The 50,789-nt window shown below is 36.6% G+C and overlaps 1 protein-coding gene and 1 long non-coding RNA gene across 3 annotated transcripts; one reads left to right on the top strand and one right to left on the bottom strand.

Annotated features, from left to right (window-relative positions):
- Window positions 1-14,604: 14,604 nt before the first annotated feature.
- LOC113092514 (netrin-G2-like) lies at window positions 14,605-36,556 on the bottom strand. Of its 2 annotated transcripts, none has more exons than XM_026258135.1 (3): window positions 36,299-36,556; window positions 34,051-34,751; window positions 14,605-15,272 (listed from the first exon to the last, which is right to left on the bottom strand). In XM_026258135.1, the coding sequence occupies exons 2-3, from the start codon at window positions 34,270-34,272 to the stop codon at window positions 14,625-14,627; spliced, it is 870 nt and encodes a 289-aa protein (XP_026113920.1). In that variant the 5' UTR covers window positions 34,273-34,751; window positions 36,299-36,556; the 3' UTR covers window positions 14,605-14,624. The 2 variants fall into 2 exon arrangements, with proteins under 2 accessions (XP_026113920.1, XP_026113921.1); XM_026258136.1 differs by lacking the exon at window positions 36,299-36,556 and adding an exon at window positions 35,973-36,081.
- Window positions 36,557-40,560: 4,004 nt separating this feature from the next.
- LOC113092513 (uncharacterized) lies at window positions 40,561-50,010 on the top strand. The gene is made up of 3 exons (XR_003287583.1): window positions 40,561-40,682; window positions 45,585-45,672; window positions 49,883-50,010. It is a non-coding gene; the product is annotated as an uncharacterized LOC113092513 (long non-coding RNA).
- The last annotated feature ends 779 nt before the right edge of the window (window positions 50,011-50,789 follow it).

Genomic DNA, 50,789 nt, shown 5'->3' with positions numbered 1-50,789 from the left:
TAGACCCCAGAGGAGTTCAGACAGAGCTTTTAGAGATGACCTTCAACCCAACACAACTGTATGTGTGTGTGTTAAAGGTCAAGAATGTTCTTCTTTTTTATCGTTTTACGTGTAACAGGTAATGCTATATTTGCTGCATGTGTGTTTGTGCATACTATAGCAGGTAGCATTTTTCTGTGTGTGTTCTGCATGTCGCAGCGTGTGGTTTCAGTGGGGCGTCTCACTGCACAGCAGAAAGTGAATAATTTACATAGACTGCTGCAGAAAAAGTGAACTCGTGTGTGTGTGTGTGTGTGTGTGTGTGTGTGTGTACACCAGCGATCCAAGCTAGATTCAGAACAGAAACTAGGTTTTTAAGTGCGTGTAGGGGAAAATAGATTACAAACAGAGAATGCACGGCCTTTTACACACACAAAGAGAGTCTCCTCAAAACTTCTTCAATACGCAAAGACTGCGAGCGAGATGGAGGGAGGTGAAGCGGAGAAATGCAGAAGGTTTAGTTGGTGAGGTTTTCTTCTGTATTTTTGGCCATCCGCTGCTTAAGAAGTGTTTGTTTCAATGAAAATCTGATCATTTTAGTCAAAAATGTCACTATTTCCTTTCTTCAATGTAACAATGTAACAAATGCCACCCTAAAAGAAACCCTTGCCACCCCAGTTGGCAGCAACGAATTAAAGGTTATGGCCAATTTGAAAATTTAAGAGCGCGAATCTTTCGTGATTCGTGATCCTGCTCCGAACTCCCAAATTGATTCAAATGATTTGCGATCCCCAAACTGACTCAAATGATTCACGAACCCGCTTTGAACTCCCGAACTGACTCAAATGATTCGCGAACCCGCTCCGAACTCACGAATTGATTCAAATGATTCGCGATGCCGCTTTGAACTCCCAAACTGACTCAAATGATTCGCGATCCCCATAACTGACTCAAATGATTCGCGATCCGCTACGAACTCCCGAACTGACTCAGATGATCCTGGAAGCCGCTACGAACTCCCGAACTGATTCAAATGATTCGCGATCCCGCGAAACTGACTCAGATGATCCTGGAAGCCGCTACGAACTCCCGAACTGACTCAAATGATTCGCGATCCCCATAACTGACTCAAAATGATTCGCGATCCCGCTCCGAACTCCCAAACTGACTCAAATGATTCGCGATCCCCATAACTGACTCAAATGATTCGCGATCCCGCTCCGAACTCCCAAACTGACTCAAATGATTCGCGATCCCCATAACTGACTCAAATGATTCGCGATCCCGCTACGAACTCCCGAACTGATTCAAATGATTCGCGATCCCCAAACTGACTCAAATGATTCGCGAACCCGCTTTGAACTCCCGAACTGACTCAAATGATTCGCTATCCCCAAACTGACTCAAATGATTCGCGAACCCGCTTTGAACTCCGAACTGCCTCAAATGATTCGCGAACCTGCTCCGATATAGGTTCAAAACCGAATTGAGAATTTAATTCTGTAAGCATGATGTGGAATTGCAATATACATTTCAATGTAGAATTAAGAATGCATTAAAATCCAGTGAAATGTATGTAACTAATTGTTTTCAAAAAGCTGGTTTGTCTTAACAAACTTTGAATGTTAGTTTGATAGAGCTTTTAAAAGTCCTTAAAAAGGCCTCATGGATGGTCGGGTAAAACAATGGATAAAGAGATACATCGAATGATAATAGTATGAATTTGTTTTTTATATATATATTTTGCATTTATATTTAATTTTGATCAAATGTAATCTTTTTGTTTTGTTACATAGAACGATGGATGGATGAAATGATGGATTAACAATGAATAAAGTTAAGGATGGGTGGATGAATGAATGAAATGATGGATAAAATGGGGCACAGAATGAAGGATGGGTGGGTGGATGGATGGATGAATGGAAAAAATGAAATGATGGAGAAAAAAAGAATGCACATAGCAATGGATGGATGGTGAAACAATGGATAAAAGGATGCATAGAACAATGATGGATGGATGGATGGTGAAACAATGGATAAAAGGATGAATAGAACAATAATGGATGGATGGATGGTGAAACAATGGATAAAAGGATGCATAGAACAATGATGGATGGATGGATGGTGAAACAATGGATAAAAGGATGAACAGAACAATGATGGATGGATGGATGGGTGAAACAATGGATAAATGGATAAATAGAACAATGATGGATGGATGGATGGATGGTGAAACAATGGATAAAAGGATGCATAGAACAATGATGGATGGATGGATGGTGAAACAATGGATAAAAGGATGCATAGAACAATGATGGATGGATGGATGGTGAAACAATGGATAAATGGATGAATATAACAATTATGGATGGATGGATGGTGAAACAATGGATAAAAGGATGAATAGAACAATAATGGATGGATGGATGGTGAAACAATGGATAAAAGGATGCATAGAACAATGATGATGGATGGATGGATGGATGGTGAAACAATGGATAAAGGATACTTAGAACAATGATGGATGGATGGATGGATGGTGAAACAATGGATAAAAGGATACTTAGAACAATGATGGATGGATGGATGGATGGTGAAACAATGGATAAAAGGATGCATAGAACAATGATGGATGGATGGATGGTGAAACAATGGATAAAAGGATGCATAGAACAATGATGGATGGATGGATGGTGAAACAATGGATAAATGGATGAATATAACAATTATGGATGGATGGATGGTGAAACAATGGATAAAAGGATGAATAGAACAATAATGGATGGATGGATGGTGAAAACAATGGGAATAAAAGGATGCATGAACAATGATGGATGGATGGATGGATGGATGGTGAAACAATGGATAAAAGGATGCTTTAGAACAATGATGGATGGATGGATGGTGAAAACAATGGATAAAAGGATGAATAGAACAATAATGGATGGATGGATGGTGAACAGTGGATAAAAGGATGAATAGAACAATAATGGATGGATGGATGGTGAAACAATGGATAAAAGGATGCATAGAACAATGATGGATGGATGGATGGATGGATGGTGAAACAATGGATAAAAGGATGCTAGAACAATGATGGATGGATGGATGGATGGTGAAACAATGGATAAAAGGATGAATAGAACAATAATGGATGGATGGATGGTGAAAACAATGGATAAAGGATGAATAGAACAATAATGGATGGATGGATGGTGAAACAATGGATATATAGGATGCTTAGAACAATGATGGATGGATGGATGGGTGAAACAGTGGATAAAAGGATGAATAGAACAATAATGGATGGATGGATGGGAAACAGTGGATAAAAGGATGAATAGAACAGATAATGGATGGATGGATGGTGAAATAATAGGATAAAAGGATGCATAGAACAATGATGGGATGGATGGATGGGATGGATGGTGAAACAATGGATAAAGGGATGCTTAGAACAATGATGGATGGATGGATGGATGGTGAAACAATGGATAAAAAGGATGAATAGAACAATAATGGATGGAATGGATGGTGAACAGATGGATAAAAGGATGAATTAGAACAATAATGGATGGATGGATGGCCTGAAACAATGGATAAAAGGATGCCTTTAGAACAATGTATGGATGGATGGGATGGATGGTGAAACAATGGAAAAGGATGCTTGAACAATGATGGGATGGATGGATGGTGAAACAATGGATAAAGGGGCATGAATTAGGGGAAACCAAATAATGGATGGATGGATGGTGAAACAATGGATAAAAGGATGAATAGAACAATAATGGATGGATGGATGGTGAAACAATGGATAAAAGGATGCTTAGAACAATGATGGATGGATGGATGGTGAAACAATGGATAAAAGGATGAATAGAACAATAATGGATGGATGGATGGTGAAACAATGGATAAAAGGATGAATAGAACAATAATGGATGGATGGATGGTGAAACAATGGATAAAAGGATGAATAGAACAATAATGGATGGATGGATGGTGAAACAATGGGTAAAAGGATGCATAGAACAATGATGGATGGATGGTGAAATAATGGATAAAAGGATGCATAGATAATGATGAATAGATAAAAGTATGCCTAAAATGGATGGGTGGATGGATAGATGAATGGATAGCACAAAGGATAGAAAGAAACATCGAACAATGGATCGATAGATATCATTTTGAAACATTATCAATATAATTTTGAATTTAGTGCATATATTGTATGCTTTTATATTTAGTTTATTTATCATTGTATTTAATGCATCCAGGAAACATTACCTATGGTGATTTTTATTAGTTTAGTCAGTTCAAATTCTATTTCAGCTTCACGTGTAGCATTGCCAGTTCAGTTCAAATTCACACACGTAAACTGAATGTGATCCAGGTGTATTATTGTGAATTTTGCACGTTTGCGATATATAGATTGAGTGTTTATAGTAACAGTGTGTGTAGTGCAGCACTTCAGAAATATGCTGCTGAAGAGTGTGAAAGCTCAGAGTATGCCAATGTTTCAGCATCTGTGAAAACAGACTCTTTCCAAGGACATCCTCACACCTCCCTCTCTCTCTCTCTCTCTCTCTCTCTCTCTCTCTCTAAGTGGTTCTCTTGAGAAATAAAGAGAGTAAATACGGGGATTGCTAAAGAGAAGGAGGCATACGGTGATGTAGAGATGGAAAATGAGAGACATGGGACTTAAAACTTGTTTGTTTGTTTTACTTTGTTTGTTCATTTAAAAATTGAAATTCTCCTCAGGAAAATAACTGCATTAAAAAAGACACAGGGAGGAGAAGCGATGGATGAGGAAAAGATTTGAGAAAAGTGCTGACAGTGAGTTGGGAGGCGGTGGAGGAAGAACACACTGATTATCAAATCAGCCGTCGATGTGGGAGCATAAATCACTGCACTGACGCCTCTCTCCTGCATCGTCTTTCCCTCTCGCTCGCACTTCTTTTCTCCTTTGATGCAGCTTTGAAGACCTCAGGAAGTGCTGCTCTCTCTCTCTCTCTCTCTCTCTGAACTATTACTGATTTAAACATACTACAAGCTCTCTGAAGTTAGGAGACACTAACTAGTGTAGTCCAGTGATGGGCTGGGAATATAACAGTAGTGCAGGATTTCAGCGTATGCATCTGTGTTACTTTAGTATCATTCAGACACTTTTATAGTTTTTAATAATATTTGAATTAGGTATATATATATATATATATATATATATATATATATATATATATATATATATATATATATATATATATATATATATAATTTTTTATTTATAATCATTATTTTGTCTGTATTTTTAGTTTTAGTTCTAGTTCTGTTTTTATTTATAGTTTTAGTTTTATTATTCATTTTATTTTTATTTTTATATTTTAGTTAAATACTTAGTAATTTAATACATTTTTGTAACTTATTTATTTTTGTTTGTATAACTTTTTTCTTTTTTTAAATTTACTTTTATCTATTTTTATTAATTTTTGTACTTTCAATTTGGATTTTATTTTATTTTTATTTTTTGTCTATATATTTTTATTTCATTTTATTAGTTTTAGTTTGTGCTATTTCAGTAAATTACATTTTTATTTTAGTAAAAAAAATCTAATGTATTGTTTTTCCTTTTTTGTATATATTTTTAGATACATTTTTATTACAGTTTTAGTTTTTGATATTCTATTACACTACGTCAAATTAAATGAAAATGAGAAATGTTTCCATATAATATTATTTCAGTTAGTGTTTTATTTCAGTTAACTTTGTTTTTAATAATCCTGGTATGCATGATATTCAAAATTGTGCCTGCTTTATATTCCATATAATTCTGAAATGTGCTTATGTAATTTTTGCATTGCAAATGCTGCACAATTAAATAAACGCAATCAACAAAAAAAAAATCTTCCAGTTTGCTAAATGTTAAGAAAATTAGGAGGCATACAATAAAATCAGGAGACCCAGGGGAGTCGCAGCTCAGCTGTTTCACTACCTGAAGTAGACTTGACCTGCGCTGAATGATGCTGTATGACTGACACAGTTTTGGGGGAAATGTTTAATGTTGTAATTGTAATGTTATTAAAAATACACTTCATTTTTTTATGCAAAATATATTTTCTTATAGTGATTTTGGGTTCTGATTTCTGAGTTCCTTCTCAACTCTTATCAATCCCTGTCCGGTGGAATCTGCTGCGGTCTCGCTCTTTTAGCCGCCACACTTCCTGTGAGAATTCTTTAATGCAGTCTCTCTAGGGGTCGACCACACACAGTTAACACTATCTCCACACACTCTCTCTTCTTACGCCCTTCAGGGGGAGGACGGCACCCAGCTATAGTTATAACTCACAGAGACAGACATCCTGGCTTTTCACAAAGTCACACCGTGTTATGCCTGTAGCAGCTGCGACGTGAGTGTGTGTGTGTGTGTGTGATCTCTCATGTACTGACACCAGTCAGCCCTCCAGAGCTTTTAGAGCACAGATTATTCATTGGCGACCTGTAGCTGTCACAGCCGCTCTTACACGTATGTATAGATATATATATATATATCTGCATCAGGTGTTGACTCTTGAAATATTTAGGTGCTCTTGATTCAACAGTGTTAATTAATGTAAAAAGAACTACAGCAATTGAATAATTCTGCTTGATCTTGATCCTATTACATCATTTTTAGCAATCCACACGAAAAGCCACAAATATTCAGCTATAAAAATACATTTTCAGATTTGACAGAATGGTTTTTGTACTAAAACATTTGTACTTAATTATTGCTTCTCTGATGGTGCGTTGCAACTGCAGAAAATCGTCAATAAAACAGCTTTTAAACAATGTCACGCAATATTATCCATAACATTCAATTACTATAATATTGTTAATTAGCTGTAAACTATTTTTTTCCCCTAGATGCATGCACTATATAATATATTTATTATATATTTTTTAAACATAGTGTTATTTATTACATACAGTATTGCCATTCAATGAGAATTTTTGCTAATTATATTCAATAAATTACTTTTTACATTTTTACTTAACCGTAACGTAGCTGTGGTAGTTTTGTCTCATATCGTTCCACATGTTTGTTGGTCTTCCATAAAATAATAATTACAACTCAAATCAATATTTCATGTGCATTCATCTATGTGTTTGGTAAGCATCCGTGTAACAAGCAGAATAAAGTAGAGTCAGCTGCTCATTAGTGCAGAAGAATTCCCTTCAGGCTGATACTAGATACCTGATCTGGTTAAATGTGTGATAACCAGCTGACTGTACTTTTAGCTTTTGTGTATTAACATCTGCAGGTATAGTGAGGTACAGAACCTGGTGATTTTATAGGTCATAAACAGTGTAAATTTAGGATCACTGATACTGTTGGGACACTGTATAAATTGTGAGTAAACAAGGAATGGAATAATTTACAAATCTCATAAACTTATATTTAATTAACAATAGAATATAAATAACATCAAATGTTGAAAGTGACACATTTTGAAATGTTATGTTAAATATTGGCTCATTTTGGATTTCATGAAAGCTACACGTTCCAAATAAGTTGGGACAGGTAGCAATAAGAGGCTGGAAAAGTTAAATGTACATATAAGGAACAGCTGGAGGACCAATTTGAATCTTATTAGGTCGATTGGGAACATGATTGGGTATAAAAAGAGCCTCTCAGAGTGGCAGTGTCTATCAGAAGTCAAGATGGGCAGAGGATCACCAATTCCCCCAATGCTGCGGCGAAAAATAGTGGAGCAATATCAGAAAGGAGTTTCTCAGAGAAAAATTGCAAAGAGTTTGAAGTTATCATCATCTACGGTGCATAACATCATCCAAAGATACAGAGAATCTGGAACAATCTCTGTGCGTAAGGGTCAAGGCCGGAAAACCATACTGGATGCCGTGATCTTCGGCCCTTAGACGGCACTGCATCACATACAGGAACGCTACTGTAATGGAAATCACAACATGAGCCCAGGAATACTTCCAGAAAACACTGTCGGTGAACACAATCCTCCGTGCCATTCGCCGTTGCCGGCTAAAACTTTATAAGTCAAAAAAGAAGCCATATCTAAACATGATCCAGAAGCTCAGGTGTTTTCTCTGGGCCAAGGCTCATTTAAAATGGATTGTGGCAAAGTGGAAATCTGTTCTGTGGTCAGACGAATCAAAATTTGAAATTCTTTTTGGAAAACTGGGACTCCATGTCATCCGGACTAAAGAGGACAAGGACAACCCAAGTTGTTATCAGAGCTCAGTTCAGAAGTCTGCATCTCTGATGGTATGGGGTTGCATGAGTGTGTGTGGCATGGGCAGCTTACACATCTGGAAAGATGAGCACCATCAATGCTGAAAGGTATATCCAAGTTCTAGAACAACATATGCTCCCATCCAGACGTCGTCTCTTTCAGGGAAGACCTTGCATTTTCCAGCATGACAATGCCAGACACATACTACATCAGTTATAACATCATGAGTAGAGTAGAAGAAGGATCCGGGTACTGAAATGGCCAGCCTGGAGTCCAGATCTTTCACCCATAGAAAACATTTGGTGCATCATAAAGAGGAAGATGTGACAAAGAAGACCTAAGACAGTTGAGCAACTAGAAGCCTGTATAAGACAATAATGGGACAACATTACTACTCCTAAACTCAGTCCCCAGACGTTTGCAGACCGTTATAAAAAGAAGAAGAGGTGCCACACAGTGGTAAACATGGCCTTGTCCCAACTTTTTGAGATGTGTTGATGCCATGAAATTTAAAATCAACTTATTTTTCCCTTAAAATTACACTTTCTCTCAGTTTAAACATTTCATATGTCATCAATGTTGTATTCTGAATAAAATATTGAAATTTGAAACTTCCACATCATTGCATTCTGTTTTTATTCACAATTTGTACAGTGTCCAACTTTTTTGGTCTATTCATTTTAATGCAGTAGTTTATTTGATTATTTAGTTGTAGTTATTGTTGTACTTAATGTTGCCTTGGCAGCCACCTAGAAATAAAATTGTTCACTGAAATAAAAAAAAAAATATTATAATAATAATAACTATTATTATTTGTGTAATAAGTAATAATATTTTAAAACAATATTATTTGATATTGTTTATATTAATATAATTATATATAATACTATCATTTTATTAATTTATACTATTATTATTTAACAAAATGTGTTTTCTACTTATAATAACAACAACAACAACTAAATATATCCATCTATCCTCCCAATAATTTGGGAAACATTGCTAATAATAATAATAAACTATTACATAGAAAAGACCAGGATTTTTGAAACATTGCCTGTACCTAAGGGTGAGTAAATGACGGAATTATTAATTTATTTTATTTTTTTATTTTTTTTGTAAATGATTAAATTAGCACAAGACCAACATGGAAAACCTTGAGGAAAAAACTGTTCTGGCTTATATAACATAAACACACACATATACTACAGTCTGCTTAAGAAAACAACACACACACACACTTGTTGTGATCGATAGAGAGCCGTATCATACCCAGTCTCAGCCTAAGAATAACTTATTGATCATCAGATTGTGTTACCAAGGGTGTGTGTGTGTGTGTGTGTGTACGTGCATCGGTGTGTTTAAATGCCTCTATTTATGACTAAATACTAATGAAAAGATCTCACCAATGACACACACACGTCATCATTCACTGTCATGTAGAACTGTACATGTCAGGATTATACTTCATACTTTGTGTAAAGTGTGTGTGTGTGTGTGTGTGTGTGTGTGTGTGTCTTTAAATGCAACTAACTGTATGTCAGATTCATCACTGCAGTTTGCAACCTCAGCAGCTGTCCATAAAGAAACAGGTACTGGACTTTACAGCAAAAGATGTGTGTGTGTGTGTCTGTGTCTCTGTGTGTGTGTCTGTGTGTGTTGTGCTTGATAGTGTGAGTGAAAGTCAAGTGCAGTGAAGTGTATCTTAATACAAATGTCTTAATCCTCTCTGAGAGAACAAATGACAATCCATAAATCTTACAATAAATCATGTGCTCATCATATTTACTGAGACTGTAATATAGATCTAACACCACAGACAGACGCTTTCATGTTCACTTAATAAAGATTTGGGCTAATATGAATACCTGACACAATAAGATTGTAGTTTTATAACATTATATGAACATGATATACATTTTGGCCTAAATTACTTAAAATTTTAGTTACATTTTATTGTTTAAAAAAATTAAATATTTTCTTTTAAAAGGAACATTACTGACAAAAAAATTCTTAACTTTATTTATTTATATATTTATCACAAAAACAACTTGATTACAGCGTTAACAATAATGCAAATAATATTATAATGACAATAATTATTAATTCATATTTTAATGAATAAAACTATAATTTTCATCATTATTTAATCATATTTATTTTCAATACATTAACTTTTTTTTCTGTTGGTAGTTATTGATGAACATTAATTTTGTATATTATTATATGTTTATACAATCAAATATGTAAATTACAACTATGACTGGACAGGCCAGAATCTGCATTTAAAAGATGATTTAATACTTTAATTTTGTTTAAAATGAGCTATGTGTCATGCTACACTCAATTTATGGTATATGGTAGCTTATCAATCATATAAAGTGCATTACAATGTGATTTGACATGAGATTTCATTGTTTCTAATGCTTTAAAAGTCCAAAAGGACATACCGTTCTTTATGGAAAGAGCCGGTACTCTAAGTTTTGATTTCCACATTTTAGCATAATTAAATCCAGTCCTCAGATTTTAGCCCAACATCAGTGCAGGAAACAGGAGAAGATGTGCGATGTGATCTGGGCGGCCCATAGGCATCGCTTTGTGCGCTGTGATCTGAAACATGTTCTCGCTTTCTACTTTCATTAATGTTCACTGTTGTCTGTGTTTGGTGTGGTTTCATATCAGACATCAGACGTAGAGGACGTATTTCTACAATTTTCCAGTTGAGATACCATTTATGTATTCATTTTCATTTGCTTTTATTTAAATATTTTCTGTTTTCATTCATTAGATTTTTTTTATTTTGTTGTATGTTTTTCTCATTTTTAAATGTCTAATATGTTTTGTTTCATCTAATATGTCAAATTTGTAAGTTTTTAGCTATTATAGTACTTCAACAAAAACAATAAATGTTGAAAGTGTTAGGGTCGTTGTTATTTCTTAAGATTTTATTTAATATAAATGTAATTTATTTTATTGAAATATGTTTTTTATGTTTTAATTTTAGTTAATCTAGTTAACTTTAGTCAGAAGATATGGTTAGACGTTTTTATTTTATTTTTTATTTACATATTATTTAGAGTGAGAGAGAAAGTATAATGTTTTATAGTATATTAATGTATTATTTATATTAATTAATTAATTAATTTTATTTTATTGAAATATGTTTTAATTTTAGTTAATCTATTTAACTTTAGTCAGAAGATATGGTAAGATATTTTTATATATTTTTTATTTACATATTATTTAGAGTGAGAGAGAAAGTATAATGTTTTATAGTATATTAATATATTATTTGTTATTTATTTATTTATTTATTTTTCAGGCCAAAAGTTAATTGGCAAAATCTGTATGGATAGAAACAAATATTATGTGTAAATATTAAGACAGAATTTAATCATAAATGTAAACTATTCCTTTAACACAGTAGCCATCATGTCATGGTTGGATATAAGACAGGTTTGTTTATTGTTAACAAATTGTCACTCACTGCAATTACAGCCCAAACCTGTGATAGTCCCCAGTGTCTCATTTATATCATTACGACAGTCGATATATGTACCAGTAATGACTCAAGCATTATTGCAGATCATTTGTTCGCCTCCTGATAGTTTTAATAGTTATTGGTTATGATAACATGCCCTGTATTAACAAGCATCTGTTTGCCCTATAATAATACACAACACAATCTGATTAGATGAGTTGCTCCAAATGCTTTATGGATAATAACTGGCCTGACTCAGTAGAGTCGCTTAACTCAGCTCAATGATAGCATGGGGTAGATTAGTCATCATCTAATACCGAGTAAGTTAACAAACAATAATCATTTCATGTGTGGATGTGACAGGAATAGTCATTTTTAATATATATATAAAATAAAGTAAACCAAACTTAATTAAGCATTGCTTGGTAATTGGTTGACCTTAATTGTGTTTTATCTAATTGTGTACTTAAATTTAACAGCGGAATAATTTTTGGTTGATTGCAATCCTTTACATACCTTTCTAACAAAGTTATCTGAATAAGAATTACAATTTTAAATTCAGAATATCAATATTCAGAATTCAGAATATTCATAAATTCATTTACTTTTTCGAGTTACTATTTTAAGTTTGTAACTGCAAAAACATTAAAGGTCCCCTTCTTCGTGATCCCATGTTTTAAACTTTAGTTAGTGTGTAATGTTGTTGTTAAGAGTATAAATAATATCTGTAAAATTCTAAAGCTCAAAGTTCAATGCCAAGCGAGATATTTGATTTAACAGAATTCGCCTACAAAAAACGACCCGTTTGGACTAAAGCCCTCTAGTTCCTGCAGTAATGACGTCACTAAAACAGTTTTTTTGACTAACCACCACCCACATGAATTCACAAACAGGGGGCGTGGCCTTGTTGTGCTCCGACGGAGAAGAAGGAAGAGCTGTTTGTTTTTGTCGCCATGTCGTTGAAACGCTGTTTTTTCATCTCTGAGTCCAATCACCTTTGTTTGGGCTTCCCAGGAACGCTGTACTTTGAGATTAATGGTTACAATTTATGTTTAACTCGGTCTCCGAAAATTATAATGCACATGTAAAACTATGTGCAGCTCATTTTACTGAGGACAGCTTGCTGAGGACAACTTCCTCAATCTCAATCAGTTTAATGCTGGATTTGCACAAAGATTATTCTTGAAAGGTGGAGCAGTTCCCTCTTTGTCTGGAGAAGGCGTTGTTTATGGACCTCAACTGGTAAGTGTATTTTATTATTTAAGTTGGTGCGTTTAACAGTTTCTGTAACTTATTACACAAAGGGCAACGCTGTTTAGCTTTGTTAACTAGATGTTAGGGCTGTGCAAAAAAACGAATGCGGTTTTCATGCGCATCTCGTCAGTAAAAATGCTCCTGTGACTATAAATACATCTCCAGCACGTGCGTTCTAGCCCAATCACGTTACCAGGAGGACAGCCTGCTCTCAGCTGCTGTCGAATCACAGCACAGGAACCGCTGGCCCAATCAGAATTCGTTACGTATTTCTGAAGGAGAGGCTTCATAGAACAAGGAAGTCATCAGCCCGTTTTTGTGAAAGTGAAAACAGCAGTATACAGATAGGTGAACTGTGTGAAAAATACTGTGTCTTTTAACACGCGAAACATGAACACATGTTATATTGCACATTGTAAACACAATGAAAGCTTCAAAAAAGCGCGTAAAACTGGACCTTTAAAGGTGCACTAAGCAAATTAATCAAACAGTGTTGATATCTGAAAGCACCAAAACAAACACGCCCCAACAGGACCTCGCTTCTGTTTTGGTATCTTTTCCCCACATGTACGTACACAACCATGTCAACGACGGTCGCGGAAACAAGTGAAGATGACACAAGCATATTCAGACAAAAGCCAACACAAATAAGTCTTGTGAAACCAAGCAAAATCATTGTAACTTACCTATCAAGAAGAAAAAGACAATGCAATCTTGGCGTCCGCTTCCAAGCCTTCCCACTCCTTGAGTTCTCTTCACCTCTGGAAAGCTGCACTGATATTTACATGGGTCCTACCTCTTGCCTGATTGTAACCACTTTTCTAATGTTTTATTCTTGTGATATTTTCCTCTTTTTTTATCTGCCATCTCTCTCTCTATATATAGTCGATCTGCTAATATCAATCCTGTGCGCTCAAAATCTCTCTGTCATTACTAGACAAATGTGTTTTGGGACTCAGTCCAACCCTGTGGTCAAAAGCATTTTTCAAATATTGCTTAGTTCCCTTTAAAAACAAAACGTTAATTTAAAAGTGAAGTATGTAATGCTAAAAAAGAAAATCCCCAGCCTCCAACCCATCTAGCATTGGTCAGTAAAACAGATAGTCCCGCCCCCAAACTCACGCCATTGGCTGAGTCTGTGTTGCTGTGTTTTAATATTTAAAGGGTATTTTACCTACTAATGAAAATTCTGTCATTAATTACTCACTCTCATGTTGTTATAAACCCGTAAGACCTTTGTTCATCTTCGGAACACAAATTAAGATATTTTGATGCAATCCGAGAGCTCTCTGACCCTTCATAGACAACAACACAACTGTAATGATACTGTCTCCGTAATAGAGGCGTGCTGCTGCAGATGGGATGAAGAGGAGAAGACTTGTAGAATAAAGTCATCATTTTTGTTTTCTTTGTGCAAAAGAAGCATTCTTGCATCATCGTAAAATGACAATTGAAACCGTGATGTCACATGGACAGTTTTATCGATGCCCTGCTAAGTTTCTGGACCTAGGAACATAACAGTTTGTGTTGCTGTCTATAAAGGGTCAGAGCTCTCAGATTGCATCAAAAAAATCTTAACTTGTGTTCTGAAGATGGTCTTACAAGTTTTGGAACGACATGAACTAATCCTTTAACACTGGTATTTTACTTCAGTTGTTTGTGTGTTCTCACCTGGCCAGCACCTCCACGTTAGAAATGGCGTAGAAGTATTTCATCAGGTTTTCTCTCTGGACGTACGTTCCTCCGAGAGCGGGTCTGAGGAGGCGGAGCCTGAGATTGGTGAACGTGAAGAAATCTCGTAAACCCTTCATGCTCTCCATCCGCGTGTACAGGCCTTCCATGTTCAGCAGCCTCGGGCCGGCGAAGATGGCGAAGCGGGAACGCACCTCAAAGCGCACTACCTTCTCGTTCTTGGACCCGACCCAGCGTGAGTATTGCTCTGTGCAGATGACGTGCGTGACGTTGGCCGCGGTCAGATCGCGTGCTCGTCTCGGCGCAATGTTGAACGCATCCCAGCAGTCATCGGCGTAATACTGGTAGGGCTGCCACGTGCGGCCAAAATTGAGTGACTTCTCCAGCACCATGACGGTGGGACGGCCGTATTCGAAGGTGATCTGAATGTCGTCGGTGAGTTCGAGGGTTTTGTTCCAGGACAAGGTGATGTTGGCCTGAAGAGGCTCGGGATACCGCCGCCATGTGACCGTCTGCCAGTATGTGATGAGGCCGCTGCGCTCGCGGTCCTGCATCAGCTGCGGCGGGTGAGCCAGGTCAGGGTTAGACGCATCACATTCATCACTGCAGAGGTATGGATTCTCCTGCAGACAGAGAGACAGAGACACCCTTGTGAAAAAGAAACACACTTCAGCATACTGTACATGGATACTTAAGTGTTAAAAAATAGTCAAAAAAGTATTCTCTCTTTAAGTACATTTAACTCTTTCCCTGCCAGCATTTTTTTTTTAAGTTGCCAGCAACCACCAGCGATTTTTATGATTTTCACTCAAATTTGATGGCCTCCAGTATATTTTGCTGTATGAATATTTGAATTTGAAAAAAGAAATCTGAGCCTCCACCTTTAAACAAAAAAAATCTGTTTTATTCTAGCTTAATGCATTCTTTTTTTTTTTTTTTTTTTTTGTTATCAACACTTGAATATAGGTAGGTTTCGTAAAAATGTATAGTTTTGAGCAACACCTCCAAAGCTTGCACAGCCATATACCACTTCCTGGATCATTATTTTAGTCCGTAAACATTGCACTTTTCATTTATATGCTGTCTATTGCTGATGATTGCATTTATTTATATGCATCTGTTTGCATAAGAGTTCGCTCGTTTCTCCATTCTGTTCACCTGTGTTTTTGTTTGGGGGGTTTTGTACTCATTCAGAAGATGTGTATATCAGTGAAAACACAAAAAGTCGTAAAAACTCATGCTCAAGCGTTGTCTTCTAAAAGACGACATAACTCGTCAATGGTGGGGGAAAGAGTTAATTGGTTTTTAAGCGATAGTTTACCAAAAATTAAAATTCTGTCATTAATGACTACTGTCATTCCAAACCCTAAAGTCCTCCATTTATCTTGGGAAAACAAATTAATATATTTTGATGAAATCCGAGAGCTTTCTGACTCTCCATAGACAGCAATGTAACTGAAATGTTTCCAGGCCCACAAAACATGTGAAGATGTTATTATAATAGTCCATGTGACATCAGTGGTTAGACCGTAATGTTATGAAGCTACGAAAATAACTTTTGTGTGCAAAGAATTTGCTTACATGCTGACGAATGCACACGCATGTGGCTTGGTACTTTTGTGAAAGTCAATCAAATGTGTCAGTTGTGTTGCTGTCTATGGAGGGATTTCATCAAAAATATCTTCATTTGTGTTCCAAAGATGAACGAAGGCCTTATGGGTTTGGACGACATTAGGGTGAGTAATTATTGACAGAATTTTTACTTTTGGGTGAACAAACCCTTTAGTTTCATAGTGTCTGCAAGTAGAGTTTTTCTCTATTTCTTTTATTTTAAATGCACTTTTTTGAAGCTCAGCACACAGCACGCGTTCAACACAATTAAGCGCACTTCTTTTTCACAAAGACAGGAGATGTGATAGAGATAGAAACAGTGACTGATCGATTGACAAAAACAGAAGCAGGTAGTGTGATGCACAGATGCAAACAGAAACACAAAAAGAAAGGGGATATTGTGAGTGAAGACAGATTGTAAACTCACACACACACACACATCCACACATGGGCGCTTGTCAGGGTAAAACTACAGTGAAGAACTTGTGGGCTTTTATTAAAAGCAAAGACTGCAGGGATTGTTGATCTGTGAGCACAAACTCCTGCTGCGCACGCACACACACACACATCATTAAAAATCTGGGTCAATTCCATCAGCTCGCTTTATAAAATCACACAGACGATGATAATCTAACTATAGTTAGCAGAGACGACTGCGTTCAGGTATGACGGCTTTGAATCTGTCTATTCAGCATGTATTCAGGATCTGTGCCGATATATCAGATTCACACCTCGACAGACAAATAAACACTCGCCTCCTTTTGTTCTCCGTCTCACAGGAGCGGCGACATACACAAATGCTGCTTAATAAAGACATCACACACACGCCTCATAAGAGAAGCTTGTACAGCGCGGTGCATCTTGGGAAATACATCATCTGATTTATGAAGCCAGGCACACGGAGAATAAAAAATAAATTAAAGGGGAGATAAAACAAAGTGCGTGTATGTAAGAGAATGACAGAGAGAGAATAAAGAGGGGTGGTAAAGTGATAAAGCGACTTGGGCTCCACACTTCTCATCTGTATAACCTAAAACTACAGATGGACCGATAATCAGCTCCTGTTTTTGTCAATATTCACACTTTTTGTTATCAGCTAAAAATCTGTTCTCACTTCTTTAATATTTAGTTAACAGATAATTGGTACCAGTCAGAGAATAGCACACACACAATGACAGTATTCAAGAGAGTTGGGATAATTGCTCAACTTTTAACAGTCATTCATTCTCAAGTTAGAGACATGTAACTTAATTAGAAATAGTTTTTTAATGTACAACAATCTAGATCACAAAAATGTCACTGCACAATTTCAAATAATAGTTTTATATAATATATATTTATATGTATATGTGTGTTTATATATATATATATATATATATATATATGATAATTATATTTGTTATAATTCTTCGTCTTATAATTATTATTACTTCATATTTATGCAAAGTTTAATGTCAGTAAGATATTTTAAATTAATACTTGTATTCAGCAACAACACATTAAATATTAACGTACGCATTTAGTAAATATTAAATATAAAAGTAAAAACAATTATAATTAGAGTTAAAAATTCTAATATTTCAAATAAATGCTTTACTTTTAAAATAGATATTTAGCAAAGAATAATAAAAAAACTATAATTTCAACAAAGATATTAAGGAGCACAATGGTTTTCAACATCGATAATAATAGGAAATGTTTCTTGAGTGTTTAAGGAATCAACATATTAGAAAAGTTATTTTAAATTGCTATAATAAATCACAATATTCATGTTTTTACAGTATTTTTCTATCCAAAAAATGCAGCTTTTATAGCGACGTCTTTCAAAAACATTTTTAAAAATCTCATAAACCCAAACTTTGCATGCATTTAGCTATTTATCTGTTATTAAATGCGATATTATTATTATTATACCAGCAAATCAGACTGACACTGCTAATAACTTCCTGTTGAAAAATGTTTAAAGATCTGATGCAGCAGAGCTTGTAAACTCTGGGAAGTCCAGTGACCAGTTGTTCCTCGAAAGCTCTTGCTGCGTACCTCAACTTTCCTGTCCACTTTTGCTCCTAGAAGTTGTGTAACAGCCAATCAGATCATAACTGCTGATTTTTGTCAGCCTTTGCCGTTTTTTATGCAATATAAATAAGCTGGCAGTTCATCTCAGCACTCTAGCAGCTTCTACAATTCCAGTTATGTAATGTCCAAAGCGTTGGATGCACTTCTGTCAGCTACTGTATAATGCATTATGCTGATTAGTTGCCACTAAGTGTTTCAAACCAAACTCAAGCGTTTGATTCACAGACCTCGTTCAGTTCGGAAACTTCAGTGACTAGTTATTCCTCTGAATGTACATCTTAATCCTTTCAGACACATTCTACAGTACAGTAATTCTGTTCTGTCTGATGGTCTGACTCTATTAGCTCCCTCTAGAACAGGGGTTTAAAGTTACCCTCTTCCCCAAGATCACATTACCGCTCTGTTCCTACAGGTCTCTGCACTGCCACTCATTTCTGCTTAACATAATGCTGTTTCCTCAAGATGCACCGGTCTATCTCTCCTTTAATCCATTGTTTCTTCTCTCCTCTTTTCTCCGTAATGTTATTAGAGAGAAACCTCATTCTGTTGCACTCTTACAGCAGTCTGTTTCTTCAGTGCAGACAGACGCCATCATCTGACCTGAATGCAACATCTGCACACATACATGCATGTATTCAAACACAAACTCATTGTGACCCCTGATATGCTAAACTATAGTTGGATTAAAAAGGAGGATACACTGAAACCTTCAACGCCCAAATCCATTGAAACCCAACTCTCTGACACACTTAGTGGAGCATTAGCATGCTTACCGTGTGTTTTGTGCATTGTGCGATTTACAGCACTATTTGTGTGTGTGAAGTGTGTGTGGGGGTTAGCTTTTGTTTATATTGTGGGGACCAAATGTCCCCAGAATGATAGTAAAACCTGAAATCACATGCATCCTGAATAGCTAGTTCCCGGGAGGAAAATGGCTTAATTAACATGCTAAATAATGTAAAATGTAAAAACACAGAATGTTTTCTGGGAGTGTTAGCTTAAGAGTGCTGTATAAAATATCTTTAGCTCATATATAAGTAGTACTATTTTTATAAAAACAATAAAAGTCAATGATGAGTTCCCACTGCAAGTGTGTGCTTGCATGCACTTGTATTTGCATATCTATTTCATTAATTTGAGTGTGCTTTGGTGTTTGCATGCTTGCGTGGATGTACTGGTAATGCTTGTGTATGTATGTATATGCTTGTGCTGTTGTTTTTGCATGCTTGTATGTGAGTGTTTGTGTGCATGTTTTAGCATGCTCGCATATGCGCATATGAGTGCTTGTCTGCATGCGTGCATGTATATTTTATCTATATTTGTGTGTTGGTCGCCGTGATTTTGCCAAGTAAGACATGTTCCTGGATCAAAATCTTCTGATGATCCTGGATCAACATTATTGTCCAAAAATATAGACTTAACCCAATCCCTACCCCTAAACCTAACCCTACCCCTAATTTATTCCTAAAATCAGTGGGAAATGATTGCTGATTAATAAGGGTGTAGAAGCACCTAACCCTAAAACAGATATTATATATGAGATATAAGTTATATCTCAATTCTGATTGGTTGGTCCTGGATCAACAAGGATGTTGATGTGTGTCTTAGCATACATGTACCCTGCCAGTGTACATGCAATGTGGTGGCATATGTGTGTATATGTACTTGGGTGCTTGTGTGCATATATTAGCATGCTTGCAAATGTGCATACTTGTGCTTGCATGTATATTTCTTCTATATGTGTTTGCATTTTTGCATTAGTGCATGTACTGCCAATGCTTGTGTGTGTGTGTCTGTGTGTGTGTGTGTGTGTGTGTACATTAATTTGATTGCTTGCATTTTTGTTTTGCATGCCTCAGTATGTCTGTACAGTATGCTTACGTGTATATTTGTATCTGTGTACTTTTATGTAGTAATAACATGCTTGATAATGTGCATACGTGTGCTTTTATGCATGTATATTTAATCTATATGTGTCTGTTTGGGTGTTTGGATGCTTGTTTGGATTGGGTGTTGGATGTTTGCATGCTTGTTTCCCCATGCCTCTATTGTTTTGGGTTATTTGGGTGCTTGTGTGCATGTATTTGAATGATAGCAAATATGCATACGTGTGATTGCATGCATAGATGTGTGCTGGCATGTGCACGTGTATCTATGCATGAATGCATGTTTGTGTTTCTGTTGTCAAGACACTTTTAAGGGACAGAGTCTCTTTTTTAAGAGAATGTTATAACACAGAATCAGCTCTTCTCACCAATGAATTTTTCAAGTGTTTGACTGTGTCTTTTCCATGACCTTGGTCCAATAATGCATGTGGCAAAGATGCAAAACTAGCATGCCTATGCTTTCCCGAGAATCCCATCCTCCTGCCCCATATAAACGCACACACATACACGGCCAACTGTTCCGGCAGGTGGCCTACATCACTAAGCTCCTAGAGCAATTATCCACGCTGGAATCCCGTCTCTGCGACAACAATCAGCATGGAGCTAGATCCCTGTCACAGCGTCCATATAGCAGCCTATTAAACCAACCAACTGGGACATTACACCACCGTTAAATAGGAACTTTACCTAGTGCCATCCGCATCCCATGCAATCAGTTAAAGAACAACATCAGTATCACAGGCTCCAGACTGTGACCAAATTACCTCACGTTATGCTATGGAAGCTCTCTTTTATTTATTTTTTAAAGTATTTGCTAAACGTTCTGTAATTTCTTAGTCGTTATAAAATACAGCATGTGGTGTATGCCGTGCCTAATCTTCTTTGTTTTTGTTAATAAATGTTTTGTAAGCTACTTTGTCAATTTCATCTGACTGTTTCATTGTTATTGTTCTTTTTAATTAAAAATAACAAAAAATCCATTGTTTTTAGTCTTAAAAAGTGAAATATGTATAGATGTAAGCAAATCAGCCAATTATCTTTTCTTGTAAAACGTGATAACAACATTGTCCAAAATTGAAAGCTAAAGCCTACGAAGTCCGCCTTGTAACACAGCAAAAGAGGAGAAAAAAGGAGGAAAAAGACCAGGTTGAATGTTAACCATTTTGTTTCCATATAACTGTAAACTATGATAAAAGTTCATCAGCATGCTTTGATTAATCCCATGAGCTGTAATGTTGTAGCAAAAAAATACAATACAAATTTGCTCATGCTACCAATTGAGAAAGTTAGTCACAAAAGAGCGACCAGTGGGAAGAATGAGTCTCGAGCCCTGTCAGTATCGTAAAATGAGTTAATCTATCTCTCTCTTTGTCATCTCTGTGGATGTATATACCTTTAGATCCTCTTCCTGTAAGTGTGTGTGTGTGTGTGTGTGTGAGTGAGAGAGTTATAGTGGTCTTTAAGAAACTGAGAACACAATGTGAGCTCTATTCGGTTTACGAGAACATCACTAAGAATACACTCTAAGGAATACACTAGGAAGTGTACGTCTGTTCCAAAGCTTGGTCTGTTCTCACTGACTTTAGTCAACATAGGCAGCTTCCTTCTAAGACAGCATCCTGACTGAATTGGATCATAGCGGCCCCAGATGGAAGCTGCAGACCTTTTTTTTTTTTTTTTTTTTGCATTTTCAGTGCTTTTTGGAGATAAAATGTGTTAAATGGAGCTGACTGTACTGCAGTCTTATTGATGGCTGAAAGCATAATCAAAATATTTATTAAACAAATATGAAAGGGGTGCAGGATGTGAACTAATAAGGCAGCTAATAAGGAATCTTAGAATGTCTAATTATTGCTTACTATTTAGAACAAGCTGCAAGCTGTGAGCACAAATATGATTTCTTAAACTGTTGCCACGTTAGGCAGCTAACTAGGATTTGTAATTAAGTTTAAATGTGAAGTATGTATTTTTTTTATGTTTAAACAATATGCTGTGTGTGTGTGTATGAAAGTATAAGCAGTAAATATTTGGATTTTTGTATTTAATTTAAAATGAAGAAATGAAGAAGCAATCAGAACTGCTAACAGCGGCGCTCACCTGGTGTTTCGGTACAGGTGTGTGTCATAATTAAGTGTAAATATAGCCAAAGAAAAAGTAGCTGCAACCACAGTTCATGACAAAATCCAAAACCTAAAAAGGCTGTTCTTTAATAAAGGTTCTGGCACACTGGAAAGCGCTTGCAAACACATTTGTCTTTTTCAAAATGAATAAACTGAGGTCAAAGCTTTGGAAACTTTCTTTATAAGTTTTTCAGGTAAGTGTTCTGGGTATTGAGATGAACAGTACTGGTAATCTCATACAACCTAGCATGTAATCAGTCTTTTTTTTAACATATATGTATAGATATTATGATATTCAGGGATGACAGGATGAATAGTGATATTGCTGTATTTCTAATATTATGCAAAGAAAGCTATGGATCATACATTTAGCTATGAATGAAAATGGTTATTTTAGATGTTGTTTTGAACCGTGTTGTACATAAGGCAGAGATTTTTACCATGGTTAAGAGGTTTTAGACACTTCATTGTGTTGCATCTACAGTAACTACACATGGTAGAGTCACTGTACAGTGGAAATAATTTGGTGTAGAAACTACTGAATTTCACAAATACATTTTGAAGTAAAAAGATTGAAATTATATTTTCTTCTCAATTTTTGTTTTATTTTGTTTATTTTACAGTGTAGTGCCCCTTCAGCAGTATTTTTCTTAAACTGTGTTCATTTAAAACAATGACTACAGAAGTGGTTTATGGAAAATATATTGCATAGAAAACATTTCCATATTTTCTGTATCAAGTATTCCAGGAAAGCATTTAATAATGATCTCCTATATTCTAGATCTCCAGAACTCTTCAAAGTGTTTTCTCTGCTTTCTTGTTTCGTTTGTAGCATGAAACTTTATAGCTGAGCGTTGACATCTGTGAGATCAGGCCGAGACACGCAGAACAACAGATTCATCCTATTAAACTAGTACTCTAGGCACCAGCTGTCTATTGTCTTTCTCTGTCCATCTCAAGCTCATCTTCGTTCCCTTTGTTTCTGTTCATATCAGCGTGCTCTCTTTCTGCAGTATGTATACTGTGCACAGTAAGCATATTTTCTCTGTGCAATATAATACCCAAATGACTACTTTTACCAAATTGAACAGAACAATACAACAGTAGATGCAGTGCACTCAACTTGACCTTCAATTTCCAGGGATTTAGTACATTATTTAAACGGGAGAAAATAGTTGGTAACTGCATCTTAAAAAAAAGAAGAAAAAAACACACTTGCCTTTAAAGGTCCCGTTTTCCGTGCTTTTTTGAAGCTTTGATTGTGTTTACAGTTGGATAATATAACATGTGTTCATGTTTCGCGTGTAAAAAAAACACTGTATTTTTCACACAATTCACTTATCTGTATAGCGCTGTTTTCACTGTCACAAACAAAGATGATTGGACTCAGAGATGAAAATAACAGCGTTTCGACGACATGGTGACAAACACAAACGCAGCTCTTCCTCTTCTCCGTCTGAGCGCAACAAAACCACGCCCCCTTTTTTGTGTATTCCTGTGGGCGGAGGTTAGTCAAAAAACTGTTTTAGTGACGTCATTACTGCAGGAACTAGAGGGCTGTAGTCCAAACGGGTCGTTTTTTTGTAGTCAAATTCTGTTAAAGCAAATATCTCGCTTGGCATTGAACTTTGAGCTTTAGAATTTTACAGATATTATTTATACTCTAACAACAACATTACACACTAACTAAAGTTTAAAACATGGAATCACGAAGAAGGGGACCTTTTAAAAAAAAGTACTTATAATGGAAATGATATAACATATATGCTTAAATGTGAAACACTAAACTGCATGTTATTTACAATTAAATGACAATATACATATTTTTAATATATTAATATACATATTAATAGTGCATTTTTACTTACTTATGGAGGACTGAAGAACACCTTTAAATGTAATTTCAGAATTACTTCTATTGTCCTTTGTAATATCAGATAATAGTTATAATCAAATACTTTGCATGTTAGTCAGCACCTAAGTAAATGTACTTCTTTAAAGCAATACAAAAAATTCTTTAGAAATATGTATTTAAAATGTACTTTAAATATGTATTTTTAATTTTAAAAACTAAAAAATTAAAAATTAAAAAATTTTAATTTTTAAAACGCATTCAACATTATAGCAAAGTGCATTTTTTTAAAGTGTAAAACAGAAACAAGCTCTCTTTAAGCACACTTAATTAATATTATATTACCTGCAAGTACAGTTTTTATTTATGAATTGACGACAAGTACAAATTGAATGCAACTAAAAGCGTGTTACTGTTTGAAATGGGATATTTCCTACTGTTTTACTTTCTATTTTTATAAAGTAGGCAGTATACAGGATGTTCGGTAAAATAATGTTAGTATTCTATTCTGGCATTGTTTTCTATCTTCTGTCATATCTCTTCTCCCTTCTTCCTGTTTCCTCCCCCTCTTTCTTCTTCACTTCCCGCTTCTCTTTCACTCTCATTTCTATTTTTAGCACTGGCTCATTTGTGCCTTTAAATCAGAGAGCACTGTTGTGTAGCATGAGGGTTTTTTACTTTCATACACACGTGTTCACACAGCGACACGTCTTACTGTTTCATGTGCACTGTGGCTGTGTGCTTTAAGAGAGGTGTGCACATGAACAACACATGCTTTTTGGGTGTGTGAGTTTGCTCCGATGAACTAAGCTGTGATTCCCCCATCATTAGGGAACTCTGTCTTTATCTCTCTCGCTTTTTCTTTCCAGACAACACGAGCAAGTAAGAAACAGGGTCACAAAAATCTGCCAGTGGTGGGTAAACTAAGAAAATCAATTAGCGATAAATATTACTATATTTTGCATTATTGTTATTACAAATACATATTTTTACCTACACTCTTAAAAAACATGTTTTTCAAAAGAGAGTGTATTCACATTGATTTCACAAGAATTTCTTACGAGAACCATTCATTTTTTCTTAGCATGAAGAACATTTTAAAGGGGGGGTGAAATGCTCGTTTTCACTCAATATCCTGTTATTCTTGAGTACCTATAGAGTAGTACTGCATCCTTCATAACTCCAAAAAGTCTATAGTTTTATTATATTTATAAGAGAAAGATAGTCTGTACCGATTTTTCCCGGAAAAACACGAGCGCCTAGAGGCGTGACGTGTGGGCGGAGCTAAAGAATCACGAGCGCCAGTAGGCTTTTGAGTTGAGAGCATGTGGAAGCTGTGAAACAGATCCAGAGGCTGAAATTTAACAAGAGCAGCATTAGCAAAGGCGGTATGCTATGTGGTATGTACTGAAACTGTATATATTTGCTTAGCGGTTTTGGAAAATGACTAAGTTCCACTTTATGTCGTCTTTTTTTTTTTTTTTTTTTTAAGCTGTACATGTGGAAAGTGCAGTTTGATGACAACATCGCATGTTGTTTACTTGATGTGCTTACGCGCTGATAGCTAAGTTAACAACACAGAGATATTTGAAGCAGTTTTACTCACCGCATGCAGTTCCAACACACCTTTTTAGTTGGGACTGCATTATCCTTAAGAAATAAACGATGTGCAATCCGAAATGCAGGGAACAAACAAAAACACTTGCACAACTCCGTTGATGCTCTGTAAAAATAAACTCCATCCACTGGTCCCTTAATGCTGTTTCTCTTTTGGTAATCTGTGCAGGGTTGTCTTGCCCTGGCAACCAAAAACACACTTCTTTTGTGACTTTTCGCGACGCTCTCGCTCTGATCAGTGAAGTCTGTTGTGCTCTCAGTGCTCTGCTATACGGGAGCGCGCGCTCTTCCGGCAGAAGTGCTTCAGGACCCATATAAGGAAATTCCGCTCCATCTAACGTCACACAGAGCCATACTCGAAAAAAACTTTCCGAAACATGTGACAAACCGGAAGAGGTTTTTTTGGAACAGAAATACTCCTTCAAACGTACAACTTAATTTTTGAAACTTTGTCCATGTTTAGCACAGGAATCCAACTCTTTAACAGTGTAAAAAACTCAGTATGCATGAAATAGCATTTCACCCCCCCTTTAATAATTTTAAGAACCGTTTACCACTATAAAGGAACCTTTTGTACAACAACTGAACAGTGAACATTTGCTGAAAATGTATTCCCCCTTAAGCCATCCAAGATGTAGATGAGTTTATTTCTTTAGCTTCACATCACTTGTTTAGTAATGGATCCTCTGCAGTGAATGGGTGCCGTCAGAATGAGAGTCCAAACAGCTGATAAAAACAACATAATGCACAAGTAATCCACACCATTCCAGTCCATCAGCTAATGTCTCAATGTCTCAAAAAGTTTTCTCAATCTAGAGAGAAATAAATAAATCAAGCGCCGTTTACAAACTTTCCTAAATTGTTCTAAACAAATATGTGGGCGGACTTTGACGTAAGAGGTCAAAAGAAGATGGACATTTTCACTAAAGGAAATGTTATTATGACTTATGAATTAATAATTTAGCCAGAAGCAATGGTTTAAAGTTTGTTTCTCACAAACATGCAGCGTTTTGGTTCACAAGATGTTATCTGATGGACTGGAGTGGATTATTGTGATGTTTTTATCAGCTGTTTGGACTCTCGTTCTGACGGCACCCATTCACCACAGAGCATCCATTAGTGAGCAAGTGATGGAATGCTACATTTCTCCAAATGCAATGAAAAAGAAGACTCATCTACATCTTGGATGGCCTGAGGGGGAGTACATTTTCAGCAAATTTTACCTTTTTTTTTTTTTTTTTTTTTTTTACCAATTATACATTTAATGGAAACATATAATCAATGAAGAAGATTTATTTTCAAGAGTGTATTACAGAGGAGTTTTCCTTGCATTATATTGACAAACGGTGCAGGTCATTGTCTCATTTGCAGCATCATATACTCTACAAAACATGCCGGATGAGCATCCCTCTCACATAAACGTGAACAGACATGTTCCACATTTTAATCCTGGTGGCTTAATGTGAGAAAATTTGCACATACAGTATGTGTCACATAGCATTAAAATGTTTTCCACTGGTAAATGTAATACTTTGGTAAGTGTTTAGAGCCTTGACAGATGTTAACATGCATTATGTTGCAGTTTTAGTTACCAGCCAACTGAGGAGTAGGTCATTTTTACTCACATATGCAGCTCAGTGAGAGTTAATTTTGGACCCTGGGCAGAAACATGCACAAACTGGGACAGGCACACACACACACACACACACACACAGGCAAACAGAGCAATGGACACAAAACACACAGTAACACACACAGACTAGAAAAAGAGCAGCTGCTGTGAGATGCGAGAGATTATTAAATACCACATCATGAAATAACATTGTTTAACTCATTTTGCTTCTGTAATGTGACATGTTTCCAAGTGAAATAGGATATAATGTGGAAAACACTTATTCATTGGGAATTGACTTGATGGCGTTTAGTAGGTCATTATTTGTGTGAGTATGTTTGTGTGTGTGTATGTATATATAACCTGTGTGTGTGTTATTTCATATATAAATACATATAAATATCTGAATGTATGTATGCATGTATTTATTATTTAACATTTTAAGTATATTATTTACATTAGATTTTTGTACAGATTGCTGCTGTTTAGGAATAATACTCTTCTTGTAGACTTCCTCCTTGTGGGTGTGTGGGCCTGGTTTCTGAACACAGAATAAGGGTCATTAATGTGTAAATGTGGACAGTCATGTGTTGATTTGTTCATCTAGCTGAAGTCAGAACTTTGTGGAAGTTAAAAACAAGACCATTTTCTATTTTAGTTTTTATAGACGCTCTATTTGGAATGGCGATGAAGTTTTGAGCGCTGAAACTTACTTTATGTTTTTCAAAGATGCTGCAATTTTGTAATGCTCTCAGTAATTTTAACCTGGCTGTCGGTTAACAGTACTCGGTTTCCACCCCACTTTTCTCTGTCATCTGCCTTAGTCGTTTTCTTGGAAGGAGAGATACTAGGGAGGATCCCGTCTGTTGTAAAAAGTGCTGACTGTGCCAGGCTGTCCAAACACGTCATGTCTAGAATGGAAAAGGAAAACGTCCGGGCACGCTGTGGATGTCTGCTTGCAGGACCATTAAGGGCCCCATCAATATTAAAGAGCTTGGGATGACCTGAGGAACATTCCAGAGGCCAGTCCATTAGCTTTGTGTATGTGTGTTAGCTTTTTCAGTCTTGGTTTAAATAACAATCAGTATTTTAGAGTATCTTTGCATGCAACAATATTCAAACAAATCCATCTAGGAGGATTTAAAGGGATAGTTCCAAAAAAAAAAAGACAATTCAGCAAAAAGGTAATGATTTGCTTAGGATAAACCACAAAAGCAGATCATTTGCATAATGTTAACACTGTTTTTGTTTGTGCATTGAAAAAACTGAAAGGCAGAATTGAGATTTTTATTTTCTGAAGGGGGGGGGGTAGTTAGATAGAATATTATGACATGTAAAGTTACTTTGATTCTTACCTAAACCAAGACAAATACATTCCCACAGTTGCACAAACAGAATTTAAAAGTATAATTCACCCAAAATCACAATTCTGACATCTTTTACTCGCTCATATGCTACTGCAAATTCACATGATTGGAATATGGCACTCAAATTGTATGCATGATTACCTTTTTTGGTGTTTCTTGCTTATTTTTTAAGCTTGGCAGAATTTGTACACATTTACTTTCACTACATGGAAAAGAACAATGTGAACATTCTGCAAATCATCTGCTTTTGTGTTTATTGCAAGTAAATTATGGCAGAATTGTGGCATGCAAAGTTACTCTGAAAATTCAGATTCTTACTTAAACCAGAAATAAATAATACAAACATTTTCTCAAATATGATTAAAGGAAAAGTTCACCTAAAAATGTTTTGCAAAATGTTATTTTCCATAGTCATACATATAATCAGAATGCCATTTGTCATGTCAAGTCTAAGTAAATCATGAAAGAATTGTGATTTTCGGGTGAACCATCCCTTTAAGTTGTGCTTGTATAAATGTGTGTGAGAGAGTGAGAGCGAGTGAGAGAAAATGGGTCTCCCTTAGCCTTACATTAAACAGATCGTTAACTGTTAAGTGTGTGAGAGCTGTGTCCATTTACGGCTCCCTTATGAGACTAATAACCGTATGTGTTTTTTCCTGCATCAGTCCCATCAGCAGCTTCATCATAGTGAAAAGGCACAATCATAGTGAACAAAGTTTATGTGTGTTTGTGCACGACATTGCAGTGTCTGGATAATTTAATCAGGGTTGTATTACCTCTTTTCCCCTGACACTAGTATTTATTTACGCCCTTTATCTCTTCAGCCTGCACACCCTTTTGCTTGTTTTTTCCTTCTGCAAAGTCAAGCATCACTGTTACTGTTGCTCTTACTGGATTTGAAGCATTACGCTCAAGTATTAAACAGGTGACAAAATAACACAGACTTACTTTGGACCCAAGCCATATCTATATTTACACATAAAAATTATTTTAATATCATTAAAACACTGCTTTAATTATTTTATGTTTAATTAAATTTAACAAATAAATCATCCTTTCTAATCACCCTACTACTTGCCCGCTTGATCCTATTCCATCTCATCTCCTTCAAGCCATGTCTCCTGCAGTTGTACCTGCACTCACTCACATCATCAATACATTCCCTCATCATTTAGACAGGCACGTCCTGTCTAACTCCACTACTTAAGAAACTCAAACTCAACCTCAACCCATCTCTTTTAGAGAACTACAGACCAGTTTCCCTTCTTCCTTTCATTGCAAAAACACTTGAACAAGTCTCTACATTTCTCACACACAACAACCTCCTTGACAGCAACTAATCTGGCTTCAAAAGTGGACATTCAACTGAGACGGCCTTGCTCTCAGTTGTTGAAGCTCTAAGACTGGCAAGAGCAGAAAATCCCAATCTTCATTACTTATCCTGCTTGATCTGTCCGCTGTTTTTGACACAGTTAACCACCAGATCCTCCTATCAACCCTACTGGTAAAAGGCATCTCAGGAACCACACTTCAATGGTTTGAGTCTTACCTATCAGATAGGTCCTTCAAAGTATCTTGGAGAGGTGAGGTGTCCAAGTCACAACATCTAACTACTGGGGTGCCTCAGGGCTCAGTTCTTGGACCACTTCTCTTCTCTGTCTACATGGCATCATTAGGTTCTGTCATTCAGAAACATGGCTTTTCATACCACTGCTATGCTGATGACACTCAACTATACCTCTCATTCCATCCTGATGATCCTATTGGAGCTATTCGCATCTCAGCTTGTCTAACAGACATTTCTTCCTGGAGTATGGACAATCACCTTCAACTCAACGTTTCATCACAATTTCAATATCAAGGTAGGCACATCAACCATAACTCCTTCAAAAACTATTCTTTAAAAAAAAATCCAACTACCTTTCTAATCTTTTTGTATTCTATTTTATTTTAATTTATTATGCAATTGTATGTGTGTGTGTGTGTGTGTGTGTGTAAAGATCTCTAACACTAGCTTACTCTATTTTTTTATTCTATTTGTTTTCTTTTTTATTTATTATATTATTTAAAATCCCATGCTACGTGTACTGTTAACCTGTAACTGAGACTTGTTATAGCACTTATATATCATTGCTCTTTTTGTTGTTTTTGATTGCTTCCACTGTCCTCATCTGTGGATAAAAGCGTCTGCTAAATGACTAAATTTAAATGTAAATCATTGATTAAAAAAAAAACATAAAAGAATTCTATTAATTTAATTGTAATTTTGTTGCATTTTTTATGTCTACTATTTGAACTGGTAGATTTAATTCTTTATTATTCTTTAGTTGTTACATCAATTTAAATTAAAGGGGGGGTGAAATGCTATTTCATGCATACTGAGTTTTTTATACTGTTAAAGAGTTGGATTCCCATGCTAAACATGGAAAAAGTTTCAAAAATTAAGTTGTACGTTTGAAGGAGTATTTTTGTTCCCGTAGAGCAGAGTACTGAGAGCAGAGACATTCACTGATCAGAGCGAGAGCGTCGCAAAATGTCACAAAAGAAGTGTGTTTTTGGTTGCGAGGGCGAGACAACCCTGCACAGATTACCAAAAAAAAAACATTAAGGGACCAGTGGACGGAGTTCATTTTTACAGAGTATCGACGGAGTTGTGCAAGTGTTTTTGTTTGTTCCCTGCATTTCGAAGATGCTTGTTTTACAAACAAGGCCCAGTTTGACGCCGGATTTGCACATCGTTTATTTCTTAAGGATAATGCAGTCCCAACGAAAAAGGGTCACAATCGTGTGTTGGAACCACAGGCGGAACCACAGGCGGTGAGTAATACTGCTTAAAATATCTCTGTGTTATTAACTTAGCTATCGGCGCGTAAGCCCATCAAGTAAACCTTGTACACCTTTAAAGAAAAAAAAAGACGACATAAAGTGAAACTTAGTCATTTTCCAAAACCGCTAAGCAAATATATACAGTTTCAATACATACCACATAGAGATGTCCTGCTGTAGTCGTTGCTGCTGCTGCTCTTGTTCAGTTTCAGCCTCTGGATCTGATTCTGGATCATAAATAAACGGCTGAATCTGACTGTTAGCCATGGTTTGTTTTGGATGATGGTTTTTTTCCTCACGGTAATGTCACAATTTCCAAACGCTGTCAACGCAAAAGTCTACTCGCGCTCGTGATTCTTTAGCTCCGCCCACACGGCACGCCTCCAGACGCTCGTGTTTTTCCGAAAAAAATCGGCACAGACTATTTTTCTCTTATAAATATAATAAAACTAAAGACTTTTTGAAGATATGAAGGATACAGTACTACTCTATAGGTACTCAAGATTAACAGGAGATGAGCATTTCACAACCCCTTTTAATGTTAATAGGAATTCATTCTATTTCAAGTTGTTTTTTGTTTTAGTTAACTAAGATAACCCTTCACCAGACACAAAGAAACAACCTAGCGACATCCTTAGCAACCATCCACAACATCCTTTCACATTTACAGCCGCACAACATTTGCACAGGCAAGCACCAATCACACTCTCTTTTAGTAACAGAACTCATTGACTGATGGAATACCTTTTGATTCTGTATGTTATCCTCACAAATCTCACTTAATAAAACCCATAGTGCACTGCGTGACCTCTTTGTCCTTGAGAATAACCTGCTGACCCTTGCTATAAGTGAAGTGAAATTCGACATCCTCCCGGTCCTCTGTTCCTGTGAGCCTGACTCTGCCAACAAACCCACATGGGTAAAAACAACACCTCGGCCTTCTGCTTTCTACGCCTGCTGACCTCAGCTGCATTTTTCTGCAGTGGTCGGTGACCTGCACGGCACATCCTGCTCAAATTAACGCTGCTTCAAGACCTCCGCCCCCATTATGGGCTAAATTTGGCACCGTTCAACAAGTCCTGCTTAGTTTACACCAGCCAATGGCTAGTGGTCAAAAAATGAATCGAGGAACAATCTGGAAGCATCTGCCTGAGGTCTGTCCCATTCAGGTACTAATTGACACTTTGTAAATTCTATAAAGTTAGTATAATTCGATAGTCAAGCAATTTTGAGCAATAATCATTATACTGTATTAGTTTATTTTATAAAACAGATGCAAGATGCAGACTCAATGCATAAGTTAATGAAATGAACAAATAATCTTAAAGGAATAGTTCACTGGACGAAGCAATATTATGGATCATGGACTCATATTTTAACTAGAAGCAACGGTTTTGAGTTAAAAACATCTTGATGATAGATTTGTTTCTTACAAACATGCCGCTTTTGGCTTTTCCAAGATGTTAACTGCAGTGGTGTGGATTACTTGTGGATTATAGTGATGTTTTTATCATCTGTTTTGACTCATTCTGATGGCACCCATTCACTGCAGAGGATCCATAATGAAATGCTACATTTTCCAAATATCTTCTCGTGAACAAACAAACACATCTACATCTTGGATGACCTGTGGGTGAGTAAACTGTCAGCAAATTTTCATTTTTGGTGATTGAAACTATTCCTTTAATATGATGAGCTCCCACTTACCAGCTTATAGACAAATGAGTTACAGCTACTGGGAAATGTTACATCACTTAATTGTATTTGTCTAGCTAATGAGCAGAAAAGAAGGATGCAGGAAGAAACATATTACTGTCAAGCCTGCTGACCATGTGACACATCTTTAAACTTCTGGTTGTGGGAAACAGAAATTAGCATGCTGTATATTTTTATCACACCCTACTTCCCTATTTCTCATATTGACTGTCCTGAATAGTATTCAAGATTGGAATTAATATGGCCTCGATCATACAGTAGCATGTCGATAAAAGCTGGCCGAAGTTGCCCGGATGGATGTACTATTCGATTTTATGTTTTTGGGGTTAATATTGATTTTAACACTAATATATTTTACAGAGTCTGTGTTTTGATTTCTCAGAACACCAACTTTCATATGTTTGGGTTGGTGTTTTTTTTTTATGTTTTTAAGTCTCTTCTGCTCACCAAGGCTGAATGTATTTGATCAAAAATACAGTAAAAGCTGTAATATTATGAAATATTATTACAATTCCAAATAACTTTTTTATATTTGAATATATTTAAAAAAAAATTTTTTTTTTCTGTGATTCAAAGCTGAATTTTCAACATCATTACTCCAGTCTTCAGCATCACATGATCATTCAGAAATCATACTAATATGCTGATTTTCTGCTCAACAAACATTTTTATTATTATCAATGTTGAAAAAAGTAGTTATTTCTTCTACACGACTCACCAGAGTGCAGAATCTCTCAGGTGGGTTCCCGCAGGTGACGCCTGGCGGCTCGACGAGGATGCGCATGTATTCCTTCATGGCCTGGGCTTTGGGTTGGCACGCGTAATGCTCCCACACAGCGCCTTCGTCCGTGCTCACGAGAGACTTGCACAAGTCATACTGCCCTCTTGCATTTGCCAGCACATGCACCAGCAGGTAGAGGAGTCCCACGTGTGCACGCATGGCAGGCGTGTGAGTAAAAGGGGATTTCTGAGGGTCCGGAGAAACGGGAAAGGGACCACCGTGGGTTCAGAGGTGGGAAGTGTTAACATGGAATAGCAGCGCCGGTGGTCAGGTTAAAACATCCCATAACTTCGCCACAGTCATTACTCCAAAAGGAAAAGGTCATAAATACATAAAAAGAAAATGTGCATAAAAGTGTTTTGTTGTTATGAGGTTGACGGCAATTCTTTTAATGCAAGTTTATTTTTTTGTGTATTGACTTCTGTCTTATTACTTTGTGTCTGGACACTGTCCTGATTTGTTGGGTCAAAGGTACTGATTCTTCTACTTGGACCTACATCCATAGCAGCTCCTGGACTGCGTCACTGCAGAGCATATTCATTTCCCGAAGGTCACATGAAGTGGGTTTACTCTTTTCCAAGCTCAGAAATGTCTGCTTGGTTGCATCCTTCACTCTTTAGCAGCTGCTGTCCATGGTCCTGAAAGCAAACACCACACATTTCAGTGTTTAACTTGATGTCAGCCTGTTTTTTTCTAGCGCTGCTTTCTGCTGATGGTCTAATTAGCCAAACCCCCCCTAAACAGACGTTGGATGTCATCCTGTGAACAACCACCAGTCCGGACAGATGGTTGATCTCGCATACAACAGGAGTCTGGAGTGAGGAACATGCATGGTACATGCACACACACACTTCACAGACAGAAATTATATAAGACAGGACTTCAAATAAGAGAAGCAAAGGGGATGTGCGACATATCTCATGCACATATTACCATGCAGAGATTGTATGTTAAATATTGCATGGTATAGTTTCCTGAATGAACCACATTTAATTTCCATTGGGAAATGGGAGGAGTGAGGAATGGTCTCACGTGTGCAGATACGCGCATAACGTACATCCATTTCTAAGGTTGCAAATGCAATGCATGCCTGTAAAAATCAGGTAAAAGTAACCATGTGCAAAAATAGACTGACTCAATCCGTCTACATAACAACATTTTTAAATCAGATCAGGTATTTTTAGATCAGAAAATATATTTGTATGTCATTTTACAGTAGCCTAAACAAAGCATATTTTCAAGTCTTTACTGAATACACTTCTACTGTAAGATCTTTTAATGTTTTGCAAATAAAATGTGTGAACTGTCTTCAGTAGCCTATAATTTATTGGGAAATGGGTGTTTAAAGAATTCCCTGCACAATGCATAACATTTAGGTTTCATTTAAAAAGTTTTTGTTATCTTCCATAAACATTTAATGTTGAGTGGACATTAGTGCTTTAGATGTATCTTACTGTATTTCTTCGGCTTTGAGAGGCCAGTTATGACGAATTTTAAATTATTTAGTAGTTAGCAGGTTGGTAAATGTAACATTATATGAGTTAATGCAGTATCAAACTATAATATTGTTATATCGTCAACATGGCAACATCAACTATCAGTTTTAACGTCAAATTTAACTAAATTTACTAGTTTACTTAACGTCTAAATAGCATTCCCGATATGATTAACTGTTTAACACCAATCTGGTAATGTCGAAGGTTAATAGAGAATATAAAAGTAATTAAAATGGTTTAATATTACATTTTCGTTCTGCCTGACGTAAAAACGTACAAGTTCCACTCGCTGACATAACGTCATACTCCTCCGTACTGTACTGTAAAACATCTGAAACAAGCATCGATGCTCTTCAAACACACCCTGAAGGTAATCCAACATCCGTACTCTCACAAAAACCGTGGATAAAGTTGAAAACTGTGGTAGTTTAGCGTCAGAAAACAGTTTGAAATCGGTCTTCTCTCTGCAGAGCGAACGGAAACGCACGGGGTGTGTCGCACGCGCGTCCCGCCACTGAAGATGAGGAACTGCGATAAAACAACACTCTCGCGTTTAACGGTAAGAGGGCTGATTTCGCCTTTGAACTCGAGCAGAAACTACTTTTTGGCGTTTCCAACATGAATCAAAAGTGAGACGCCTTGACAGGCTCGTTTCATCCGGGTCGCTGAAGTAGTTGAGAAGGACTCACCGCACGCTCGACTTGGGTCCGTGTGGAAACGGCATCGCCTCCCGCAGCGAGGATGCGGTTCTTCCGTGTTTGTTTTTTATCTTTATATCTCTCTTTTTAATGCACACTCCGTCGGTTTGTCAGGGGAGGACGGTGCCCTACTTCTCCAGGAGATGCTGGGTGCAGGGTGCGTGTGTATGTGTGAAGTATCCAAAAGTGAGAATATGGACTTGTAGTGCGCGTGCTGTCTACTTTACTGGATCAGATTTGCCCTGTATGTTCAAGGGCAGAAAGCTTCATGGCAAATCTCCCTCCCCTCTCTCTCCCTCTCCCTCCCTCTCTCTCTAATCCATTTAACCATCACTCTCAATCACTATCTGCAGGTTTGAGTCAGGCTGGCCCAGCTTCTTGCTCTTGGCGGGATGTAACTGAAGCATCCCACTCTTGAAGCACTTGGGAATCCACATTTTCATGCTCTCCAGACCTCCCTGATCGGGGAAGCCTCTGTCGTGTGGCTTTCTTCCTCTTTTATTGAATGGGTTCTCTCAGTTTCCTCGGACTTTCATTCAGAAATGCTGATAGAGCAACTCTCAGCAATATTTGCTGTTCAGTGCTCAGGGTTGTTAGGTAATAGCAATAACTTCAGACCAAAAAAAGTACTGATCACTTTTACAGTCTGAGAGTTTGAATTAACATTTTCAGTTCTGTTCCACGAAAAGTACACTTTTGAATGCAATGACATTAGAAAGATGCCTAAAAAAATATTATAATCAATTTCAAAGTTAAATTAAAGTTGAAACTTTATTTTTTTAAATGATAAACTGTATGTATTCTGTTGCATAGAAAAAACTGACAGGTTGGGTTTGTTTGTTAGTTTATGTCATATACTACACCTGTGGTCTTCTCCCTGTGCGGACTGACTAAAAACCACCAAATCAACAAGCAAAAACAATGACATAGTCGAAGTTAGTGCAGCATTTGAGACACACATACAGACACTTTGATGTTTTTTATGCCAAAAATGTGTGCCCCTATGTGGCTTAAGTGTCCAAATAATATTTTGGGACCACTGTGTGTCCTAATATGTGAATATATTACGACAGAATTTCCATTAGGGCCAACAGGTCAGTCGTCTAGTATACTAGAGTTAATGCAAAGACTTAAATTAATGGTTAAAGGAGAATGGGACAGTTCATCTTCAACCCTTCATAGAAGACACAAGGCCAGACTGACTCAAACCCACAGACAGTGATGTTTATTCATTTATTTCTATGATATTCAGTTAAAAAATGCATGAAGATTCTCATTTATGCACAAGGATGTTTGTTTTTCTCATTATTCCCATTATTCTCAGTGATTCTTATTATATCATAAAAATACTGAAATATTTTGCTTTATTATTATTATTATTATTATTATTATTATGTATTTTTTATTAAATTGGAGTGATTTATAATTTTTTTTAATTAAATTGGCTTAAATTAAATATATAAATACTAGTAATAATTCTATTATTATTTTGTTTATATGCATTAAGTAATTAAGTGTGTCAGAGCAGTACTTAATGGATCATGTAAAAAATCTTAATGATCTTAAAATTATAATTCCATATTCTTACTTTTGTTTTGTTTTTTGGGAGGAAATTTGACCCAGACATGTTCTTGGACAGGTTTTGTGAGATTCACCCTTGGATTTCTCAGAGCAGAATTCTTTATGGAAATTGACATGTGGTTCTTTTATTTCAGTTATGTGAATTTATAAAGTATGTGTGAAGTTAAAGAGAGCAGAACAGAGAGAGAGAGAGAGAGAGAGTTGGCGTGATCCTGTGCTCTGGACGGTTTGCGTTGACAGGAGTGTGGATCAGATCGATAGTTTGTCCTTGCTGCGTCTCAACGGAAAGATTTCCACATCTCTCTCCCTCCCTCCCTCTCTCTCTCTCTTTTGCTCTTGCTCTCTCAGAGCTGACTTGTATGGAGCCAGAAGAGTCTCAATAAAGATAAATGCACACACTACATTCACATATGCACACACAGGATTCATAGATGCACACACATGATTCATAAATACACACACAAGATGCACAAATGCGCACAAAATTCACAAATGCACACACAAAATTTAAAAAGCACAGATTCACAAATGCATACAAAATTCAGAAATGCACACAAAATTCAGAAATACACACACAATTTAGAAATGCAAACAACATTTACAAATGCACTCAAGATTCACAAATGCACAGGACAAGATTCAGAAATGTATTTCTGATGCACACACACATATATCTTGATTCACAAACTGCTTGCGGTCTGTGAACTTCACTGCATTTGTGTGTGAATTTTGAGACTCCCCTGACTTGGCTGGACACACAAATGCTTTTTTTTAAACAGGGAATGATCAGCAACCAATCAGATATCTCCCTTCTTTTAGCCAATCACAAGAATGCACCCCACGTGGGGGGATTGTTTACTTATAAGCCAATCACATGAACTTGTTCACACAGCAATTGTATTAAATTGTATGAAAATACAGATGTTTATATTACAATTCAGGTTTATTTTTTATTATTTTTTACTAAATATAAATTTAAAAATGTCTCAATACATATAGCCCAGTGACTGCAGAAAAAAAGTTAACCATGGATTCATAAATTTGCAATAGGCTATTATTTCATTTTATTGAAATATTTTATATTATAATATATAATATATCTAAATATTCTTTTGGATGCAATATAGAAGTCACTTTAATTATAATATTCAGTCCCTACATGAAGAGAGAGTCAGTGGTCCGCTGCGAGAGGAAAGTGGCTCTCTGGCTGCGAAAAGTGGGTCTCCGGCTGTCGTTCGCTTAGGAAAGTGAGTTGATCGCTGCGTGAGGAAAGTGAATCGTTCGCTCAACTTCGCTGCTTGAGGGAAGTGAATCGTTCGCTGAGGAAAGTGAGTCGCTCGCTGGGTGAGGAAAGTGAGTCGTTCGCTGCGTGACTCGTGAGGAAAGTGAGTCGCTCGCTGGGTGAGGAAAGTGAGTCGTTCGCTGCGTGACTCGTGAGGAAAGTGAGTCGTTCGCTGCGCAAAGTGAGTCGCCGGCTGTGTGAGGTAAGTGAGTCGTTCGCTGTGGAAAGTGAGTCGTTCGCTGCGTGAGGAAAGTGAGTCGTTCGCTGATTGGCTTATAAGTAAACAATCCCCCACGTGGGGTGCATTCTTGTGATTGGCTAAAACAAGGGAGATGTCTGATTGGTTGCAGATCATTCCCTCTTTAAAAAAAGGCATTTGTGTGTGGAGCCAAGTCAAGGGAGTCTCAAAATTCACACACAAATGCAGTGAAGTTCACAGACCGCAAGCAGTTTGTAAATCAAGATATATGTGTGTGTGCATCAGAAATACATTTCTGAATCTTGTCCTGTGCATTTGTGAATCTTGAGTGCATTTGTAAATGTTGTTTGCATTTCTAAATTGTGTGTGTATTTCTGAATTTTGTGTGCATTTCTGAATTTTGTATGCATTTGTGAATCTTCTGTGCTTTTTAAATTTTGTGTTTGCATTTGTGAATTTTGTGTGCATTTGTGTATCCTGTGTGTGTATTTATGAATTATGTGTGTGCATGTATGAATCCTATGTGTGCATATGTGACTGTAGTGTGTGCATTTATCTTTATTGAGACTCTTCTGGCTCCATAGACTTGACTTTCCCCCTCTTGACACACACCCAGCCTCTCTGTAACCTCTAAAAAAGCTATTTATAAAAGTGTATCTGTACATTAAAAGCCATTAATGGCTCTAAAAGTGAAAGCAATGTGATTTATAAATGATTCCAATTAATCCCCATCTGAATAATTCAACCCGAAGTGCGCAAACAGGATTATCCATCTTCAATTAAACGAGAAAATGGAAACTCCCTTATCCCCTCTCTGTCATGACGTCACAGTCTGCCGAACTTTGCTCGGGTTGACCGTCTGTTTGGCACGTCTGCTGGATGAATCAGAGGAAGTGCGTAATCCACTGGCACCTGTCACAATGTTGACATATCATGTCTTAATAAGCCATAGATTAGGGATTGTAATCAGTGAAGGCAGGCAAGGGCTTATGAAACCTTCTAACTCGTGACGTACTTATAGGTCATGAACTGCTTGTGACCTAAAAACGAGAAACTGATCCAATGATGACGAGCGGCTTGAGATGGGTGGATATGCAATGTCTAATTAAGCAATGTTCATTAAAAATCTTTGGGAAAACACTGCTTTGACATTCTGCATCCCCTTTGTGCTTCACAGGAGGATAAACGCCATGTGCTTCTGGAACGATATCAGGGTGAATAAATGATGACAGGTTTTTTGGATGAACCGTGCCTTTAAAAGTTTGGATGCCTCAAAAAGAGAACGAAAAGAAGGAAATCTGTGTGTGCTGAGGGTAGGATGCTTCAGAAGTCATTTACACATGCACCGTTCAGCCTGAAGCCGCCTGATTCAGGGCCATACGTTTGGCGTCATTCACATGTCACATGCCCACAACACACTCATCCACTCGACAAAAAAACAACAAGCCGGGCTAATTCATACATTCATGAGTTTAGTGGGAAATGGCACTTAAGTCATGCCGTTGTGTTCATTTAGATCCAAACCTTCACAGTTTTTGCCATGATAAAGATCCTAATCATATATGAGAGGCCTAGAGTGGAGTGAGTATATTTAAAGTCCAGCTAGAAAAGGAGTTTGTAGAGAAAAGACAGAAACTTGTCTTAAAGTTAAGAGCGTTCATAATATTTTTATAAGGCCGCCAGTTGAAGATGGCTATGTGAATTTATTGTGTCTATAACATCGTTTCTGTAACTGAAGAACTGACATACGTCTATTATGTCATTCGTAAGTGAACACACGTACAATATTTACAGAAGTTGTCAAGTTAGGCTAATTGTAAGCACAATTAGAAATGTGTTTAATTGTGCAGCCTGATAAATACGTATTTCCTCAATCAATTTAATTCAGCTTTGCTTAAATGCAGAGAGTGAAAGCTGATGATTAATGTGAAAAGTTTGGCTGTGTGTGTGTGTGTGTGTGTGTGTGTGGCCTGCTTGGCAGACCTTCATGAAGGTATACCCTTCACAAACACACCCCACTGTGGCCTGACTCGGTTCATCTCTCTCTCTCACACACACACATTAGAAGATTGACAAAAAAGCACAAGATCAGACTCTAATGCAGCAGGACTAAAGTACAGTATTTTATGCATGTAAGAGTCTTGGGCTTTAGTGCGTGACCTGCAATGTCTTTCCTGAACTTCCGGGATTCCCAACTCAAACAAAACACCACACACACACACACACACACACACACACACACACACACACACACACACACATACACATAGAGAGAGAGAGAGAGAGAGAATTGAGATGCATGCAGTGCTCCTTTCTTCAGGACTCTAGATGTAGATTCACAGATGAAGTGTTGACTCAGGATTGACACAGCATTATATAAATATCTCATCATTGACATTCTGGCCTCATACTGCAGTGTGTAGTGCTTGTTTGTGCAAGAGAATAAGAAAGGGATTTGACTTTTCCTAGCTACAATGCTGGGATGTTGTGGCAGGCTGCCAGTGTGTTGCATTTGCTGTAATGTTCTGGATGGGTCAAGTCCATAGCAAAAACAGTTTAATTCCTGGGGTTAAGGGCTTGTCTAAATCATTAACCCTACATTTGAGCAATAGTAGTGAAACAATATTTGGGCTGCAAGATTAATCAAAATGAAACTAAAATCAAAATCAAAGAGAGTGAACCGTGCCACTGTACTCTTTTTCACAAACGCATTATAAAATTGTATTATTATTATTATTTTTTATTGTAAAATTATTATTAGTTTCTTCTAGGTTTTATTATGTTACTTTATTTTCAAAAACTATTTTTTTAATTTACAGTGAAACAAATGATGACGATAATAATTATTATAATAATCATATTCAAATGAATTTTATTCTAATTAAAAATATTTACCAAATAGTATTAGGTATCTCAAGGATACTAACACTTCTGTAAACAACAAACCTGGAGCTTTTTATAAATCGCAGTCGCAATTTTTATCAGAAAAGATCACAGTTAGATTATTTTCCCCTGATCATGCAGCCCTAGTCTATTTATTTTAATTCTGACCAAAATTTGTTTCTACTCAACCATTTGAAACACAGGCACCCTTCAAATAGAGCATTAATAAGTAATAAAGAGGCTTATTTCTGTTTAAACCTTAAGGACCACTATTAAAGTCAGTGTTGTTACATCAGTTCATTTTAGCATGGTTTAATCCACAAGGACAACCCCATCAAACCGAGCAGCGGATCTCCTCTCTTTCTGAAACACAATAACTGTGTGATTCTCACGTCAATATTTATGAGGCGTGATGGAGCTCTGCTAATAATCTTACTGAGTGTTTTGTCTCATTTTAATGGGATGTCAGGATTTGCTCCTGACCCGTGTGAACTCAAGAGACAGTCAATACTGAAATATGAGCTGTTTTGTCTATGATTTGACGTCTTTATTGAGGTTGTTATCATAGAGGCTGAAGAATGGATTAGACAGTCTAACTCAGGACGTGTCATAGACATCTTTATATTTCTACAGTTTTGTATCCATCCTGCTATAAGAAAACCTTGTAGGAAATTTGTAGAAAATATATTATTATAGTTATTACAGTCAATTGAAATAAAACCATAAAATATTTGTTACTTGAAATAATTGTTAACTGAAATAAAATATTTTGTATTTCTCGTTTTCATTTACTTTATGTACTAAAATAACAAACTAAAACTCAAATGAAAAATATGTAGATATAAAAACAGCAACACATTTTTTTTTAAAAAGGACCGTAAATTTACTAAACCTTTAACTAAAATAAAAGTGCAAAGACTAATTCAAAATAGTAATAGTAAAATGTAATACTATCTCAATTATACTTAAAAAGCACTGGTAAATGTATATCTGGTGAATGTTAATTATGCATGACAAATTTTGGTTACTTTTTAAGATTTTAAAGAAATAATAACTTACATTTTGGTCTGTTTACACACATAATTATTGTGTTGCAGCAGAAGACTTGGACAATGCTGTCACACTTAAGAGAGAGCCAGGGAAGCATTGGCATCGCCATGGTTACCACGCTAAACAGACTTATAATTATGGGATGTAGGGCCCCGGGGGAGGGGCTGCAAAGTAAAACTAATTTATTCACCACGGATACATTGTTCTTCTAAAGCAGACAGAGGGCAAAAGAGAGAGATGAAGGCAAAAAATTGGGGAAATGCCTAGAGAATAAGAGGCAGAGAAGAACGGCTGTAACATATAAACTAGATCTTTGTATATTAGATTAGAAATTCTGATTGTTATTTTATATATTAAAATGTAAGTCATGTTTAAGGAGAGACACCACAGACAGGGTGAACATTTTTTTCATTTATTTGTTTATTTTTACATTTGAAATCGATGCCACCATACTTCACTATTTGATTAATCACAGTTCATTAAGACAATTGTTTTGCATTGCAAGTTTCCTAATATTTATATTTAATTAAGCAAAGGAGAGCATTATTAATTAATTATGAATTAATGTGCATACATTTCCAGAACATTAATCTGAACATTGGATAAAACCATGGATTTTGTTGAGGTGTTAGAGGTAAAGGTTTATACACAAGGGATTTTGGATATCTCTTTTTTTATTACCATATAAATCAGAAACAGCCAGAAGAGAGAGAGAGAGAGAAAAATAATTTTCACCATGTTTTTAGGAATAAAATGATAGATAAATCAGTATGAATTATATATGAACAAACCCCTCTATAAAAACCTTCAGACTAAAACTGTAAAGTTTGGTGAATGTAGGTGCTGCTGAAGTGGACGAAAAAACTTTTAAAGATATGTATTATAATTGAAATCTACAGAGGCAAATAGACAATATTTAATAAAATAAACACTTAAATGTGTATTTTTGGATGTTTTCTTTCAACTAGTCTGATAAAAATACATGTTATGAAAGTAAAACTCCCAAAATCCCAATCCCTTTTGCATGTAGTGTCTTGCTCAGTTCCTCAGGTGTTCTGAGCATTTGTTTGCATGTCGTCGCCTACTGGTCCAAGTACGTTAATTAACATACAGTATATAGATGTTTGTTCATCTTTTCACAGATGACTTGGACATTGTACAGGCAATGAACAGTAAATACTCGCTTTAAACACCCAGTTCTTCCAGTTGGCTGAATTAGACTGAGGGTAATCGCCATGTTGACCTTGCATTTCAGCGATCGATGTGAACATTTAGAGGTGCCTTTCAGAAACTCCAGTGTTTGTGAGTGTGTGTTGGAGCGTGCATAAATGTGTGTTGTTGTGTTTAATTATGTGCATGTGTTTGCATTGTTTAAAGGGTCTTTGTATTTGTTTAGTATTGTGTCTCTAGGGTTGTGTTTGGCGTGTGCTGGTTTTTGCTTACTCAGAGAGATATAAATGTGTGCTTGTCCTTGTATGATTGATTAGTGGCCTTTTCCCCAGACCCTGGCCATTTCACACTTTCTTTAACCACAGATCCACACACACGCTTCTTCAGAAAGATGTGTACAGCATGTTTGTGTTGTTAACTCATTTGACTTACAGTACAAACACGTGTTCTTCTGGAGTAATACTGGAGTAACGTACACTGATTCTAGCACCAGCTTAGGATTGGTTTGAATTTATAATGTCAGTTGTGTTCACAGAAAAGTTTTTTTTTACTGATATAAATTTACTCTCTTTTGGCATTTCATTTTTTATAATGACCTCATAATCTTGAAAATATATTTTATTTTATTTTAGACTGCTATGAATAATGTTGAATGTCTAGATATACATTTACTCTTTTTGTGACATTTTATTTTTTTATAATGAGCTTTAATTTAATTTAATTTAATTTGTATTTACTTATTTGTGTGTATGCGGGGGGGGGGGGCTTGTGCTTTATACCAACCTAAAAATCTGAACTGTTTATGATGTTGATAAATGATATTTGACAACAGAAAAATTTTATGTTACACTGGTCATTCTGAAATAATTTTATGATGGAATAAGCTGTTCCTGTTGTCCTATTTTGTAAATGTTATTATTTCAGTAGACACTATGACATCATCTGTGGGTGGAGCTTAAACTCATGAACTGTGGGGCGTCGCTCGTTAGGGTCTAACTGAGGCTGTTACCATAGTAACTATTTTCAAGACATGCACATTATGTAATATGATCAGTTTTATGTTGTTTGGCCACCAGTGATAAGTCAAGTAATTGGTGCATCTTGTCTTTCAGCAGAGCAAGAAGAAACAGGTTTTTCTCTGTTTCACACCACTAATGACAGACAGCAAACATCTCTCTCATTAACATGACTGGCATCACTGTAAGTTTACTCTTCATGACTGATCTTTTTCTATAATGAGGAAATGTTTAAAATGTTTAGTTAGATGACATTTGCTGCTTGACTAAAGTTACAGTGCTGAAATAACTCAGTTATAGAGTACAGTTCTGGATGATTTTGTGCTGATGCTCCATTGGGTCACCAATCACTGATGGATGGAGGGATGGATGGGTGGGTGGATGGATGGATGGATGGGTGGCTGGATGGATGGGTGGATGGATGGATGGATGGATGGGTGGATGGATGGATGGATGGGTGGATGGATGGATGGATGGATGGGTGGATGGATGGGTGGATGGATGGATGGATGGGTGGATGGATGGATGGATGGATGGATGGATGGATGGGTGGATGGATAGATGGATGAATGGATGAATGGATGGATGGAGGGATAGATGGTTGAATGGATGGATGGATGGATGGGTGGATGAATGGATGGGTGGGTGGATGGATGGAGGGATAGATGGATGAATGGATGGACGGATGGATGGAAGAATGAATGGATGGAGGGATGGATGAATGAATGAATGAATGGATAGATAGATGATGGATGGAGGGATAGATGGATGAATTGATGGATGGATGGATGGATGAATAGAATGTTAGAGGGATGGATAGATGGAGATGCAATAGATGGATGGATGGATTGTGGATGAATGGATTGATAGATAGAATGATTGACAGATGGATGTAGGAATGGAGGAATGGATGGATAGACAGATTATAAATGAAGGAAAAGAACAAAGGATGGGAATGAAAAGATGATAGAATGATGGATGGATATATAAAGTGATGGGTGGGGAGGCAATCGTTGGATGGATGGATGGATGGATTGTGGATGAATGGATAAAGCAGGGATCCTCAAATCTGGCCCACGATATCCTTTTCCTGCAGAGTTTAGCTCTAACCCTAATCAAACAGACCTGTGCATGTTAATCAATGTCTTCAGGATCAATAGAAAATCACAGTAGCTGAGTTTGATCAGGGCTGGAGCTAAACTCTGCAGTGCATTGGTCATCCAGGACAAATTTTTTAGGATCCCTGGGATAGAGTGATGGAAGGATGGTGGATGGATGGATAGAATGATGGATGGATGATGGATGTATGGATGGATGGAAGGTCGATAGATGGGATGATGGATGGATGGATGGCTGGAGAGGCAACAGTTGGATGGATGGATTGAGGATGAATGATAGATAGATAGATGATTGAAAAGAAGTATGGATGGATAGAACAATAGAGGGATAAATGGAATGATGATGGATGGATCGATAGATTGATAGATAGTGCTGAAGCTCCTCCTCCGTGTTTCTGTGATTGAGAGTTCAGTTGGGGATCTTTGTGTGCTGATGCTCCATTGGGTCACCGATCACATAAGTGACCGCTGGAGGTGAGAGGGGGAGTTTTCCTCAAGATTCCTGGCAGGGATGTGATCCGTGTGCGGGGAACATCAGAGCAGCTGCTGCAGCTGTGCGTCGCAGGAAGGGAGTCAGAGCCAAGTGACACTTTCTCTCTGGAACAGTTGTTCTTTTTATCCTTCCTTATGTGACAGATGAGCAGAACCGTCCCTGAAGGCCTCCATCAGTACAGCTTACCCATTCATCTCTCTGTCTCACTCTCTTCGGCCCCCTTTTCCCGTCTCACTATCTGTCACGATCAGCTTGTTCTTCTGTTTGGTGTCATTTTCGGCATAAGTAGTAACACATGCAGAAGCTTCTGCCCTTGCTGGAAGGGTCTAGTGTACAGCTGTCGGATTATTACTGCGTGTGACAGGACAGCGGTGTGATCACTACATTTCTCTTTCTTTCTGTGGATCTCTTCCAAACCTGTGAGCTGCCGACATAGGCAGCATTTTAAGCCATAAGATAGACATATAGACATATAGACAGATAAGACAGATAGACAGATAGACAGACAGACAGACAGATATATAGATAGAGTATTTTTCACAAGAGAAAAACTGGATTTAAAAAATTGGTGTGAGATTATTAAAATCTCAAAGTACATCTGTGAAATGCAAATGTCTCTAACCTGGGAAAACTCGTCCCATCTGAATACTGGGCTGTAGCCGCGCTCCAGACATGAAACCAAACCAGTCTGGAAATTATCCTTTAAATATACTAAGATGGCTAAAATCAAAGGCAGCATCACATTTATCCTTAATAGAGTACTAAAGAGAAATGTTGAAAAAACATCGCCTAAAAACTTGTTTGACCTTATTAAAATGAATCATTGCATGCAATATTTGTGTATGCTGTGTATTTCCTTGCCTCATAAGAGAGTCATTTATAGCTTGAAGCACTGTTTGTCTTGTGGCCTGTTCCAAATCAGTCACCATTTCTTCAGTTAAGATGCTGCCTATGAAGGTAGCTCACCAGGTCTTGGAACAGATCCGCTGTGTGTGTGTGGTGTGTGTGTCGTCGGACCTGTCCAGTCATCCTGCATAACTCCAGTCTTTTATCAATGATGTTCCCTGCTGTTAAGACACAACACACACTCCATCACTGTCACTTCCTGTGAGTGTGTGTGAGCGTGGCATCATAGCCCACGTTTCCACGCTTCAGCTTACTGCGATTAACAATCAGTCTTTACCGATGTGTGTGATAACGGCTAACGGCCCAGGGGCTCTAACACCGTCGTTTGGGGAGGTGTTAAGGCTGTTAAAGCACCTGTTTAAGCACAGCGTGTGTGTGTGTGTGTGTGTGTGTGATCGCTGTATCAAGACATCACGCTCAGCCCTCAGGCTGTTCCTGTAGACACAGGAGATCCCCCAGCGCACCTGCTCTAGTGCCAAAACACACACTTGCACTCTTTCCTCTCTCTCACATACACAGTGAGACTGTCTCCAGTCTCATTTTATAATGGCCCATAATTTAATGAATATCAAAACAAGATTATTATAGTTAACTAAAACTAAAACCATGGAAATAAACTGAAATAAAATAAAATAAGATTCAAATAAATACTAATACAAAATGTTAATAAAACAATAATAATATAAAATCTCAGTGATCATGGGAGAATGGAGTTATTTTTTTATATTTACAATTTGAAAAATATTTCTTCATGGTGTATCAAAAAAATTAAATTATATTATCTTTTTCATTCATAATGTTATATTATTTTAAATACTATAGTGTATTTTTTACAGTATTGATACACCATATTCCGTACTGCCTTTCATGTACACAAAATAAAGCATGCTATTTTTTCAAAAGACCTAATTTCAACATCAGTTTGTGAAATCAAAAAGTTGCATTTACAATATTGCATTTACAGTACAGTTGCATCACAATATTTTCTGCACTATAGCGTAAGCATACTAGAAATCGATGCAACTGTGCAAAATACTGTTTATGAATTGCTTTATTTTATTGTTAGCTATATATATACGAGGAGAGTGAGAGAAATAGATTGTTTCAAAGCATCTTCAGGAAATATTAGTTACATTTTACTTGAAAATAAAATTAGTTTACAGTTGCACCATTAGTAAAATAATGATTTATGCACTTTGCTGAATTTTTCTGTAGAGGAATATATATATATATATATATATATATATATATATAATATATATATATATATATATATAATATATATATATATATATAAAATAAAAAAAATGCAAGCCTAACATCTGTGCATTGAAAACTACCATTAAAAGTGCATTACTGTAAATGTGATTTTTTTTTTTTAGTTCAATTATTTTCTTTTGTGATCAACAGCAGTTTAATTGAAGAGGAAAATTTCTTTAAAGAAGAACAAAAGACAAATTTTGATGTGTGACGGCCTACATCTGTTAAACATTTGTATAAGGATGGGTATTCTGTAATTTTTCTGTTTTGGTTTACAAAATATGCTTGAATATTATTAATAGTGCTTCTCTTCAGTCTAACATTGTTCAAAGGAGACGTTTGATCTTCACTGAATTCTAAGGGGAATCTACTGTGTTTTTTTGTCCATGTTTTCTGTAATTACTCACCATATTTGTTTTTTGCTTGTCTTCTTGTCTGTGAACCTCTCCAATCTTTTCCTCCACACGCACGCTGAGATCTTAAGCAAAGACTTTGAGTGATTTTTTGCTCATGGCAGGTGTTGATAAGTGTCATTGTGTCAAAATGCTTCAAAAATGACTTGGGATTTAAAAGTTCTTTTGCTATTTTTCTTTAACACTTTCTTTTATTTGTAACAGGTCTGAACACCAAACTACGGCGAGAAGTTCAACACTTAAAAGTTTGTGTTGTGCATATCCTGTTTCGTGTGGGTGTGAAGAAAGGCTGTTGTGACTGTGTGACATCCATCCACAGTAAGACAGCAGCATCTAGCAATCAGAAACCAGCAATTAGTTCACGCTATAAATCAGATATCATCTATATATTGGTGAAGATTTTGTTATTTTTATTTATTTTGTCAAGGTTTTGTTGTAATCCATGCTTTATTTGGACATTAAAGATATAGTTTACACAAAAAGGGAAATTAGCTGAAAATTTGACCAGGCCAAACAAGATGTCAATGAGTTTGTTTCTTCATAAGATTTGGGAGAAATGTAGCATTGCGTCACTTGCTTACAGAGTAGTGGATGGGTGCCGTCAGAATGAGTCCAAACAGCTGATAAAAACATCACAATAATCCACAAGTGATCCAAACCACTCCAGTTCATCAGTTTATGTCTTGTAAAACCAGAAGCTGTGTGTTTGTAAGAAACAAATCCATCTTAAAGACGTTTAAACTTTTGTCACTTCTGGCTAAAATATGAGTCCATAATCCATTATAACTCTTCTCCAGAGACAAAGTCCATCTCCTGTTGTCCTCTTACATCAGAACCCACCCAAATATTTGTTTAGAATGGTTTTGAACTGTTTTGACTAATAAACAGTGCATGATTTGTGCAGATTTCTCTCCTGATTCAGATGAAAGCAATATTATGGCTAGAACATTATAAAATGCCTTTATAATGGATTTGTTTCTTTTAAACACTTTTGGCTTCACAAGATGTTAACTGATGTAATGGAGTGTTGTCGATTATTTGTGGATCATTATGATGTTGTTATCAGCTGTTTGGACACCATTCTGACGGACCCATTCACTGCAGAGCATCA

Source organism: Carassius auratus, unplaced genomic scaffold (genome assembly GCF_003368295.1).
Source record: "Carassius auratus strain Wakin unplaced genomic scaffold, ASM336829v1 scaf_tig00214632, whole genome shotgun sequence".
Taxonomy (NCBI): domain Eukaryota; kingdom Metazoa; phylum Chordata; class Actinopteri; order Cypriniformes; family Cyprinidae; genus Carassius; species Carassius auratus.
Note: the sequence above shows the minus strand (reverse complement) of the source record. Positions and strands in the feature narration are given on the sequence as shown.

Coding starts and splice junctions, on each gene's coding strand:
- LOC113092514 (XM_026258135.1), bottom strand. CDS start 34,272: ATGCGTGCACACGTGGGACTCCTCTACCTGCTGGTGCATGTGCTGGCA. Junction 15,273..34,050: donor CTGAGAGATTCTGCACTCTG/GTGAGTCGTGTA, acceptor CTCTGTCTGCAG/GAGAATCCATACCTCTGCAG.